Source organism: Chelonia mydas, chromosome 3 (genome assembly GCF_015237465.2).
Source record: "Chelonia mydas isolate rCheMyd1 chromosome 3, rCheMyd1.pri.v2, whole genome shotgun sequence".
NCBI classification, from domain to species: domain Eukaryota; kingdom Metazoa; phylum Chordata; order Testudines; family Cheloniidae; genus Chelonia; species Chelonia mydas.
The window spans coordinates 12,509,272-12,581,360 of NC_057851.1; the positions used below are offsets into that span (position 1 = coordinate 12,509,272).

At 43.4% G+C, this 72,089-nt stretch overlaps 2 protein-coding genes across 2 annotated transcripts in view; both read left to right on the forward strand.

Annotated features, from left to right (window-relative positions):
- The first annotated feature begins 17,359 nt into the window (after positions 1-17,359).
- Positions 17,360-35,263, forward strand: LOC102946554 (cysteine-rich venom protein pseudechetoxin-like). The gene is made up of 8 exons (XM_007061717.3): positions 17,360-17,507; positions 20,414-20,475; positions 21,751-21,867; positions 22,463-22,550; positions 25,735-25,880; positions 28,556-28,650; positions 30,681-30,766; positions 33,135-35,263. The coding sequence occupies exons 2-8, from the start codon at positions 20,416-20,418 to the stop codon at positions 33,260-33,262; spliced, it is 720 nt and encodes a 239-aa protein (XP_007061779.2). The 5' UTR covers positions 17,360-17,507; positions 20,414-20,415; the 3' UTR covers positions 33,263-35,263.
- A 30,537-nt stretch (positions 35,264-65,800) lies between these two features.
- LOC102946329 (cysteine-rich venom protein-like) overlaps positions 65,801-72,089 on the forward strand; it is an 18,597-nt gene continuing 12,308 nt past the window's right edge. The window contains exons 1-2 of the mRNA XM_007061716.3: positions 65,801-66,190; positions 71,122-71,183. Of these exons, the coding sequence (XP_007061778.2) occupies positions 71,124-71,183 (60 nt within the window). The 5' untranslated portion in view covers positions 65,801-66,190; positions 71,122-71,123. The remainder of the gene's footprint in view (positions 66,191-71,121; positions 71,184-72,089) is intronic.

Here is a 72,089-nt window from a genome sequence, read left to right on the forward strand (position 1 = left end):
AAGCATAGTAAAACTTTGAAAAGATGATAGGTAACAGTTTGGCTTTCAGACCAGGATGCTTACACTTAACACAAACTGGCTCAAATACGTTTTAAAAGAAACAAGACCATTGTTTCAGATGTGGATGCACAATGGCAGGCAGATTTAGTGGATATGCAGCAGTTTTCCAAACACAATGGTGGTTTTAAGTACATCTTAATAGTGCTAGTATGTCTATCTAAATGCGCCTAGGACTTAGGCCTACAAGACAAGATGGGTGGTGAAATATCCAAGGCCTTTAAAACTATTTTCAGTGATGGTCATGTGCCTCAAAAATTACAAACCGATCAGTGAAAAGTATTTTTAAACAAACATTTAAACAAATTGTTAAAACAACATGTTCACCGTTTTGTTACTAATAATGAAGTCAATGCTGGGGTTGTGGAGCAGTTTAATAAAACTTTAAAATCTAAGATGTGGAGATGTTTTACATCTCACAACACCTTTCACTACATTGACATGTTATCTGAGTTTCTAAAGAGTTACAACCAAAGATTTCACAGAACTATATGTATTAGACCCATTAATGTTAACCCCTCAAATTTTCTGGCGGTATGGAAAATAGTGTATGGAGATAGTTCTGAAATAAAACCAGTTGTTGCCCGTTTTAGAAAAAGCGACCGTGTGAGACTATCGAAAACAAAGGAGCTTTTGCAAAAGGTTCTGAACAAACTTCAGTCAATGAGATATTCCTGGGAAGAAGCCTTAACCAAGGGACAGAGACTTGTATACCAATTAAAAGATTACAGGAGTAAGACAGTTACTGGATCTTTTTACTCTGAAGAATTACAAAAAGTTAACCCCAAACAGGACAGTATTGAGAGAACTGAAAAAGTTCTAGCTGAGAAAAGAAAGGGGAGAAAAAAAGCAGCTATCGGTGGAATGGCTGGGATGGCCCGATACATGGGTTGGGATGGCCCAATAAGTTTAACAGTTGGGTGGAAGCTTCTCAACTCTGTGACATTTAGACATGACAGAAAACAATTACTCCTGCCAAGAGGGAAAAAATGAGTGACAGCGGCTTTTACATCACTTTGCCCAGCAATGCCAACTCTGGACTTTTTTCCCCGAAACACCAGTTTGAACTTTACAATACAGCTAGTTAAACTCTTCACTCTTCCGGGGATCTGGGAGGTGGGGTTAGTGGAAACTCAATACCTGCACAGCTGGAACGGTATCAGCGAAGACAGCCCTTTCCAAATCACTTTTGGAGCTAAGAAATGGTGTTACGCCCTATGATGAGACTATTACTCATCTATACCTGAATTACTGGATCACATGAACAATATGATGGCTAGTCAACCGGGACCGCTGGAGGTGGTCATGAGCTAAGACCTTGTGGGTAAAAAAGTTAGACTCAAATCCTCTGACGTTGCTTATGCATATTCAGGAGCACATTGTAGACAGCCACTCCAGCTTGCCTGAAAGGAAATCAGGAAGGGAGCAAAAAGCTCTAGAGAGATTATGGTGGAGGTAAAATCTATTTGGTGTGTGACATGAAGTATCCTGAGAGGAAGACACTATGTAAATATGCAGATAGTTAAGCTTGCATCATTTTGCAGGCTTGTTAAATTATTTCCTTTCTGTCTCAGATAGGTTGCTAAGGGTCACAATTTTAGGCTCCATAGAGATGACGGGCAAAAAAATAAACCTTGTTGTTATGATTTAGACAGAACCACCTCTTTCATTCAAGAGAAATGTAAATTGTGCCCCGGTGTCTGAAATAATAGCAACAGCATTCAAAAACACATGCACATGGAAAAGCTGGGGTAGAAGCTGAACCATCTGGCCCAATGGGTTCCTCGTGGTACTGAGAGCAAATAGAAGGGCGAGGTCTTTGACCGGTGGAACTGTTTTGACAGAGTATAAGAGAAAGAAGGGCCAGAAAGATACAGAAGTGGCTAGAAAGCCCAGCAGACAGTAAAATAAGTGCTGGTCGTGTGATGTGAGAGGATGCTCTGAGAGAGAGAAAGAGAGAGAGAGAGAGAGAGAGAGCTGGCTGGAAAGGCAGGTTAGGAACTGTGTGTGAGCAAAGGAATTATCTCTGACTGTCTGATTCCCACTGTGTTTAGGGAAGCAGAATTTAATGTATAATCTGTGTAAATAAACAAGATTGCATCAAAGGAAATACCTGACTCCATCATCAATTTCTTCTCCTAGTGGAAAAAAGCTGCAGAGCCCCCAGCTTAGGCTATTACTCAGGCCGAAAAGAAGTGACAATAGTGCTATCCCAGTTTTCAGAACGGAAGCTGAGGCACAGAACAGTGAAATGACTTGCCCAAGATCAGACAGACAAGGTGGGGGAGGTAATATCTCTTATTGGACCAACATCTGTGGGAGAAAGAGACGAGCTTTCAACCTGAAGAAGAGCTCTTCGTAGGGTCAGATGCTTGTCTCTCTCACCAACAGAAGTTGGTCCAATAGAAGATATTACCTCACCCTCCTTGTCTTTCTAATATCCTGGGACTGACACAGCTACAACAACTTTGCCCAAGATCACATAGTCATCAGCAATCTCAGGAATAGAACATAGGTTTTCGGATTGCCTGTCCTCTGCTTTGACCACTAGACAATGCTTCCTTCCTTAGCACAGACTCTTTCGGGTCAGTGACAGTGAGGGCATCCCTGTTTCCCAAGCCACAGTGTTATCTCCGCTGGGAAAGGTATCTTTCTTCGGGTGTGTGGATGCTGAGTTCCTTTGCATCCTTTAAAAAAAAATTCCACCTGGAAGAGAGAGGAAGGAATCAACACACTATGAAGAGCCCTCTGGTAATATTTTTTTTCCTGATCGGGTGCTGAAAGCCCTGTGTCCTCCCCCACAAACCCCATCCTTCATCAAAGGCAAAGAGACAGCTTTACCTTCAATTTCCTGATCACTGTCGCTGCTCCTGGCTGTAAGCCGGCTCCCCCCTACCCAAAGCTGCCTGCATGATGTGTGACTTCTCCAATCCTGAGATACAGGCTAGGAATCCAAAACAGGATGAGACATAGAATGGCAGGAGAGCAGCATGGGTGTGAGGGGGGAACTCAGAGCAAAGGGAAGGCAGGGCAGGTGGGACCCATTTTCGGCAGTAATCTTGCCATGACCCTGCCTCCAATATGCCTGTAATCTACCCCTACCCTTTCCTCAGCACTTTCTCTTGTCCTCCTGGCCACCCAATAGAACTGGCCAGACCTTAGTCATCTTGTGCATTTTGTATATTCAGTCTTACATACTATACATATGGCCCTGTATATATACCAATTGAATTTAAATAAAGAAATAGAAAATATATATTGCTGATCCTCCTAGTTCTGTCCAGTTACAATCCATCCTGTCTAATAGGAAAGAAGTGGCTTTGTAACAGAAAAGGGACAGGACTGGATATAAAGCCAAATTCTGTACTTATGTCCAGTGCTTAATGAGATCAATGAAATCATCTGGGTTTAACTGAGAGGAGAATTTGACTCAGAGTCTCCAACAGAATGACACTGCTCGGTCTGTGAATGGTCTCAGGAAGCCTGGTACCTGAACATCAAACAGGTTTCCAGCTTCCTCACACCCCTTCAGCCAATGTTAACACCAATGACCGCTCACATGTTGGATTTTGTTACATGGATACAATGTGTGGCAGAGGAGGAGGAGAGTGTGCTGGTGTCTGCATCTCTCCAGCCTCTGCAACAGTTGGGACAATAAAAACAATTTATACATTCGGGAGAGTAAAGTTTGGCACTTCAAAAAAGCTGCCTAATTTTCAGAAGGACTGAGCATGCACAATTCCTAATGGATTCAGAGGAGCTGCAGGGGCTCAGTACATCTGAAACAGCCAGTGTCTAAATATGGATTTAGGAGCCCATATTTAGGTATATGCAGTTCAGACATGTTTGGTAAAATGTTCAGAAGTGCCTATATGACTTAGCACCTCTGTCCCACTTAAAATCAATAGGCCTTTAAAGTCCATGTCCCAGATCCTCAAAAGTATTTAGGTCACAAACTCCCATTAATTTCACTGGGAGTTAGGCACCTAAATGCCTTTGAGGATCTGGGCCTAAGGCACTAAAGTGTTTCGAAATACTTTATCTTTAGCCATTTTAGAAAAAAAAATGACGCACTCACCTTTGTGTTTTGGCTGTGAACTCTGGGGATGTGACTGTCAAGATAAGCAGTGTTGCACCAGCCATAGATGCAGGTAGCTGGCGAAGTGGAACACCAAAGCACAGATGTAATGATATGAAGCCTACTGAATATTTACCACAGAAGAAGCAGGTATTAAAAAAAAAAAAAGAATCCGTGGTCCTGCGTATATTCCCCTTCTCTGACTATCACCACACTTGACTAGGTTCTGGCATGGCAACTCATTAGATAGGGAGGCTGATATGCGAAGCTTTCCATGGTCTGCACTTCTTTTGCCACTGGACACCGGGAGAAAAGCCCAGCTTTTATTCCCAGAGCATGGGACTTAACGTGGGCACGGAAATACTATTTCTTCAGAAATCACTCGGAGTTATGCCCTGGTAACTGAACATGGAATGTGGCCCTTAACCTCTAGAAGGAGAGAGTGGGGTTAAAAATACTTCTGAGGTGTCATGGGAAAATATTCTGTGTAGATAGCATGAGTTGGGTTTGTCAAGTGAAAGGACGGGGGTATTGCTACGGTGGGGCATAGCCTGTGCATAAGGGTTAAGGCAGGGGAGCCATGTTGCAGTGGGCAGCTCACAGAGAATTTTGGCTGAATTCTTGCTGGAGTCCGCAAGGAGCGCAAGCTGCATGAGCAGTTCTGCTAACATTGCATCAGTGTGTTCCCTTCTGCCCCAACCCCATCCCTCCCTTTGTGCCAGCAATAGCACTATCAGGGAGAATCACATAGAAGGTCAACTTTGCAATGTCTCCTTGACCCTGTCCCCCTTCCCTGCACACCCATACAAATACAAGGTCAAATAAAATTGAGCCCCTAGAGCTAGAAGGATGGGCTAGTAGTTACGGCCTGTCCCAAAACCCTCTCTCAGGGCCACAGTTCCTTCCTTGGCGTTCTCTGTGGGCAACATAGCTACACACCTCCACTCACCCAGGGTGGCATACCAAAACTTGAGCTAGTCCATAATGTCTTACCTCAGTCCTAATTCCTATCATCTTCCCCTGGCAGGTTTGAGGGTTCATACCGGGTCGATGGTGCTTTGAAAAAGATGTCTACTTTTGGAACCAAAACTGGCAGTGAAAAATGGCCTGCTTTCTGCTGTTGCATGAAGGAATAAAGTAATCCCTTCTTGCTCATCGTTCTCTCTGCTTCAGTATCTCTCTGCTGCCTTCAAGTACATACAGACTCATGAGAAAGTCAACACTAGATCAAATTCTTAATAAAGATTTTGATTCCTCATCTGAGATTCCACAGTCTATTAATAATCCTGAATGATATGCAATGCCTGAGAGTCTATTTCTGTATCTAATCTGCTTCTCTGAAGATCAAAACCAAAGATCTGCATAGCCATAATGCCATGAGGGAATACTTGTTACCACTTTCCTATAAAACTGTATAAGCACAATCTAGCCCTAAAACTGTGGAGATTTTTTTTTATATAAACTAGAGTGCTGTCACCTAATTTTTAGCATATTTCACTTTTCTGGGCAACGTATCTAGTTCTAAGTAACTAGCTTTAGCTGTTATGATTGTTCATACTTCTCCACATAATGCAATCATATTTCTAAACAATTGTGGTGCTGTGAAATGTCTATTGCTTCATAAATACATTATTAATAAGTCAATCATCAACTTGCTAAATACATGCCTTGTTTAACCAGATGCTAACACAATTAGTCTTGTTTGGAATTCTTGACCCTAGTGCCTAAGAAGTGCTGTAGAAGAATCATGACAACATTGAATTATATTTTGAACAAACAAACTATCTCTTGTAGATTTAATCCAGATGGTACATTGACAGGAAGAGCTACTTTGTTTAAAGTAATAAAGAAACAAAAATTACACTCCCCAAATAAATAAAGTCATTGTGGGGAGAAGGAAGGCTGGAAAGAATTGGGTCCATTATATCTAAAATATCAGAGGAAGAAGCTCCACTGAAACCTTCCTAGGTTCTTAATGTTGAGCGCTAGTGTATAATACATTGCTCTCAACCCTCTGCCACACATGACACTCTGTAGTGATACAAAAGATACCAGTGTTTGCCTGACACGCATTCAAGTTATAGGACAGACTTTCTCAACAGACGTTCTCAATAGACTCCATTATCACTGAGCACTCAGTTCATTACACAATTTATTATTCTGTTTATTTGTACCTGGGAGCCCCAATCAGGACCCCACTGTGCAGGCACTGGACAAACACAGATCAAAAGTCCCTACCCCAAAGAGCTTACACTCTAAAACAAGAGGCAACAGGTGGGCACAGACAGACAAATGGGAGAACACAAGGAAACAAAGAGACAGCTTTGGTCACCATGATGGGCTGTAATCTCAACACACCAGCTGCCTAATTGTTGCCACCTTTTTATAGGAATCACTGAAAAGAGCTGTAAGGAGGGATTCGAAGGGGGACAGCGAGGAAGCTTTCCAGATATTCACAGGTAGCTCCTCCAAAAAGACAGCGTGGGAGATAGCACAAAAATGCTTGTTTGAAAATTTAATGAGTGGGCAATGAAAGCTGACATCATTGGCTGATTGGAGATGGCAGTCATCATCTCAGGAGTGTATGAGAGAGGATAGGGAGGGTGAGGATTAGGCTATGAAAGGTCTTGAAAGTGAAGACAAGCAACTTATGTTTGCTGCAGCGGAGGGGAGCCAGTGGAGATTTATAGAGGAAGACCAAGAGTTACATTCATGCTAGCAACACTATAGTTATGGTTCTATTATAAACACTAATTATCTGTTTCTTATAAGTTGACTTGAAATCATTAGGAAGGAATTCATTGAAACGTGAGCCTAATACAGAATTCAGAAAGAAGGGATAGCAAATTATTTGATCTTAGCATAGTACAGAACTGGGTTCACAGAACAGAGCAGTAGAGTGGGAAATGGATTCAGGAAAGCAAATGCTATAGAACTAAGAATTCTAGTAAATCTGATGCAACAGGAGGAAATATTAAAATTCACGAGGATGCAAGAAAACCTAAAAATTCTTTCATGCTGTAATAAAAGACCAATAGACTATGACTCCTCTCCAAAAACAAAAAAGCCACTCACCCACAACCTGAGACAAGATGTTATCAATATGACATCATGAGGATCGCTGAGATTCAGAAGGGTAAAAAATAAATTTATATTGGTAATGAAGAAATTGGTGGTGCATAGGAAGAAATCAGACAAGAACATACAGTCAGTTAAGCCATTCTGGAAGTTAGCCTGAATCCCCTCATACATAATGGATCTCTATGTAAAGAAACTGTCACACTGTATCTCAAGATCCTCCAATGTTTGTAGATTGACTGTTCCTTCAGTTGGGACTACTAAGGTCTTTGGAGCAAAGACAGAGTTCTGGATATTATCCTCATCTTGTTAGTACATCTTTTCCTGACTTAATTAAACCAAGAGTAGAAAAGGTGGAAAAGCACACAACTTTTGACTCATGCATGGGGCTTGATCTCACATGTACAGGTGTAAATCTGGAATAACACCAATTTCCTCAACTTGAGGAAATTGGTGTTATTCCAGATTTATATCAATATGGCCGGTATCAGACTCTAGCCCTAAAACCACAATGGACAATGAATTTACTACAGTTTCATAATAGTGTAGCTGAGCTGAATTGGAGAGGATTCAGAGAAGAGCCATGAAAATGACGACTGGATTGGAAAACATACATGATAGGGAAAGAATCCGGGGCACAATCTGTTTAGTTTATCAATGAGAAGGCTAAAGAGTGACTTGACCCTGGTCTCTATGGGTATGTCTACACTACGGAATAAGGTCGAATTTATAGAAGTCGGTTTTTTAGAAATCGGTTTTATATATTTGAGTGTGTGTGTCCCCACAGAAGTGCATTAAGTGCATTAACTCGGCGGAGTGCTTCCACAGTACCGAGGCTAGAGTCGACTTCCGGAGCGTTGCACTGTGGGTAGCTATCCCACAGTTCCCGCAGTCTCCGCTGCCCATTGGAATTCTGGGTTGAGATCCCAATGCCTGATGGGGCTGAAACATTGTCGCGGGTGGTTCTGGGTACATATCGTCAGTCCCCCCTTCCCTCCCTCCCTCCGTGAAAGCAAGGGCAGACAATCGTTTCGCGCCTTTTTTCCTGAGTTACCTGTGCGGACGCCATACCACCGCAAGCATGGAGCCCGCTCAGGTAACCGTCACCGTATGTCTCCTGGGTGCTGGCAGACGCGGTATGGCATTGCTACACAGTAGCAGCAACCCCTTGCCTTCTGGCAGCAGACGGTACAGTACGACTGGTAGCCGTTCTCGTCATGTCCGAGGTGCTTCTGGCCACGTCGGCTGGGAGCGCCTGGGCAGACATGGGCTCAGGAACTAAATTTTTCGTGACTTGACCAGGTCATTCTCTTAAGTCCGGCAGTCAGTCCTATTGAACCATCTTATGGTGAGCAGGTAGGCAATATGTCCTTCTGCACTGTCTGCTGCCAGCCAAAGATGTAAAAGATAGATGGAGTGGATCAAAACAAGAAATAAACTGGATTTGTTTTGTACTCATTTGCCTCTTCCCCTGTCTATGGGACTCATTCCTCTAGGTCACACTGCAGTCACTCACAGAGAAGGCGCAGCGAGCTAAATCTAGCCATGTATCAATCAGAGGCCAGGCTAACCTCCTTGTTCCAATAAGAACAATAACTTAGGTGCACCATTTCTTATTGGAACCCTCCGTGAAGTCAACCCTGTAACCCCTCCCTGCATCAGAGCAACGGCAAACAATCGTGCATCTGAGTTGAGAGTGCTGTCCAGAGCAGTCACAATGGAGCACTCTGATTGGGCTAAAACATTGTCGCGGGTGGTTCTGGGTACATATTGTCCGGCCCCCGTTCCCTCCCTCCCTCCGTGAAGGCAAGGGCAGACAATCGTTTCGCGCCTTTTTTCCTGAGTTACCTGTGTGGACGCCATACCACCGCAAGCATGGAGCCCGCTCAGGTAACCGTCACCGTATGTCTCCTGGGTGCTGGAAGACGCGGTACGGCATTGCTACACAGTAGCAGCAACCCATTGCCTTCTGGCAGCAGACGGTGCAGTATGACTGTTACCCGTTCTCGTCGTGTCCGAGGTGCTCCTGGCCACGTCGGCTGGGAGCGCCTGGGCAGACATGGGCGCAGGGACTAAATTTTTGGTGACTTGACCAGGTCATTCTCTTTAGTCCTGCAGTCAGTCCTATTGAACCGTCTTATGGTGATCAGGCAGGCAATACGGATTGCTAGCAATCGTACTGTACCATCTTCTGCCGGGCAGGCAAGAGATGACGATGGCTAACAATCGTACTGTACCATCTTCTGCCGGGCAGGCAAGAGATGAGGATGGCTAGCAGTCGTACTGTACCATCTTCTGCCGAGCAGCCATGAGATGTGGATGGCATGCAGTCCTTCTGCACCGTCTGCTGCCAGCCAAAGATGTAAAAGATAGATGGAGTAGATCGAAACAAGAAATAGACCAGATTTGTTTTGTACTCATTTGCCTCTTCCCCTGTCTAGGGGACTCATTCCTCTAGGTCACACTGCAGTCACTCACAGAGAAGGTGCAGCGAGCTAAATCTAGCCATGTATCAATCAGAGGCCACGCTAACCTCCTTGTTCCAATAAGAACAGTAACTTAGGTGCACCATTTCTTATTGGAACCCTCCATGAACTCCTGCCTGAACTACTCCTTGATTTAAAGCCACCCCCTTTGTGGATTTTAGCTCCCTGAAGCCAACCCTGTAAGCCGTGTCGTCAGTCGCCCCTCCCTCCGTCAGAGCAACGGCAGACAATCACTCCGCGCCTTTTTTCTGTGCGGACGCCATACCAAGGCAAGCATGGAGTCCGCTCAGCTCACTTTGGCAATTAGGAGCACATTAAACACCACACGCATTATCCAGCAGTATATGCAGCACCAGAACCTGGCAAAGCGCTACCGGGCGAGGAGGCGACGTCAGCGCGGTCACGTGAGTGATCAGGACATGGACACAGATTTCTCTGAAAGCATGGGCCCTGACAATGCATGCATCATGGTGCTAATGGGGCAGGTTCATGCTGTGGAACGCCGATTCTGGGCTCGGGAAACAAGCACAGACTGGTGGGACCGCATAGTGTTGCAGGTCTGGGACGATTCCCAGTGGCTGCGAAACTTTCGCATGCGTAAGGGCACTTTCATGGAACTCTGTGACTTGCTTTCCCCTGCCCTGAAGCGCATGAATACCAAGATGAGAGCAGCCCTCACAGTTGAGAAGCGAGTGGCGATAGCCCTGTGGAAGCTTGCAACGCCAGACAGCTACCGGTCAGTTGGGAATCAATTTGGAGTGGGCAAATCTACTGTGGGGGCTGCTGTGATGCAAGTAGCCCACGCAATCAAAGATCTGCTGATATCAAGGGTAGTGACCCTGGGAAATGTGCAGGTCATAGTGGATGGCTTTGCTGCCATGGGATTCCCTAACTGTGGTGGGGCCATAGACGGAACCCATATCCCTATCTTGGCACCGGAGCACCAAGCTGGCGAGTACATAAACCGCAAGGGGTACTTTTCAATAGTGCTGCAAGCTCTGGTGGATCACAAGGGACGTTTCACCAACATCAACGTGGGATGGCCGGGAAAGGTACATGACGCTCGCATCTTCAGGAACTCTGGTCTGTTTCAAAAGCTGGAAGAAGGGACTTTATTCCCAGACCAGAAAATAACTGTTGGGGATGTTGAAATGCCTATATGTATCCTTGGGGACCCAGCCTACCCCTTAATGCCATGGCTCATGAAGCCATACACAGGCAGCCTGGACAGTAGTCAGGAGCTGTTCAACTACAGGCTGAGCAAGTGCAGAATGGTGGTAGAATGTGCATTTGGACGTTTAAAGGCGCGCTGGCGCAGTTTACTGACTCGCTTAGACCTCAGCGAAACCAATATTCCCACTGTTATTACTGCTTGCTGTGTGCTCCACAATATCTGTGAGAGTAAGGGGGAGACGTTTATGGCGGGGTGGGAGGTTGAGGCAAATCGCCTGGCTGCTGGTTACGCGCAGCCAGACACCAGGGCGGTTAGAAGAGCACAGGAGGGCGCGGTACGCATCAGAGAGGCTTTGAAAACCAGTTTCGTGACTGGCCAGGCTACGGTGTGAAAGTTCTGTTTGTTTCTCCTTGATGAAACCCCCCGCCCCTTGGTTCACTCTACTTCCCTGTAAGCTAACCACCCTCCCCTCCTCCCTTCGATCACCGCTTGCAGAGGCAATAAAGTCATTGTTGCTTCACATTCATGCATTCTTCATTCATTCATCACACAAACAGGGGGATGACTACCAAGGTAGCCCAGGAGGGGTGGTGGAGGAGGGAAGGAAAATGCCACACAGCACTTTAAAAGTTTACAACTTTAAAATTTATTGAATGACAGCCTTCTTTTTTTGGGGCAATCCTCTGTGGTGGAGTGGCTGGTTGGCCGGAGGCCCCCCCACCGCGTTCTTGGGCGTCTGGGTGTGGAGGCTATGGAACTTGGGGAGGAGGGCGGTTGGTTACACAGGGGCTGTAGTGGCAGTCTGTTCTCCAGCTGCCTTTGCTGCAGCTCAACCATACACTGGAGCATACTGGTTTGGTCCTCCAGCAGCCTCAGCATTGAATCCTGCCTCCTCTCATCACGCTGCCGCCACATTCGAGCTTCAGCCCTCTCTTCAGCCCGCCACTTACTCTCTTCAGCCCGCCACCTCTCCTCCCGGTCATTTTGTGCTTTCCTGCACTCTGACATTATTTGCCTCCACGCATTCGTCTGTGCTCTGTCAGTGTGGGAGGACAGCATCAGCTCGGAGAACATTTCATCTCGAGTGCGTTTTTTTTTCTTTCTAATCTTCACTAGCCTCTGGGAAGGAGAAGATCCTGTGATCGTTGAAACACATGCAGCTGGTGGAGAAAAAAAAAGGGACAGCGGTATTTAAAAAGACACATTTTATAAAACACTGGCTACACTCTTTCAGGGTAAACCTTGCTGTTAACATTACATACATAGCACATGTGCTTTCGTTACAAGGTCGCATTTTGCCTCCCCCCACCGCGTGGCTACCCCCTCCCCCCTCCCCCCTCCCTGTGGCTAACAGCGGGGAACATTTCTGTTCAGCCGCAGGCAAACAGCCCAGCAGGAATGGGCTCCTCTGAGTGTCCCCTGAAGAAAAGCACCCTATTTCAACCAGGTGACCATGGATTATATCTCACTCTCCTGAGGATAACACAGAGAGATAAAGAACGGATGTTGCTTGAACGCCAGCAAACATACACTGCAATGCTTTGTTGTACAATGATTCCCGAGTACATGTTACTGGCCTGGAGTGGTAAAGTGTCCTACCATGAAGGACGCAATAAGTCTGCCCTCCCCAGAAACCTTTTGCAAAGGCTTTGGGAGTATATCCAGGAGAGCCGCGAATGCCAGGGCAAAGTAATCCTTTCACATGCTTGCTTTTACACTATGTATAGTATTTTAAAAGGTACACTCACCAGAGGTCCCTTCTCCGCCTGCTGGGTCCAGGAGGCAGCCTTGGGTGGGTTCGGGGGGTACTGGCTCCAGGTCCAGGGTGAGAAACAGTTCCTGGCTGTCGGGAAAACCGGTTTCTCCACTTGCTTGCTGTGAGCTATCTACAACCTCCTCCTCATCATCATCTTCTTCGTCCCCAAAACCTGCTTCCGTATTGCCTCCATCTCCATTGAAGGAGTCAAACAACACGGCTGGGGTAGTGGTGGCTGAACCCCCTAAAATGGCATGCAGCTCATCATAGAAGCGGCATGTTTGGGGCTCTGACCCGGAGCGGCCGTTCGCCTCTCTGGTTTTCTGGTAGGCTTGCCTCAGCTCCTTCAGTTTCACGCGGCACTGCTTCGGGTCCCTGTTATGGCCTCTGTCCTTCATGCCCTGGGAGATTTTGACAAAGGTTTTGGCATTTCGAAAACTGGAACGGAGTTCTGATAGCACGGATTCCTCTCCCCATACAGCGATCAGATCCCGTACCTCCCGTTCGGTCCATGCTGGAGCTCTTTTGCGATTCTGAGACTCCATCATGGTCACCTCTGCTGATGAGCTCTGCATGGTCACCTGCAGCTTGCCACGCTGGCCAAACAGGAAATGAGATTCAAAAGTTCGCGGTTCTTTTCCTGTCTACCTGGCCAGTGCATCTGAGTTGAGAGTGCTGTCCAGAGCGGTCAAAATGGAGCACTCTGGGATAGCTCCCGGAGGCCAATACCGTCGAATTGTGTCCACAGTACCCCAAATTCGACCCGGCAAGGCCGATTTAAGCGCTAATCCACTTGTCAGGGGTGGAGTAAGGAAATCGATTTTAAGAGCCCTTTAAGTCGAAATAAATGGCTTCATCGTGTGGACAGGTACGGGCTTACATCGATTTAACGCTGCTAAATTCGACCTAAAGTCCTAGTGTAGACCAGGGCTATGTGCCTACATAGTGAACAGAAATTTGATGGCAAAGGGCTCTTTCATTTGACAAAGTTATAACAAGATCTGATAATGGAAGTTTAAGCTGGATAAATTCAGACTGGAAATGAAGGTGCATATTTTTAACAGTGACAGTAATTAACCATTGGAATAATTTACAAAGGACTGTGGTGGTTACTCCATCAAGGGAGATCAAGATTGGATTTTTTTTTCTATTTTAAGAAAGGAGACTAACAGGGTGTGGCTTGTTTAGCCCATCAGAACAAAGATGCAGAGAGGAAATCATTGTTCTGTATAAATACATCAGAGGAGGACACACCAGGGAGGGTAAAAAGCTATTTAAGCTAAAGGACTGTGTTTTCACAAGAATAAATGGGTCTAAACTGGCCATGGATAAATTTAGGCTGGGAATTAGATTCAAGTTTTTAAATACCAGAGTGTAGTTAAAGAAGAGCCTGTAATAGGAGTAGTGGGGGCAAACAACTCAGTACATTTTAAGAGATAGGCGGACAAATTTCTGAGTGGGATTGCATGATGGGGCTGCTTGTGGAGGTAGGGATTAGCAACCCCGGGGGTCCCTTCCAGTTCTCGTTTTGGGTTCCCAAAATGTCATGCTTCAGGGCCTCACCTGGGGTCAGGAAAGGATTCTTCCCCTCCCCTCCCCAATGTATTCTGTGTGGGAGGTTTGGTTTGGTTTTGTCTCCTTCATCTGAAGCATCAGAGATGGCCATGGCTGGAGATGGGACACTGGATGGGGTAGGCCGGTGCTTTGAGGTTGCACTGAGCATTCTCTCTCTCAGGTGCTTGGCTGGCTGGTTCTTGCTCACATGTTCAGTGTCTAATTGATGATCAGATGTGCGTTCGACTAGGAATTGCCACCCACCCCAGTTGTGCAGGTGCCTTGGGGTTTTTCTGCCTTCCTCTACAGCATGAGACCAGGGTGACTTGCTGGGGTCATCTGAGTATATCTCATTTAATCAGTTCCCTGCCATTACAGGGACTTTATGGCATCAGTGCAACTTGGTCCCTCCTATTCTCTGCCTATGGCACTCAATAATTTAGCCTCTAGAGAGCTGTAATAGTTTGGTCTCATTTTGATTGTTGGGTTTAGTGTGGGATGCTGGTTGGTGCTGGTGGGGTGTGATATACAGGGGGTCAGACTGGATGATCTGGTGGTCTCTTCTGGCCTTCAACTTTATTACTCTACTGTATGGCTCTAAAAATATGGTCTTGTTCAACCAGTACTATTTGCTTTGACTCAGGAATGTCCTATAGCCTGTGTTACTCAGGAGGTCAGGCTAGATGATCACAATGGTCACTTCTGGCCTTAAAAATCTATGAATCTCTGAAAACCTGAAGTCAGCCCTTATTGTTCGTAACAAGGAACTAGCTTGTGTTGGTTACACTTGATTTCCCATATAACTATTGATAATTAATCTTTGTTAATCAATAACTTGTCAATAATAACCAATTAACTGATAACCAATAAATGAGAAATTAAACTGTGATTATATGTTTAGTGAGAAGGTTCTCTCATGTCCTGATGTAGTTCAATAATAAAAAAATCAGATAAATCTGCTTTGACTGGGTTTGTTGATTAGCAGATCATAGAGAAACACATACACAGAGGCATGCAGTTACCAACAGCTGTTGAAGATTTTTCCCTGTCATTCTCTGACACTCTGCATCCAGACTGCTGATGGTCTTACTTCGTCTATGATTTAGGGGCAATTATACCCTTGTTAGCCTTTTAGTGTGTCATTATGGTCCTTATTTATTGCCTCTTTTGGGCTCACACTTCTTATTTTCAGCTATTCCCAAGGTGCCCTGTTCCATTGCAAATTTCCAACTAGCTCAGCATCTGTTGGGTAGTCATTATTTATGTTTTTTAAGACTTAGTTATTTGTTTCATATCTTGCGGTTAGTACCTTGCTAAGATACCTCCTAGAACAGTTTTCAAAATGTGGTAAAGATTAGTGCTTGGTAAAATTCTACTTTCTGAAGTTACCTTCATCTTAACTACAAAGCATCATGGGAGTCTTGCTCCTATAGAAAAAAGGAAGAGTTTCTTAGCTCATCTAGTAAAAGTAGCATATCTGTTACCAAGCACAAGTTTCCCTTATGCTTCTGTGCAAGTAATACACCAGCTAAACTAGTCATGCCATCTTACCACTCTACCCAATAGCACCAGTGTCCTGGCTCTCTAGGAAATAATGGAAGGCTGTAGATTGTATCAGCAGAGACAAGCTATGGAAAAGAACAACTATGATCACCACTGACTTGGATATGAATGTGTTCACCAGTCAGCACCTGTGCAAAGTGAGAGTAAACCATTACTAATTCTGATCTGGTAGTATTTCACTGTCACTTTATTAGGGTCTAATTCACTACACAAGGTGCAAGGCAACGTACTTTGGCTAGTAGCGATTGGACGTCAAATCTACTGCACTTGTGCAAGACTGTCAGCTTTAGAATGCTTCTTGCTGTCTTGTAGTTCAATTATCGGGTAGTTAACAACTGTGAGCCTCTCCTTTCCCTTAGGTATTACATTGTTATACAATACATATAAACAATGCCATTTTAAACTGTTTGGAGATCAGTCACCTGCGTCACAAATAAAACACGGATTATTGTTTCTTTGGCAGACCATATCTTTTTTCTATTTCAAAGGCATATGCCCCCCTTTTTTAATTATTATGAATCTTTATCACACACTGGTCTACAGCTTGTGGGGAATTTTAAAACAAAATGTTTTTGTCATGGGAAAATGACAATTTGTTATAACCAAAGCTTTTAATGTGAAATGGTCTGTTCTGACAAAATTTATGCCAGGGAGTTTTCAGCTGCATGTATAGCCTGGTGATTAAGGCACTCACTTGGCATGTGGGAGACCCAAATTCAAGTCCCTGCTTTGCCTGATTCAAACCAGGGACTCTAATGTCCAAACCACCAGCCTATGGCATTAGTCTCTCTCTGATCCCCTGAATATTATTATTTATACAAAGTGGAACAGCTCCTACTGGCAATTTTGAGAGCAACCCACTACAAAATAGCCCACTTGGTTAGGATAATCATCTGGGATATAGAAGATGCAAGTTCAAGTCAACGCTATGCCTGCTTCAGGCCAGGGACTTGAACCCAGATCTCCCACATCCCTGTTACTTGTTCTGACCAAGTGGGCTTTTGGCTATTCAAGGATGAGTCACTTTCCCTCTCGCCCTCTGGTTTTTCATGAAAATTTTTGAACCATCTCAGTTTTATCCCAGTGAGGAATGGAACATTCTTCAAATCTCATAAATATTCACAGGATGGGAAAACCGTTACCCACCCTGCTCTATAGTGGGACAGATTCTCATTTACACTAAGGCCCTTTTACTCCAGTCTGAATTTTATACTTCCACATTGATGAGGAGAGGTCCTGGTGTAAAGAGGATTCTGCCCCATTATCTTTCCAATACCAAGACAATGGCCCATGGTCTTTCCTTCTGTTAAACCAGCTCAGTTATGCCCAGTTACTCCATTGACTAGCTAAATTAATTGGTACAAGTGTAGATGAATATCAGATCCACTAAACCTTAGAGATTACAGAGAGTTGACACATCTAGTTAAGAGCCTTTGTGACATGAGTTTATACCGTTCACTCTAATTTGTAAGTAAATTTCACAATGTACAACTGTAAAGCAAAGATTTCCAGGCACTTTAAGTACGCAATAGGAGGAAGTAAAAATCAAATACAAACAACGTCTTTTTGCAAGAATGTATGAGAAACCCAGTGTTCTATCCAGTTCAATTAGGGTTTTATATTGCCCTCTGTGATGTTGACTCACCTTACCACAGCAAGAAACAGGTGAGCTATATATCATGCTCCAGTGAAGAAATCCATTCACTTCCACCAACTCTTGAAAGGTGCAGAAGACATTTCCTGTCTTCCCAGAAAGGAAAGGTAAGATTTACATTCCTTTATTTAACATACAGGGAATTTATTCTCAGGATTTAAAACATAATTTGCTACAAAGAAGGCTGTTGGAAACATTCGGGCACTCAGAGCAATATAATGCCTTGATTTTTTTCAATGAAATGGGGAAGACTAAAAAATAGTCAAAGGTTTAGCAAAAATAAGAAGAGAAAATATGGAAAGAATCAAGAAAAAATGAGAAGTACCCTTTACACTATGTGACTAGGCAACAAAGCAGCAGCTAAGCAGGGGTATTAAATAATAAGACTGGTCCGGTTTCATTTGAAAACAGATGCATTTTTGCTTGAGAAACTTGTGCACAGCCACAAATTTACCAAAAAATCTACCCATTGTCTAGTTCATAATGAAACACAGGAAAAATTAATGTTATTAAGAATATTTCTTTAATCTCAAATACTGGGGCAGTCATGCATAATATTACATTTGGAAATAGAAAGGTAAAGTTATAAGATAACAAATGCATGATAACGATACTTTAGAGTCAAACAAACACAGCACCATAAACATATATTAGCAGGAAAGAAAATGTATATTTATTACCCCTAAAGATCAGCATTAATCTGTTTAGTGTTAATATATTTTAGAGATTAGGAGCAGATCCTTAGCTCGTGAAAATGAACATAGTTGCATTGCCCGCTGAGGAACTGTCAATGCATAATGAATGCAGATGCCACAGACAGATACAATTATGAGATATTTTGCATGTACATATCAGTATCTGGGGAGCTGAGATTAGAACCTTAGTTGCAAAAAGCACAGGATTAGACCAGTTCAGCTAAAGCAGAAACTCTTTTAATGGTAGCAGTAGGAGGGCCCTTATCCTCTGTGTGGGTGAACTGCTACAGGACAATGTCACAAGGCCATTATACTACTCGATTGCCAATACCTCTCACTAGATACCTAACCCAAGAGGAGTGCAGGCAGACATTAAGACTGTGTAAGACAAAATGGACCAGTTCCCTAGCTGATACAAATGGGTGTAGCTTCACTGAAGCTGATAGAGGTACACCCATTTGCACCACCTGAGGATAGGACCCATTGCTTACTGTGTCATACAAGCAATATGATGAGCAGTGGAGCTGGCTATACAGGGAGAAAAATGCAACCTGCTTTTCCCCCACGCTCTCAGTCAACATGCTCTCTTTGCAAGTAGCTCTACAGACCCACTTCTGCGGCACATGGAAATGTCAGCTAACCCCATGGTCATTTTACCAAGAATACATTAAACTAAAACCAACAACCGCCTGCTAAACCAAGCACAAAATTAAGCTAATAACAAATCTACCTGGCATCATGCCCTTAAATGTACTAAGGCTGGGGCTTGGGCAATGGGCCAATGGAAGTGAATTGCAGCCCAGCCACTAGCCCAAGCCAGTTAAACCACAGGTACTTTGAGCCAAAGCCTCCAAGCTGATCCTAATGACAATGATAGGGAACAAAGATCACCAGAGATAAATGGGTCCTGGGCCTTACAGGGATTTGAAAATACTCCCGAGCGCTTTTTGAATTGCACCCAGAATGAAACAGAAATGCAGTGTAAGGATTCAAGCACACCTCTCACATGCTAAGAGTCCTGTCCAGTGCAAGAAATGGGCAGCTGCATTCTGCACTGGATAGGGCTATCGGGTGGACCACTAAGGCAGGCCTGCATCTCACCAGCTCATCACTATTCCAGTGCTGATCATTAACCACCTACTCATTGAACATGAATTCAGCAGACATCTGAGTGCTTATTCCTCTCAGTTATTCAGCTAGATTGTGAGTAACACTATGCATTCACACTGGGGAGAAGGAATCCTCCCTCAGCATTCTCATGTGAGCTACTCAAAGGTTGGGTAGGTGTAGGCAGAGTTACTTACCCACTTACTCCTTCCCCAGAGCAGGTGGAAGGGGAATGGACAGAGACTTAGCTCCTGCCCTTACCCACTGGCCAGAGTCATGAGGAAAGCAGTGAGAGCTGGGAGTAGAAGTTGACGTTGGTGCTATAGACCAGCAGCAAATTACTATTCTGAGAAGCAAGGAGACAGCAAGGGAGGAATTGAGGCAGAGAAGGATGTCTCTTAAGGATACTTCTGGGAGCTCATGCACCACCCCTTGCTCAGGGTTGTATCTAATGTCACCATCTAGCCCTAAATCTTACCTTTCTTCCATGCAGATGGCTATCTCCCTGCTTTTAATTATAAACTAGGGGCACTGGTGTGAACTAAACCTAAGGGGCTGAATTCAAACTGGGTTTGCACTGGCTTGTGCTGCTGTAACCTCAGGTGCATGGAGTAGAAAGTCTGTTGGGGAGACGTCTATGATACCACATCTTCAGCATCCCCTCCACAATGGGATGGACAGTATGGGCAAGTGCAATCCAGTAGGTAGCTAGGAGTATTGCAAAGGTGGGTAGTGCGCATGCTAATTCAGTGCATCCCCTCAGCAGTCTCCACAGGGAAGGTTCCTATGGAGCTCTGGCTAGAAACTAAACCTGTCACCACATAATGAAAGCCCCAAGACAGGGTGGCAGCAGTAGTAATGTCTCCCCTTCCTCCATGCAGAGAAATTAGTACCTCCTTCTACTACACTTAACTTAGGCCATTGTGTTTGACCACAGTCTAAAAGAAAACCCGCTAGTAGAGGAGCATGTACTGTGAGGAAAACATGGAAAGCTGGTTGGCTCATAGTGCTGATAGAAGTAACAGAGAGAGAAAGAAAGGAGGATTTTTCTCTCTAGTATAAAGACCTGGTGACAAAACCAGTACCTTTCTGATTGAGAAAAACCCTAGATATGTACAACACATGGGAGCACACTTCTGCTGGAATGTATTTAAATAAACAGAAGCTATAGACAGGAAAGAGAACTAAGCAGGTTATTCTTTCCTTTTCAGAGATGATTCTGCTGGCTGCATTCCTGGGCCTGACTGCTGTGCTGCAGCCGTCCAGCGGACAGGTAGGACGAGAGCTGGGTGGGAAACGTTTTTCCAACCCCATGAATATTCTGAGATTTCTGAAATTTCTTGTCTTGAAACAGGACAAAAAGTAAAAATTTCAACTATTTTTGCAAACTGAAAAAGAAAAACACATTTGGTTCAAGTCATTCGAAACATTCCACTTCAGTCATTTCAAAGCACTTCTCGTTGATTTTGACTATTTTTGGGGGTGGGGGTGAAATTTTAAACCCTGTTAAGTCCCTAAAGCAACACAAGCATTTAACGTGATTTAAGTCCTTAAAATGGCTCAAGTGTTCAAGGCAAACTAAAGGCCAGATCCTGCAAATACTTTCACGATTAACTTTACTCATATAAGTAGTCCTCTCAATGGCAATAGGATTACTCAATTCAGGCACATTAAGAAACAATCCTAGGATTAGGACCTAAGACCTTTGGCTGAGTGAGGCTGAATGAAAAGTGAAATGGCACATACATGCAATAATACTGACTGAGCTTAGATGTTCATAATTGGGAAAACTGAGGGTTATAATGAAAACTGTTTTGTAACCTTAGGAATGACATTCACGATCATGAAGAAATACTATAGTACACTAAAAGAAAAGGAGGACTTGTGGCACCTTAGAGACTAACAAATTTATTTGAGCATAAGCTTTCGTGAGCTGCAGCTCACTTCATTGGATACACTAAAGAACTCAAATTGTTCATGGTATTTTCACAGATGTGAAAGAAGACTTTCAAAATGTCAAAAGCTTCGGCAAAAATTTCCAAACAGATGCTTAATAGTCACATAGCTCCATATAAGAATCTCTTTGCTATATGTCTGTGCAGTTCTTAGCACAATGGGATCCTCATCAATGACTAGGGTTCCTAGGAGCAACCACAATGTAAATAAATAAATAATTCTATGTAGTTGTTCCTGTCTTTACCAGCACTGAATATGGCCAAATATACAGTATTTAGAAGAATCTGTCAATCTAAAAAAATCCTAAGATTAGATACTAATATTAGTTTCTCAGTTCTAAATTGTGCTCACCAGGAGCACATATGAAGTAGGGTGCTAGGTAACATAGAACACAGATATCAGAATCTGACCCATAATTTATTAATTAATTATTGATTCGTTCTGATTAAATTATTTTTAAAATATTTCATGAACTGATGATGTTTATAAAGACACACTACTTGGAATTAATTCCTAGCTTCGCTTATAAAATATTTTTTCACTCACACAACCTATCTACGAAAAAATCATTGTACTTTTTTTTTTTATTTAGACATCAGGTTTTGCTTCTCTGTCAACTGACAAAGCAGATCAACAAAAGGAGATTGTTGACAAGCACAATGCCCTAAGGAGAGGGGTGATGCCAACTGCTCGCAACATGCTGAGGATGGTAAGATGCATTTTGCAAACTAATCTGTAATGTATACTAATGTTACTAGGTTTCAGAGTAGCAGCCGTGTTAGTCTGTATCCGCAAAAAGAAAAGGGGGACGTGTGGCACCTTAGAGACTAACAAATTTCTTTGAGCATAAGCTTTCGTGAGCTACAGCTCACTTCATCGGATGCATGAAGTTACTAGAGAATTTGCAAGGGCAGAGCATTTCAGCCGGCAGAAAACGTGCCATTTGAATCTTTTCCCCAATAAGATGTTAGAGAACATAAGAGTTATCAAGGGAAGGGATCACTTTGCGGGTGACAAATCTTGCTACTCATGAACATCTCCTTTTCAAGTGAATGGAAAACCCATTAGCTCTGGTCTCCCACGTGTCTTGTGGTATGTTCTCTCTAGCTAGTCACCATGATATCTAGCCACCTAAGGTGTGCAGCTACAGAGCCCCTTCTCCTTTTACTGCCCAAATGAAAGAGAAGGAGTTGTCAAGATTTTAAACACTTTGAAAATGCAATATCCAAGTGTATGTTCTCTTCTACATTCTGCATTACTAAGAGGTGCACATCTGAACACGTAATGTTTCTCGTTTCATTAAGGAATGGAGTCCTGCAGCTGCAGAGAAAGCCAAAAGTTGGGCAAATGAATGTACTTTATCCCACAGTCCTGAAAACAGAAGGACAACTAGTAAGTAAAGTGTCAGTTTGAAATGAATAATGCATAATTCAAGCAATTTTCAGATAATATAACCCCATTCATATTTAAGCGGTATTAATATTTTGCTGAATGAATAACATTTATAACAGCGGAGTGTATAGATTCATCTATTCTGCTGTGTGATATTTAGAGTTAAGCAATATTCTTTTAATATAGACTAAATTTCAACATTAAAGAAATAATGAAAAATTTCCAAGAAATTTCACAATTTTTAATTTTGGGGAAAAAAGGAAAAAATTTTCAAATGTTTTTGTTGAGATTTATTTCCTTCCAATCCCCCTCCTCTGACTCCTTATCCCTAAACAGCTCTAACAATTTGAAAAGTATTTTATGGGAAGGTAAAACACTTTTAATTGAGGTCACAGAGTGATGAACAATGCAGTTGTTACTTTGAGCTTATTCAAGACTGGACCCAAAACAAAACAATGGACATGAACACTCCTGACACATGAGAAAGTTTGAATCCAGATCCAAATTTAAGCTTTGATTCTGATCTATGTTGCACCAGTTTTACACTGGTGTAATGCCACTGACTTCCATGGAGTTACTCCTAATTTAAGAATCATTGCAAGAAAACCTATTTTCTCAATATTTTCATAACAAACACCAGGGTGGATTAAGAACATAAGCACAGCCATATTGGTTCAGACCAAAAGTCCAACAGCACAGTATCCTGTCTTGCGACAGTGGCCAATGCCAGGTGCCCCAGAGGGAATGAACAGAACAGGTAATCATCCAGTGATCCATTCCCTGCTGCCCACTCCCAGCTTCTGGCAAACAGAGGCTAGGGACACCATCCCTGCCCATGCTGGGTAATAGCCATTGATGGACCTATCCTCCATGAATTTATCTAGTTCTTTTTTGAACCCTGTTGTAGTCTTGGCCTTTACAACATCCTCTGGCAAAGAATTCCACAGGTTGACTGTGGATTGTATGAAGAAATACTTCCTTTTGTTTGTTTTAATCCTGCTGCCTATTAATTTTGTTTGGTGACCCATAGTTCTTGTGTGATGAGAAGGAGTAAATAACACTTCCTTATTTACTTTCTGTACACCAGTCATGATTTTATAGACCTCAATCATAACCCCCCTCCGTCTCTTTCACAAGCTGAATAGCCCCTGTCTTATTTATCTCTCCTCATACAGAAGCTGTTCCATACCCCTAATCATTTTTGTTGCCCTTTTCTGAATCTTTTCCAATTCCAATATATCTTTTTTGAGATGGGGCGACCACATCTGCACGCAGTATTCAAGATGTGGGCATACCATACCATATGGAGGCTATATGATATTTTCCATCTTATTCTCTATCCCTTTCTTAATGGTTCCCAACATTCTGTTAGCTTTTTTGATTGCCGCTGCACATTGAGTGGATGTTTTTAGAGAACTATCCACGACTCCACGATCTCTTTCTTAAGTGGAAACAGCTCATTTAGACCCCAACACTTTATCTGTATTGTTGGAATTTTGTTTTCCATTGTGCATTACTTTGCATTTATCAACAGTGAATTTCATCTGCCATTTTGTTGCCCCATCACCCAGTTTTGTGAGATTCTTTTCTAGCTCTTCGCAGTCTGCCTGGGACTTAATTATCTTGAGTAGTTTTGTACCATCTGCAAATTTTGCCACCTCACTGTTTACCCCTTTTTCCAGATCATTTATAAATATATTGAATGGGATTGTTCCCAGTGCAGACCCCTGGGGGACACAACTATTTACCTCTCTCCATTTTGAAATCTGATAATTTATTCCTACCCTTTGTTGCCTATCTTTTAACCAGTTACCAATTCATGAGAACACCTTCCCTCTTATCCCATGACAGCTTACTTTGCTTAAGAGCCTTTGGTGAGGGACCTTGTCAAAGTCTTTCTGAAAATCTAAGAACATTATATCCACTGGATCCCCCTTGTCCACATGCTTGTTGACCCCCTCAAAGAATTCTAGTAGATTGGTGAGGCATGATTTCCCTTTATAAAAACCATGTTGACTCTTCCCCAACAAATTATGTTCATCTATGTGTCTGACAATTTTGTTCTTTACTATAGTTTCAACCAGTATGCCCAGTACTGAAGTCAGGCTTACTGCCCTGTAATTCCCAGGATCACCTCTGGAGCCCTTTTTAAAAATTAGCATCACAATTAGCTATGCTCCAGTCATTCAGTACAGAAGCTGATTTAAATGATAGGTTATAGATGACAGTTAGTAGTTCTGCAATCTCACATTTGAGTTTCTTCATAACTCTTGGGTGAATACGATCTGGTCCTGGTGACTTATTACTGTTTAGTTTATCAATTTGTTCCAAAATCTCCTCTAATGACACCTCAATTTGGAACAGTTCCTCAGATTTGTCACCTAAAAAGAATGGCTCAGGTTTGGGAATCTCCCTCACATCCTCAGCCATGAAGCCTGATGCAAAGAATTCATTTAGTTTCTCCACAGTAGCCTTATCGTTCTTGAGTGCTCCTTTAGCATCTCGATTGTCCAGTGGCTCCACCAGTTGTTTAGCAGGCAAAAAATTTTGCTATAAATTTTTGAGACTTTGACTAGTTGTTCTTCAAATTCTTTTTTGGCCTTCCTAATTATATTTTTACACTTCATTTGCCAGAGTTTATGCACCTTTCTATTTTCCTCACAAGGATTTAACTTCCACTTTTTAAAGGATGCCTTTTTGTCTCTCACTGCTTCTTCTACAGGGTTGTTTAGCCATTGTGTCACTTTTTTGGTTCGCTTCCTATGGTTTTTAATTTGGGGTATACATTTAAGTTGAGCCTCTATTGTGGTGTCTTTAAAAAGTTTCCATTCAGCTTGTAGATCCTTAACAGTAGCTCCTTGAAATATAGACATAGTTTATGGAGGAAACCAGAAGGCTGGTCCAGTATGAGACTATTCGGGATCTGAATCTTTGAATGCTTATGAGAATCAAAGTTAACCTTTGAACCATTGGGATTTACCCAACGCCATTCACTCATGACCTGGAGAGTGACAAAGGGCAACACTGTAGTGTGTGGATGTTCAGGAAATGAAACAAATTCTTCCCACCAGACTTTCCTAGAAATTTCTGAATCTTCTACTGGTTCTACCCACATGATGAAGCGCTTGTATCTTCTTAAGCCTCTTTCATCAGTTTTTGTGAATGGTTTCCTTTCCATTTTCAGCAGTGGGCTGTGGCGAAAATCTCTACATGTCAACTGCACCCAATTCCTGGTCAGATGCAATTCAAGCCTGGTACAATGAGGTGGAAAATTTCATGTACGGCATTGGACCAACCAAACCAGGTGCAGTAATTGGCCATTATACTCAGGTAGGGACCATAGCACCACTTGTTACATTCATGTTTTAACTGATACGTGTTTGACTAAATGATTATCACGGGTAGGAGAAATAACAGCTTCAATATATTTAAAGAAAACAAACACCATGAAGGATAAGAATTATTCCAACAGAGAAAAATTAAAAAAAAAATAAGAATATGGAAATTGTAGACTAAATATTATGACCAACTTCCTCACAGTGAGGTCTATTAGACCAAGGGATATGGTGGAAACCCTATGGTTTGGATATTTTAAAACTAGGCTAAACCAAGCTCCTTAAGTTGTAGGGAACAATACCACATTGGCAGAGGGATAGACTCGATAACCTACTAGATTTTTTTCTTGTGGGTGTAATGTTGTTCTTGCTGTACTGATGGCAAATTAGGTTATAAGTTATTATCTTCCCTTAGCGTTCCTTCAATAACTTCTTCAGACACATACACATTCACAAATTATAAACTAATCAAGCTAATTCTCCTACAGGTTAGGAAGGAAGAATGTGTGAGAGAATTTATTTGTATTTTTTTAATATTTTGGAGGCCATAAGTTATTACTGGAATGGGGGCGAGATAAGAACCTAGAGAGATAAACATCTCTAGATAAAAAGAAAAGGAGTACTTGTGGCACCTTAGAGACTAACAAATTTATTTGAGCATAAGCTTTCGTGAGCTATAGCTCACTTCATCGGATGCATTCAGTGGAAAATACAGTGGGAAGATGTATATACATAGAGAACATGAAACAATGGGTGTTACCATACACACTGTAATGAGAGTGATCACTTAAGGTGAGCTATTACCAGCAGGAGAGCGGGGAGGGGGAGGGGGGAGAAACCTTTTGTAGTGATAATCAAGGTGGGCCATTTCCAGCAGTTAACAAGAACATCTGAAGAACAGTGGTGGGGGGGAGGGCGAATAAACAAGGGGAAATAGTTTTACTTTGTGTAGTGACTCAACCACTCCCAGTCTCTATTCAAGCCTAAGTTAATTGTATCCAATTTGCAAATTAATTCCAATTCAGCAGTCTCTCATTGGAGTCTGTTTTTTAAGTCTTTTTGTTGAAGAATTGCCACTTTTAGGTCACAAATTGAGTGACCAGAGAGATTGAAGTGTTCTCCGACTGGTTTATGAATGTTATAATTCTTGACATCTGATTTGTGTCCATTTATTCTTTTACGTAGAGACTGTCCAGTTTGACCAATGTACATGGCAGAGGGGCATTGCTGGCACATGATGGCATATATCACATTGTTAGATGTGCAGGTGAACGAGCCTCTGATAGTGTGGCTGATGTGCTTAGGCCCTATGATGGTGTCCCCTGAATAGATATGTGGACACAGTTGGCAACAGGCTTTGTTGCAAGGATAGGTTCCTGGGTTAGTGGTTCTGTTGTGTGGTGTGTGGTTGTTGGTGAGTATTTGCTTCAGGTTGGGGGGCTGTCTCTAAGCAAGGACTGGCCTGTCTCCCAAGATCTGTGAGAGTGATGGGTCGTCCTTCAGCATAGGTTGTAGATCCTTGATGATGCGTTGGAGAGGTTTTAGTTGGGCTCTGAAGGTGATGGCTAGAGGCGTTCTGTTATTTTCTTTGTTGGGCCTGTCCTGTAGTAGGTGACTTCTGGGTACTCTTCTGGCTCTGTCAATCTGTTTCTTCACTTCAGCAGGTGGGTACTGTAGTTGTAAGAACATTTGATAGAGATCTTGCTGGTGTTTGTCTCAGGGGTTGGAGAAAATGCGGTTGTATCGTAGAGCTTGGCTGCAGACAATGGATCGTGTGGTGTGGTCTGGATGAAAGCTGGAGGCATGTAGGTAGGAATAGCGGTCAGTAGGTTTCCGGTATAGGATGGTGTTTATGTGACCATTGCTTATTAGCACCATAGTGTCCAGGAAGTGGATCTCTTGTGTGGACTGGTCCAGGCTGAGGTTGATGGGCTTGATCACTTAAGATGAGCTATTACCAGCAGGAGAGTGGGGGGATAATAGCTCATCTTAAGTGATCACTCTCCTTACAGTGTGTATGGTAGCACCCGTTGTTTCATGTTCTCTATGTATATAAATCTCCCCACTGTATTTTCCACTGAATGCACCCGATGAAGTGAGCTGTAGCTCACGAAAGCTTATGCTCAAATAAATTTGTTAGTCTCTAAGGTGCCACAAGTACTCCTTTTCTTTTTGTGAATACAGACTAACATGGCTGCTACTCTGAAACCCATCTCTAGATTGGTTTACAAACCCTGTAGAATCGGATTGTCTTAGACTGTCTGCCCTGAAGGGGCCATTATGACCCTCCAGTCTCACCAGCTGTGGGTAACACTGACAGGATATTTTTATCTAGTGAATCCTGAATCTTGCCCAACAGTCTGTGGCTGAACCAGAGTATGTGTTGTTTGTATGTATATGTCTTGATTTAAATATGCCAGGTGACTGAGAATCTACCATGTTGCTTGCGTTTCATTCCCATTACATCCTATAAAGGGTGAATAAGGTTATACGAAAACTACTTGCTTGTTTCTGGTTTCTCTCCTACAAGATGTGACTTATATTCTGCCACACTGTGTAATAAGATAATGTGCCCAAATCCAGCTTCATTCAAAACCTTTTAAAATGTACATTTGATATTAAAAATATAGTCTTTCACATTCACTCACGTAGTTACTCTTCTATCTCCAGGTGGTTTGGTACATGTCTTACCAGATTGGATGTGCAGTTGCCTTTTGTCCTGAGAGCGAATACAAATACTTTTATGTTTGCCATTACTGCCCTGCGTATGTATTAACTATAGATTTAATTGATTATTGGAATTCCTTCATGTTTTAATTCATTAAAATGACCCAGGAAACTTGAAGCTACATTGCAGATTGCATCATAATTTTTAGTGGGTTTATGGTCAGAAGGGCAATTCGGTCATAATGGTGTGCAGAAGCATACGTGCAAATTGCATTCTAAAATAAAACAACTCATAAAACCCTTAATAATTTCTCAGTGAGGACTGCTCTGCTTAAAAATCTAAGCATTCTTTTCTAACTGCTTAGTAACTGAGAAATACGAGCATCTTCTTTTTATCCAATAACTGCAAGAAGCTTTTCCTGGGGCATGTTACCCAATAACTGCCTCCTGCACAGGAGCGGATTTACCATGAAACAAACTGTGCGGTGGCAGGGGGCCCCCCAAATGCAGGACAAATATCTCACAATCTGCCCCCGAGTCCCGGCTGGTGGTGCAGCAGGGCTCAGGCAGGCAGGCTGCCAGCATGCCCTGGCCGGTGGCCCCACGCCGCTCCCGGAAACGGCCAGCTGCTGGCACGTCTCTGCACGCCCCTGACGGGGGGGAGGTGGCTCCGTGCACAGCCCCCAACCCAGGCAGCACACGGAGACCCGCTGTCCCCCACCCACCCAAGGGGTGTGCAGAGACATGCCAGCAGCAACGCAGTATGGCTAAGGTGGCTCCCTGCCTGCTCTGCCCCCCTCCCTCCACACTGCTTCACTCCCAGAAGCAGCCAGCATGTCCCTGCAGCCCCTGGAGGGGGGGGGGAGGTGTCTCCACGCGCTGCCCCCACCCTGAGCACTGACTCCGCAGCTTCCATTGGCCGGGAATTGCTAGGAGCTGCTGCCGGGGGGGGGGGGGGGGGGTGCCGGTCGCTTTGGGAGCCATGCCACCCGAGGGAAGCACTGCCCCCCTGCCCCCTCCCACACCCCAACACCCTGCCCTAGCCCAGAGCCTTCACCCAAACTTCCTCCCAGACCCCACACTCCTCCTCCCCTCCCACACCCCAATCCCCACCCCGCCCCAGAGCCCAACCCCTCACCTCCCACACCCAAACTCTCTCCCAGAGCCTGCACCCCACACCCCCTCCTGCACCCCAACCCCCAGCCCAGAGCCTGCACTGCGCACCCCTTACCCCTTCTCACACTCCAACCCCCTGCCCCAGCCCAGAGCCCACATCCAGCACCCAAACTTCCTCCCAGAGCCGTACCCCTGCACCCCCTCCTGTACCCCAACCCTCTGCCCCAATCAAGGTACCTCACTTTATTTTCATTTACTTCCCATTACTTATACTATAGGAGGAGGATGAAAAAAAAGAATGAAAAGTGTGGGGGGGAGCTAAGAGAGAATGTTATTTTTCTTGGCTGGGTCCCGAGGGGAGCCCCCACCCCAAAATGAAGTGCGCCCAGGGCCCCACTAACTCTAAATCCGCCACTGCCTGCAGCATTAATTGTACCTTCCTCTGAAGTAGCAGCGCTGGTCGCTGCGAGCCCTCTAATCAGGATGGCACACGAACACTTGCAAGTATTGTAAGCAATCGATCGTTAACAATAAAGCCAACAGGTAAGAGTTTCAAAGAAGTGCAGGGGGTTTGGCTATACGTCTTTGATTCATATTAAGAGTTACACTTTGACATTTGAAACTGTGATTTGATACACACCGGACTAAGGGTGTGTCTACCCTGCAGCCGGGGGTGCGTCTACATGAGCTGCAATGGCACCTGTGCTAGTTTTATTCTAGCTCGCTTGCAAAAGTAATAGTAAGCGTGCATCAAAACAGGCATCAGCCCAGGCTGGATAAGCCTGCCTGACCCCTCTAGGCACAGGCTCACTTGTGCAGCCTGTACTCAAGCCTGCCCCATGACGTCTTCACTGATTTGCAGCCTGGTAGCAGGATTAGAGCTTGTGAGGGGATGTCTGCACAACCCGCTAATCACACCCATTCCTGCAATGTAAATGTCCCCTGGGTGTAAATGAAGATGTGTGTTGTAGACTGGCTTTACATTTTATGCTGTTTAATTTTACCTTTTCAGGGGGAATATCAATTCCTTAAAAACACCTTACGAATCAGGATCCACGTGTGGAGATTGCCCCAATGCTTGTAACAATGGACTATGCAGTAAGTTTTAGCAATTTGAAGTATTAATAAGTGACAACTTTGCCACTGCAAAACAATGTTTAATTCCCTTGGCGGGAAGGCTTTGGGAAATTATCAACTCAAAAACCATGGCTCCAGAGCCAGACTGCAATGCCCTTACACACGCTCATTGCTAAAAGAAAAGGAGTACTTGTGGCACCTTAGAGACTAACCTTTTCTTTTTGCGAATACAGACTAAAACGGCTGCTACTCTGAAACCACTCATTGCTAAGCATGCCATGTTTGAAAATGAGCATGTGTCGGGGCTCGTGTAAGGGCTTCTGATGGGGGACTGGTATGTCTGGGGAATGTCATCGTGTCATCATGTCCCCCTCAAGAGAGAAGACTGAGGGGGTCATAGTCTGCAAAGATGTGCAATTTTGTTATAAAGGAGATGGCGATCAATTGTTCTCCACATCCTTCCAGGGTAGGACAAGAAATAATTGGCTTAGTTTACAGTAAGGGAGATTTAGATATCAGGAAAATCTTTCTAACTGTAAGGATAGTTAAGCACAGGAACAGGTTGGAATTCCCATCATTGGAAGTTTGGTTTTTTTTAAGACTAGGCTAGATTAACTTGTCAGGGATGGCCTAGGAATACTTAATTCTGCCTCAGCATTGGAGCAGATGACCTCTCAAGGTCCATTCCGGCCCTGCATTTCTGTGATTCTGTATTGAATAGGACTTTATACCATTAGTCTGATTTATTATTTGTATTGCGATAGCACTTAGGAGCCACTGTCATGGACCAGGACGCCGTTGTGCTAGGCACCACATAAATAGATAATGAATATTCCAACTGAAATCAGTGAGACAACTTGTGGAGTACGCAGCTGCTTAATATGAGCCAGGAGATCACCATTAACTCTGCCTCTTCCCCCGCCCCCCAAAAAAAAAAAAAAAAGAAAAGAAAAAGGAGCTTTTGAAAACATTTAAAATATTTAACACCTACAAAGGCAAGAGCAAGTTCCAACCAGGGTTTTAGACCAAATTAGTTGTCCAGTCCAAGTGGAGTAATGGCAATTTCCTACTTCTCATTCTGGGTAATAACCTTTGAGCCCCAGTGTGGAACTTTTACTCACCCTGGTGAGCTCTTACTCATGCAAGTAGCTCCGTTGGCTTCAGTGGGACTGAGTAAGTGCTCCTCCACCTGAGTGAGCATTGCACATTCTAGCCCTGGGTGTTTTATATACTAGACCCTTTGCCCGTGAGCAACAAGTTCCTTCTAAGCTTGCTGTGGTGCCTCTCTAATGACAGCAAAGCTGCCTCATGGTGTGCGAGAACAAGCTGGCTGAATGACCGAGTCTCTAATCTGTTATGTCTCCTCGTATGCCTCCCCAGGCAGAGAGAGGTGGCTCTCATCCCCCTCTCTCATATGGTAGACTGTCAGGGCCTTTTGCTAACAACCAAAGCCACTTGGATTTGTACTGTTGAGTGTATAGAAAAACCTGCCGTGGATTTTGCAGTTGTAACTTCCAAGACACACATATGGACAGATGGTGGAACTCCTGGAGGTGCTGCAACTGAGGCAGGCACAATAGTCCTGGGAGTAAAGGGACAGTATGGCTGCTGTCACCCTGTGAAATGATGCAGACAGCACACCCCACTGAATGTGCACAGAGGAGAATGGGGCCATTGCTCTGCCCTCCATTCAGCTCCTCTACTCATTTTGGGGTGACTAGCACCATCACACTGAGTCACTGAATTCCCTAAGGATGGAACTTACCCATGTGCAGAGGGTCATCACAAACCCGATGCCCCATTAAGGACCCACCAGTTGCTATTTTCATGGGCTAAGTTGGACTGTAATGTGGCACAGGCCTTGCACTGACCGTCAACACAGGGATGGATTTCACCCAGAGCTCAAAGTGAGATTGTGCCAAGCCCCGGGGCAAACGTGCAAGGGAAGTAGGACAGTTTCTTATGACATCTTCCTCCTGGATGACTGGGCCGATATATTGATACAGTCCACAGAATACACTAGGTTTGCAAATCTGGATAACTCATTCCTGGGACAAAAATGCTACTGGGAAATAAAGGACAGAGAACAGATCCCGTCTTTTTAAAATGAAACCAGCCTCCAAACCTGACTTCTCCTTATTGTAATGGTATTGTAATAAGCTGTATTAAAGCAAAAAACATTGCTCCACCTAATAAAATGCCTTGAATTAAGTAAACAATATTTCTGTGGCCAGTTAGACTTTTAGAATCTTACTGGGGAATAAGTAAAACTGTGCTGAAAAAAATACAGTGAAAAATGTTTATTTTGTCAAAATATGCTTTAACAAGAGGAAAAACACCCTACACTGTTTCCTTTAATATCTAATCTCATGATGTGTTTCATTTTCAGCCAATCCTTGTACGTATGTGGACACATACTCAAACTGTCCTGATTTAGCAAAGAACTATGGATGTGAACACTCCATGATCAAGAAATACTGTCTTGCCACCTGCCGTTGCGCCACTGAAATAAAATAACAGCCTCGGATTCCGCCCTTCATGGAAATTCTTCTTTCTAATGAGAGCACCTTTTAGAAAATCAGAGTCTCATCTTGCAGCCCTCATGTGTGTAGTCCTAGTGACTTCAATAGGGCTACTCATCTGAGTGTAGGATCTTGCCATTCAATTTAGGTTCTTATCCTACTTTAATTCTTTGTTTTAAAATGTTGTAGATTTTTCTTCTTTGCTTGAAATTCAGCATCTGACATGCTAGACTTAAATCATATTCAATGACTGAGATTTCGTCTCCATCAATAGCAACTACACTCTCTACAAAATACTATTTAAAGTACTATCTATCTAAAGATCAGTTCCTGCCAAGATATACATGTATAGTCCTTATTCTGTAAGTAATCCCATTGATACAATGGGCCAGACATCTCCATCTTCATTCATGTGGCGAGTCACCTTACTGCACAAGCGTTCCCGCTAGTTGCAACAGGAATACAAGGGTTGTAAGGTCTTAATCAATGGGAGTAAGGGTAGCAGAACTGTTCCCACTAAAAGTACTGAGGGCTGGATTCTGCCACATTTGATCACATGGAGTAGTACCTTACTCTGCAAATAAACCTGTGGACTGCATTGCAAGGAGGACATCAGAATTTGGTTCATTTAGATTAATTGGACTACTCCTAGTATAAGATACTACCCAGCATGAATAATAAGAGTGCCAAAATCTGACCCTCAGTGAAAAAGGGCTGTTGGAACAATGGGATCAATAAGCCTATTCTTGAAAGTAATTACCACACAAGGAAGGAAGGATTATGAGATAGGGAAATGTTCTTCTAATAACAAATAGAGAGCTGTCACCTGAGTTACTTTTAAATTGTCATTTCTGTATTACTCATTACATTACTTGTTCAATATTGCACAACTTGTTTTGGCTTTTATTACTTTTGCTTCATGTAAAATACTGTTTCACCAGGTTCCATGGAGTGTAAGTTTTTATCACAATTCTTTGTCCTTATAGCCTTGGTGCTGCAAGCAGTGTTTGACTGATATTCCTGGAAACACTGCAGAAGATCTGTAACACACAGTTATATTTTGAAGAGGTGACGTTTCTCGGGTAGAAAAAGTCAAAGAATGTAGACATCAGAGAAGCAATTCTAGTCCAAGTAACAACAAACAGACAAAAAGTTCTGCGGCTCACAAAGGGCCAAGTCGAATGAGTAAAGACTATTCATGTAAGGAGGTGGAATTTCACTAAGAATGAATTTGCCCTTCTCTCTCCTTCTTACATTCAGTCTGGCATCTGGTTTCCTTCCACCTCACTATCACAGAGAAGGAGTGTTATAGATAATACACAACAACTGTCCCTGACCTTTGGGAGAGAGCTGTTGCATTGGGCATTCAGCAGAGAGTGGATAACAATGAACCCACAGTTCCCATAGCATCCCTTTAGTTCTCCATAACACGACTTCTCCTTTAGGCACTCTGCCATGCAGGGCACCTCTATAGCGTTAAAGTCCCTGATTCACCAGAGTACTTAGGCAGATGCTGAACTTTAAGTGCAAGCTTATGTAAGCAAATGCTTGAAGTTGAGCACATGATTAAGTGCTTTGCTGAATCAGGGCCAAAAGCATGAGTAGTGAATAAACCATTCATTCATTTTACACCTGCCAAAAAAGTATTACATATGGATATGAAGAACATCCAAAGTTACAATTAATACAGTTTAGAAGGGATATTAAACCTTGTGCTTCAGGGATAAGCTAAATTCCAACTATTAGAGACAAGAATGAGAGCTAATGTGGGGAAAAGGGGATTGCAGGGTTCTTACACCTTCCTCTGGATTAGCTGGTACTGGGCACTCTCGAAGACAGGATACTGAATTAGATGGACCCCTGGTCTGGTCCAGTTTGGCACTCCCTAGGTTACCTATTGCACAAGTGATACCATATATGGAATGTGACTTCCTCTCTAAAACCTTATGCTGGCTTGTTGGCTCCTGTCTCAAAATACAGTTGTCGTCAGATGTTGGCTGCGTGTGTGTGTGTTTTCTCTGTGTGCTGTCCTGGCTCTGCACAGATAGTTGGCACAGCAGACCTTGATCGATCCGCCTGTTACCCGCACAAAATTCTCTTGTAACTCACACATTCAAGGGCACCCACCTTTACCCAGTTCCTAGGGCTCAAGGCGTAACCCTCTTAATTTAGGTACCATCACCCTTTCCCAGTTCGTAGGGTTCCGGGCAAAAAGCACCTAACTTTACCCCTCCATGGGCTCTGGGCTCTACTCCTCTGTGGCCTTCGGGCAAACACCCTTTCCCTGTGGACTCAGGACTTAATCTTTTGCAGGTTAACGGGGTCTTTTACCAGTGAAAGAGCCTTACACAGTAATATACTACATAACCTCTATTTATTAACAATCACCAAAACCAGAATGCACACGCTACACATACAGTGCTCTCCACTCCCAATAAGACAGATGAACTTTTCTTGATGGCCAGTCAGGATCAGGTCCATCTGGGGGACTCCAGTTTCTGCACGGTGTCATTGGCAGAGTGTTGCGGTCTGGCAGCTCTGATCTTTGGGGCTGTGTACTGGAGTTGGTTACCAAAGAACTTCCTTTTGAACCCCAGTTTATATAGTGAAATTTGAGTTCTGCTTTGCTATACCTTAACCAATCATTATACTGAAATCTATCTAACTAATCCTAACATAGTGTAACAAAATTTTTTAACCGATTATATCCCACTACCCTAATTAACTTACACCTAGCAAAATTAATTATACAGCAGACAGAAACAATTAAAGAGCCAGACAGAGACCATACAGGTAAACAATAGGGAAGTGGGGACCATAATGACAAAACAATAAAGAAACGAGGATTTCACAACCACAACTATTGATACATGATTTCTTGACAGACAGCATGCTATCAAACTAAGTTTTCTTTAAACATCTTAAGATCTATTTCTTTATCTGGTGATAGTGGGTGCCATTAGGATGAGGTCTCCTTCTTAACAGCCTGATATTGTATTGTTTTACTGTAATTTAGATGGAATGTGAGGATATGACTTCCTGCTTCCTAGCTAATGGCTGCTGCTTGGCTGCTCTTTTAATCTGGCTGCAGATGAAAGCGTTAGGCCTTACAATATGGCCGCAGACAAAGGCCTTATCCTTACACGCCCAATAAAACCACAGACCCGATTTAGTAGCGAAGGCAACCAGCCAGGTTTATTGTTAACGAAGCAAGGACCTAGTATCCCTTAGTCTCTACAGGACCACTAACACATGTATGCCTGTCACAACGGACCAGCTCAGTCAGTGGTGGGACTTTCCACTGCCTCCTAGCCTGGCCAAAGACACTTCCCGAGACTCCATTTTATACACCAATACAAACAAGTTATGTATTGCCCCTCTTACATGGGTAGTTACCACCCTCTACTATGTACATGTGGGTTCAAGCAAAACACTCTATCCATCACACCGTCCTCCTAACCTCATCTTTAGGTCAGCATGTTCCTGTTATCTTTGGGGAATGTGTCTGCACCATACTTGGTATCAGGGTGTTCTGGTACCTCTCTTCTGGAATGTGTTTGCATGAGTGTCCTATGCCTAGTACTGTGTGTGTTTTTGCAATACCAGCCCTGTTCTTGCCAGGCTCTGTGAGCTTGCAAGCCGGCATGTTTTATAGCAGGGCCTGCCTTCTGCTTACAGCCTGACTTTTGCTAACTTCGCTTTATATCAGCAAAGCTTGACCACTACTTTAGTTCGGGCCTTAGGCCTCACACTGGGCTTCTCATACACAGGGGTGGTGAGTTTTATGGGTCTATTGTGCCCGGGCTCCAGCAAATTCAGGGCCCCAGGGGCACGGCTCCACCAATGTTTGGGGTCTCTCCCCCAGACCCACCTGCCACTCCCCCGTGCGCCTCCCCTGGGGCCCACCTGCCACCCCCCCCATGCACCTCCCCCAAGCGTCCCTGCCAGCCCTGGGATGGCTGCCCCTGCAACTCTGCACTGTGCTCCTTCACCAGCCGCTGCCAGCTACAAGGGAGCAGTGCCCGGGGCAGGCTGAAGCGGCTGCCAGGGCCAGCCTTTGACCAGGTGATAAGGGCAGTTGCCCAGGGTGATGTGCTGATGGGGGCGCATTTGATACATCCCACATGATCTTACCTGCGGCCAGCCAGCTGGGCTTAAGGACGGGAAGTGTTCCTGCCAGCCCAGCCAGGGTCAGGGTGGAAGAGAAAAAAACACACATCCAAGCTGTAGTTTGAGGTACTCCTTCTCAGGTAACTCCTCTGGTGGGAGCAGCAGCAGGGGTGGGTGCCCGGCGGGATGCTCCCCACTCTCCCGGGACAGAGGGCGAAACCATAGAAACCATGGGGAGTAGGTGGGGCAGGCTGGGCTGGGTCCCGACCTGATGTCTGGGATGGGCGGCTGAGGTTGATGCAGGGTGGTGGGGAGGGCGGGGGTTGAAAGAGGAGTGTGTGTGCAGCTTGTCTCTGTGTGCTCCGGTTGACTGGGGGCTTGGAGCAGCCCTGTGATCTGGTTGTGTGTTAAGTGTAGCGCAGATTTGGGTCCATCCCCACTTAGAATCATAGAATCATAGAATATCAGGGTTGGAAGGGACCTCAGGAGGTCATCTAGTCCAACCCCCTGCTCAAAGCAGGACCAATCCCCAACTAAATCATCCCAGCCAAGGCTTTGTCAAGCCTGACCTTAAAAACCTCTACGGAAGGAGATTCCACCACCTCCCTAGATAACGCATTCCAGTGTTTCACCACCCTCCTAGTGAAAAAGTTGTTCCTAACATCCAACCTAAATCTCCCCCACTGCAACTTGAGACCATTACTCCTTGTTCTGTCATCTGCTACCACTGAGAACAGTCTAGATCCATCCTCTTTGGAACCCCCTTTCAGGTAGTTGAAAGCAGCTATCAAATCCCCCCTCATTCTTCTCTTCTGCAGACTAAACAATCCCAGTTCAGCCTCTCCTCATAAGTCATGTGTTCCAGTCCCCTAATCGTTTTTGTTGCCCTTCACTGGACTCTCTCCAATTTCTCCACACCCTTCTTGTAGTGTGGGGCCCAAAACTGGACACAGTACTCCAGATGAGGCCTCACCAATGTCGAATAGAGGGGAACGATCACGTCCCTCGATCTGCTGGCAATGCCCCTACATATACATCCCAAAATGCCATTGGCCTTCTTGGCAACAAGGGCACGCTGTTGACTATATCCAGCTTCTCGTCCACTGTAACCCCTAGGTCCTTTTCCGCAGAACTGCTGACGAGTCATTCGGTCCCTAGTCTGTAGTGGTGCATGGGATTCTTCCTTCCTAAGTGCAGGACTCTGCACTTGTCCTTGTTGAACCTCATCAGATTTCTTTTGGCCCAATCCTCCAATTTGTCTAGGTCCCTCTGTATCCTATCCCTCCCCTCCAGCGTATCTACCACTCCTCCCAGTTTAGTGTCATCTTCTCTTCCCCTTCCCCACTAAGAGCCCCACTTGCCCCGGAAAGGGCTTACTCATTCCTCTGGCACTGCCGGTAGGACTGGAGTGCACATTTAGCTCCACACAGTGAGCACCATGCTAACCAGGGGCGCTGCTGCAGCCTGCCTGCTCCAATCCCATCCCTTCCCTGTGACCCACAGGGGGACATGAACTGGGTCACGTTACCCCTCCTCTCCAGTTTTCTGCTAGGGTTTGCCTGCCGAGCTCTCCCGCTCCCTCCCCTGCTTGCTGGAAGCAGCCTGGGACCAGGACGGGAGAGGTAAACAAACAGCAGGTGAACCAAATAGCTGGGAGCCTGGGAGCACTCGGGAGGAAGGGCTGATGCTTCAGCTCTGCAGGGAGAGGTTAGGTAGGGGAGGAAGGAAGGAACAGCTGCTCCCCCATGGGGGAACTGAGGGCAAGGGGGAGAGCTGGGCTGCCTCGGGGGGGGGGGGTATGACACTCGAGCTGTTGGGGGGGGTGAACCTTTAAATTGTGCCCCCCATCAGCAGCTGAAGGTCCTGTCCTCCCTGCTCCCCTGGCTCAGAAGCTTCACTCACTTGGTCCCCGGGGGGGGGGGGGGGGGGGGGGCTGCTGCTGTCTCCTCAGAGTCAGGCAGGCGGGTGCATAGGAGATAAATGAGTGTGACTGAGATAAGCTCCCCCATGTGCCTCCTTCCCCCTCCCTCCCCATCTGAGCAGGAATGGGAATGGGAGTCACAGTGGGTGGTGTCTGCCTGCCTGCTGTGACTTCATTGAAACCCATTTACCTTTCACTCAGTCCCTGATTGCTTACCCACCCCCTCATGCTCTCTTTTTTTAACTGTTTCTGTTTCCACTACCAGTTGTACTTAACAGTATAATGAAATTCCTTGGGGCAGGGCCTTGTCTAAGATGTTGGGCACAGGGTTGTGTACATTTCTATACTGCATCAAGATTAAGAATAAGGAAACTCCTTTCTTTACTCCCATCTTAATCCCATATCCTGCAAACCTCATGCATCCTTTGGAAGTCAGTGGGGTTCCTGCTCTTAGGGCACGTCTACACTGGCAGAGTTACAGCACCATCAGTTACAGTGCCACTCAGAGAGTGCTGAAGGGAAACCGCTGTTGTGTGTTCACACTGTCGGCTGCCTGCACAATAGCGTGTTCACCCTTGCAACACTTGCAGCGGCATTCGGAGCAGTGCACTCTGGGCAGCTATCCCACAGAGCACCTCTTTCTCTTCTGCCGCTAAGACTTGTGGGAAGGCGGAGGGGGTCGTGGGGCATCCTGGGTCCTGTCCCAATGCCCTGTGATGCATTGCTTCGCATCCCAGCAACCCCCGTGCTTCTGTCCACATTTGCAGCCATCTTTCAACCATTTTGTACTGCGCGCCCTGCCTCTTTGAGCTGCAGGAATGGATCCCGAACTGGTGACCAGTATGCTGCTCGCTCTGACCAACACGTCACAAGTGTCAGTGGAGTTATTCCTTAAACTACAAAGGCAAGAGGAGTGTGACACTGATCTCGCCACGCGTAGTAGCTATGACACGAGAATGCCTCTGACATTCCCGGAGGTGCTGACCACAGTGGAACGCCGCTTTTGAGCTTGGGAAACAAGCACTGAGTGGTGGGATCACATCATGATGCTTGTCTGGGATGACAAGCAGTAACTGCACAACTTTTGCATGAGGAAAGCCACATTCACGGGACTGTGTGATGAGCTCGCCCCAGCCCTGCGCCGCAAGGACACAAGAATGAAAGCTGCCCTGCTGCTGGAGAAGCGCGTGATGATTGCACTGTGGAAGCTGGCTACTTCAGACTGCTACGGATCGGTTGCTAATCACTTTGGAGTGGGAAACTCTACTGTTGGACTTGTGTTGACGGGAGTGTGCAGGGCCATTAATCTCATCCTGCTCCGAAAGACCGTGACTCTGGGCAATGTGTGTGACATTTTAGATAGCTTTGCACAAGTGGGCTTCCCTAACTGCAGAGGGGCAATAGATGGCATGCATATTCCACTTCTGGCACCAGATCACCTAGCCACCGACTTCATTAATCGCAAGGGGTATTTCTCAGTGGTTCTCCAGGCACCTGTGGATCACCGTGGGCGTTTCACAGACATTAACGCAGGCTGGCCCACATCTTTCGGAACGCTGGTCTGTTCAGGGAGCTGCAAGCAGGGACTTTCTTCCCAGACCAGAAGATCACAGTAGGGCAGTGATTCCTAAACTTTAACAACCCACAAACCCCTTTCATGAAAATATCAAATCTCGTGAAACCCCTCCTAAAAATGAATATTTCCAGGGATTTTCTCCCTTACCTGACCATAAATTATAGAAGCAGTGAACTTGGAAATAATTTGGGTTTTTTATAACATGCTTATTATACACTATTTATTATTACATTATTATTTATCATTACATTATTAATTTTATTACATTATGAAAATGGCAACACTCTTCCAAGATTTCACTTTTGTAGCTCAGATCACTTTGATTAAACCTCCTACATGTTTCATCAAGGAGTACCAGATGTGCAACAGCATGAAGGTATTTAAGAAGCCAACTCAAATAAGGTTTCAGAGTAGCAGCCGTGTTAGTCTGTATTCGCAAAAAGAAAAGGAGTACTTGTAGCACCTTAGAGACTAACCAATTTATTTGAGCATAAGCTTTCGTGAGCTACAGCTCACTTCATCGGATGCATTCAGTGGAAAATACAGTGAGGAGATGTATATACATAGAGAACATGAAACAATGGGTGTTACCATACACACTGTAACGAGAGTGATCACTTAAGATGAGCTATTACCAGCAGGAGAGTGGGGGGGGGGGGGCCGTGGGGAAACCTTTTGTAGTGATAATCAAGGTGGGCCATTTCCAGCAGTTAACAAGAACATCTGAAGAACAGTGGGGGGGGGGGGGAATAAACAAGGGGAAATAGTTTTACTTTGTGTAATGACTCAACCACTCCCACTCTCTATTCAAGCCTAAGTTAATTGTATCCAATTTGCAAATTAATTCCAATTCAGCAGTCTCTCATTGGAGTCTGTTTTTTAAGTCTTTTTGTTGAAGAATTGCCACTTTTAGGTCAGAAATCGAGTGACCAGAGAGATTGAAGTGTTCTCCGACTGGTTTATGAATGTTAGAATTCTTGACATCTGATTTGTGTCCATTTATTCTTTTACGTAGAGACTGTCCGGTTTGACCAATGTACATGGCAGAGGGGCATTGCTGGCACATGATGGCATATATCACATTGGTGGATGTGCAGGTGAACGAGCCTCTGATAGTGTGGCTGATGTGATTAGGCCCTATGACGGTGTCCCCTGAATAGATATGTGGACACAGTTGACAATGGGCTTTGTTGCAAGGATAGGTTCCTGGGTTAGTGGTTCTGTTGTGTGGTGTGTGGTTGCTGGTGAGTATTTGCTTCAGGTTGGGGGGCTGTCTGTGGGCAAGGACTGGCCTGTCTCCCAAGATTTGTGAGAGCGATGGGTCGTCCTTCAGGATAGGTTGTAGATCCTTGATGATGCGTTGGAGAGGTTTAAGTTGGGGGGCTGAAGGTGACGGCTAGTGGCGTTCTGTTATTTTCTTTGTTGGGCCTGTCCTGTAGCAGTTGACTTCTGGGTACTCTTCTGGCTCTGTCAATCTGTTTCTTCACTTCAGCAGGTGTGTATTGTAGTTGTAAGAATGCTTGATAGAGATCTTGTAGGCGTTTATCTCTGTCTGTGGGGTTGGCGCAAATGTGGTTGTATCGTAGAGCTTGGCTGTAGACAATGGATCGTGTGGTGTGGTCTAGGTGAAAGCTGGAGGCATGTAGGTAGGAATAGCGGTCAGTAGGTTTCCAGTATAGGAAATAAATAAAGGGAATAAATAAATAGGGAACTCAAATAAAGAGTTTGAGTTCCCTATTAACCTCAAGCATTCAGGTCTTGAGCAGTCCAGGCAAACAACGCATGACTACAAGCTTAAACGTGTTCTTCATAATAATTTTTAAAACAATACTAGCAGCTTATTTAATTTTAGAAACAGAAAAAAATATCCACCTCCCTTTCCAGTTCTCATAAGGAGTCTTGAAGTTTAAATCTCCTCAGTGTGATAGATGCACATGCTTTGATCTGCATAGCTCTTGGAAGTCCGGAACCACTGGAGAAAGATAATGTCTCAGGTCTGAGTCTGCTTCTGTATTTGGTTTTCAGATGTGCATACGAGGAAAACGCTTTCTCGCATAAGTATGTTGTTGAAAATGGTAACAAAAGTATAGTAGCTTTTTCTACCAGCAGGGGGTACTCGTTTCTTAAACTCAGCCAAAAGTTGATCAATGACAGACTTCTGAAACTCCTTTTCAGTTCGTCATCACAGGACATCTTAGTCAATGTCTCCTTTTCCTCAGTGCTCAATACCTGCATTGAGAAAGTGGTATCATCAAAGTGGTTTCGAATCCAGTCACTATCGCCTGACTTACCTGGAAAGTTGTGCACTTTTAGGTGTGCAGTTATATTGGTTTTAGTGCACTGATCCGACCGCAGTTTATGTTCTGCCAGGAAGTCATGGTCACGGGGCTGGGGCTGAATGTTTCATTCAGGTTTACACCTTTTAAAACACTTTAATGTAAATTAAGTTTAACTTTGCCATGAAAAGTCATTTTAAAAAACCTCACCTTTTTGAAATGGGATGCTGCTACAGTTTCAAAGCTGTTCTCTCAACACTTTTCAAGCCTGGCCATTCAAAGCTGATCTTGTTTTGTGAATAGTTTAAACAAATTAGCATTTGTTGGGGAAAAAAAATGTCCTGGCTACTCTAATCTCATTTGTATATTAAGGATTCATTTATGAATAACTTGTAAAGAGTTTAACCATTATTAATAGGTGTTATATGCATGATTTGTATGTGTCATGGAGGGTGATAATCAAACTGTTGGACTCCACAACAAATAGACGCACCCTCTATTAAAACAATTATTAATTATGGAGCTCAGCGGGAAGTCATCTTCCCATTCTGCAGGAGTCTGGAATTCAGAATTTTTTCCCCCATCCTGACTTGGGACCCAAAGTCAACATCCAAAATTTTCACAGACCAGTATTCTGAAAAAGCTTGATTGGGTCAATTGAAACGTTGTTATAATTCTGACCTTTAGTAATTTATACTTAAAGTTAAAATAAAGTTTTCTAAGAGAAAGCCATTTGAAACCAGAAAAAGAAAACATTTGGAAAATGTCAAAATGAGCCATTCCAACAACTTCAAAACTGTCAAAAAAAATTTCAAAAATCTTTCCTGCAACCAGTTTCAACATATTGACATTTTCTGATGAAAAACATTTAACTGGACTAGCTTTGTTCATTTAACTACTTTATAAATGATCATAAATAGAATTGTATTTAAGTGTGACCAACTTTCACATTGCCCATATTACATTGGTGCTAATTTTGCACTGTGATCCATACAGGCTGACTGCTTCAGCTGTGAACAGATCCATTGACATCCGTCACAGGCACCTCCATCGCCACCCAGTGTACAGCACTGCCTGACCTGTTTCTTGGTCTCTTAAACACAAACACACACCAGGTTGTTTCCCTTTCACCACTATAATATGTAGTTATATTTCACTTACAAAGTACAACCAAGTATTGCAAGTTTACAGCAGGAAGAGATTACCACCCACAGCCTTCTCTGCTCAGCCTAGACTCACCCTCTGAGATTTTCTCTGTATTCTCAAAAACAACGAGGAGTCTGGTGTCAGCTTAAAGACTAACATATTTATTTGGGCATAAGCGTTTGTGGATAAAAAACTCACTGAAGAAGTGCATCTGAAGATGCATCTGAAGAAGTGGTTTTTTTACCCACGAGAGCTTATGCCCAAATACATCTGTTAGTCTTTAAGGTGACACCGGACCCCTGGTTGTTTTTGTGGATACAGACTAACAGGGCTACCCCTCTAATTCTCTGTATCCTGTTCTCCCACTTATGTCCTCTAATGACAGGTTTCAGAGTCCTCTAAATTACTGAGCTAATTGCCTAATTAGCCCACCAATTGCCAAACAGGTGTCAGTAATTCCCAACAGAAACTGCTTAATTGCCTTCAGTGAAGCCTGCACTCCTCTCAGTGCTGCAGCAACCACAATGATCTTCTATACTTTCCACAGTATGCATCCGATGAAGTGAGCTGTAGCTCACGAAAGCTTATCCTCAAATAAATTGGTTAGTCTCTAAGGTGCCACAAGTACTCCTTTTCTTTTTGCGAATACAGACTAACACGGCTCTTACTCTGAAAAATGATCAGTCAGTTACTAATAGTGCCCTGTCACAACCTCATGGACACAATACTACTTCCACATACCTCACAATGCAGGATTGGGACCTATAATTGCTACTTTTACTATTATACAGACTCGGCACTGAGCATGGTGGGGCAAATCTACGTTTGTTAGAAATTGGTTAACGGAAGTGGCCAAAAGTGCACTAGATTTAAAAGGCAGGTCGTCATGTTATTGTCCTATAGGATGTTTTTTTTTAAAAAAAAAATCACTTTTATACCTCTTTGAAAATTTGCTGTTTTTTTAAATGCCAATCCCATCTTTTTTTCCACTTTTGAAAGTATCGGCCATCCCCATACGTAGCTCAGAGAAGGAAAAATGTCACATAGAATTAATTGTTTTTTTCCCCATTGAAATTCAGAATTTCAGAAAATGGTCAAAACTGCGAAATTTGAAAATCTTTAACCAGTCCTCCATGCTATACTAAAAAAAAACCCCTAAACTTTTCAATCTATAACTTATATTTGTACAAGACAAGAAGCCGTGACAAAAAAAAAAAGATCAATTAAAGGAAAATTAGGCAGAATAATTCAGAACCTAAGAGGGTAGAAACTATGATGACTCCCAGAGGCTTTATGTAGACACAAAACCACTTTAATTGTACCAGTGTAGCTGCCACAACAAACAGGACTAAGCTGTACTGGTATAATGTACCTTTATAGGAATATAACTGTATCTACACTCAGGGTTGTACAGGTAGAAAAATCACACTCCTGACCAAAATAGTTGAACCAGTAGGATAGAGGTGCCTCTGAAACTCCCAGGCTTAACCTGATTCATAGAAAGATGGTGTGAAGGGCTAATGCTGCCACAGAAGGTGCAGGTCCTCTCTCTCGGAGGACAGACTGCTCAGCAAAATAACAGCTTACCCATCCGTGTCCTGCTGAGACGGAATATACAGCAGCATGACATCACAATGATTAATTACCATGCAAGCTTGTGACCCTAGCAGCATCCCAGTGCAAGAGGGCAAGTGTCTTATTGATATCTGGTGGAGAGGGTCAGCTGGTCTGGCCAGTTCAGTGTGCCCCAGCTCACTCATGTCATAACCTGTATCTAAAAGGTGTCATGTAAGATATCAATAGAAAACCAATAACCGCAGATCATTAATATTATTGTGTGGGGTATGTGTGAAGGACAAGTTCAAAATCACACATATACTAGGAATTATGTTCTTAAAGCGTGTCTGTCAGGTAGGACTGAAATTACCCTGCCCTAGATAAAGGAATGTTGTTCTGCCATCTTGAAGGTATTTGCAGGAAACATTAAGAGATAATGGAAATGCAATTTATATGAGAGATAAACAGACCCATTGCGACACACCAGGCTACAATCCAGACTCATGAGTAGCTGTGTCACCCATGCCATCTAACCTGGGGTGTCCTTTACAAGCCTTTGCTGCTGTAGCCTCTAGTCTGGACTACTCACAAACAGCCTCCAACATGCAAGTCACTCCCAGGTATGTCTGTGTGTGTGCTGCAGCCCAGGGCGGTAACTAGGGTGGGACAAGAGAGGCAGCCACCCAGGGCTCAGAGCTGGTGGGGGTGCAAAAATGGGGCTGCACGCGGGATCGGGACCAGCAGCATCACCACCATCACCCGCCCCCTACCCCGGATCAGGCCTAGCAGTGTCAGCTGGAGCCCAGGGTGCTCAGGCCCCCCGTCCCGCACAATTGCGGGCCCAGTAACACCAGCCAGAGCATGCTCTCCCCGGCGCCAGGCCTGCGGTGGGGGCGGCAGGCGATCAGGGCACGGAGTACTGTTTGGCTCATGCTCTGAGCATGCTCACATGAACTGAGCATGCTCAATAGTATCTGCTGACGCTGCTGCCCTCGCTGGGGATTAAAAAGGTTAAAGGGAGCAAATCGGAGTGGGGGTATGAGCAGGTCTGAGCAGGGGGCAGAAACTGACTGTGGGGGGTTGGGAGGGGTCAAGCAGCTGGGGAAGGAGAGGCAAAATCAGGGAGCCGGGGTTCGGCACTGCCAGAGGGTGGCAGAGGGCAAAACCCTGGCACAGGGAGGTGCAGAGGGGGTAACAGTTACCCCAGTGGGATGAGTCGCCTGCAGCATTTACAAAAACAGGGTGGGAGGGGAAAGAGGGGCTTTTTATTTCCCCTTTCACAGGACATGTCACAGCACCAACTTCCCAGGGCTCTGTTCTTCAAGGCACAGGCAACCCAATGCCCAGACACCGCAGCTCCTCTCTGTCTGATGTAACCTACTGAGGCGCTGCAGGAGACCGAGTCAGTGAAATATTTTACACACACCCTCAAAAACTGCATGTCACACATTTTGAGTATTTCTAAAAATCCCTTATCAGTTTATATACCTGCGTAAAGTCTCCTAGCAGGTCACAAATGTGTCTTATCTGCTGCTGTGATTCCCTGAATTGGATTCCCTCTAATTGTTGACTTCTTAAAATGTGATTTATTTTGATTACTCTTAGCACTTCGATCATTTACCTTTTGTCAACATTGGGGCAGGTGGATGGTATTGTGCTATTTAGTGTATAGTGCAATGGCAATTAATCACTGGAAATATTTATAAGAAAATTGTTGCTGGTAGTTTTAGCAACGGCATTTGCGTTTCTAGTATCGCGTTTCCGATGTTTTTACTGTGATTTTTCATTTGGAATTTTTAATTCAAAACTTGCATTTTTCTAGCACAAGTTTATTGTGTTGGATCATGTGACTTCCAATCTGACCGATCTCCTCGCCTGACGTTAAAACTTCTTCATTTTCATTGGATCCTCCAGTGGGGATTGCCCTTTTCAACTGTTATGTTGCCTCTCAATCCAGCCCTTAGATTGCTTGTGTGTAGAACTTGGTTCCCAAATATTCACTAAGGGCAATACACTATCTCATATTAAATCCTTCTCAAAAGTATTAGTCTCAAAGGCAATAAATCTACTGTAACTTTTACTGAATGCCCATGCTGGGTCAGACCAATGGTCCATCAAGCCCAGGGTCCTATCTTCCAACTGTGGCCAGTACCAGGTGCTGCTGAGGGAATGAACAGACCGAGTCATCACTGAGTGATCCTGTCGTCACTCCCAGCTTCTGGTAGTCAGAGGATAGGGTTATGGACATCCAAAGCATAGGGTTTCATCCCTGACCATCTTGGCTAATAGGACCTATCCTCCAGGAATTTATTTAATTCTTTTTTGTTTGATCCAGTCATAGTTTTTGAATTGCGTTATGCCTAGCCTCACACTTTCTTCTGTTACCTCTCCCAAACAATTCACATACCCAAGGCCATATCACCACTACCAACGTATGCTAACTCAAGTTACATCAGCATGCAGTGACTGCGGTTAGTGTGGCACTTGCCTACTTTGCTCCTTGTGTCATAGAATCATAGAATATCAGGCTTGGAAGGGACCTCAGCAGGTCATCTAGTCAAAGTAGGACCAACCCCCAATTTTTGCCCCAGATCCCTAAATGGCCCCCTCAAGGATTGAACTCACAGCCCTGGGTTTAGCAGGCCAATGCTCAAACCACTGAGCTAACCCTCCCCCCCAGTGTCAGTGGTGTAACAGGCACACTTGTACTGATTCAGAGTGTGGTGTACAATGGGTATGTAGCAACAATGCATCACAATTTGCTTCCTTTGTAGGAGGAAGAGCACCTGAGATACCTTGTATCAGAGGCCTGGTATGGGGCAGGATCTGCTCACACAATGTGGCAAGAACAGTGCTGATATTGCAGAAATACACATTCCTAAAATGTGCTAAGCACAGAGTACTCACGCAAACACATCCCAGATATCAACTGAACATCCCGATATCAAGGATGGTACAAGAACATTCCCCTAGGATAACAGGAACACACTGACCCCTCCTAAAAGATAAGGACAGGATGACAGTATGTAATAAAGATGTTCTGATCAAACCAACATGTACAAGGTGATGGGTGATAACTGCCCTCAGATGTGGCTAGTTATTAACTATGTCAGAGGCAGTACTACCTTGTTTGTATCAGGGTAAAAAGATGTATCTCAGAGGGGGTATCTTGGTCCAGCTGAGGGGCAAATGGAAAGTCCTGCCATTTACTGAGCTGTGTCCATTGTCACGGACATACATATCTTACTATCCTCAGAGTCTTCCAGGTGCTATTACTGTGCCTTGTCGACAATAAATCTGGCCTGGTGCCTTCATGCCTTAATGCATTTTGTGATCATTGGGCGGTTTGGTCGAGGTCTATAGTGCCGGCTGTCTGCCCAGAGCTGGGGCAGCACACAGAAGAACACACACACACAGCCAAACATCTAACCACACTGGTGACCCCGACTACTGATCTGATAAGTAAGCGAGCTGCCCTCCGTAGGAATCGGGATCTAACATGACAGAAAACCACAAGCTAGGGAACTCCCTTAACCCCTCCCTGCAAATCCCCACAGAGTGTCATAATGTATGGACGTGCTGGGCTGCTAGCAAAAGAGGTCCATATGAATTTAAAAAATATAGTGGGGAAGGAACATGGAATAAAACTATAGCCTTAAAATGTAGAATATTGCAAACTATAGCCCTGGCTGTTAAATGGTTAAAACAACATGCCATAAAATTGGCAGGGCAAGTAACAGAAACAAAGAAAGAGTTAAAAGAAGCAGGAGACGCCAGAGAGCCCTGGAATGCTCCCACTCTCCTAACAGGGCAGCAAGCCATCCAGATACAGCAAGCACAGGAACAGAATAAAACATTGGAAACAAGTGGAAAAATACCTACAAAAAAGAGATGTGCCTTCCCCTTTTATAAATATTTGTGGTCAACAGCAGGCTTCAGGTAGCTACCCTGTGCCTGAAGAATGGGGACTGAAATGGAAAAAATTAAAAGATGAAACAGGGTCCACTGCATTGCAACCACCACCATATGATAAAAGCCAGGTTCCAGTAGAACCTAAACTGGGACCTAGATTGTGCCTGTCACAATGGGACAAGTAAGTGCACAGAAAAAGTAACAAACAATATTTTCACAATATACTTTCATATTAAATCAGATGAGGGGGAAAACAGAACAGTTCAGAGAGCCCATTAGGAGACAGGAGATGCTACTCAATCGCAGGGGAGTGAATAAAAAAGAACTTAAAAGTAAAAAAACCCAAAATTGAGCCGGTTAACATCTAGAATTAATACATTAACAGATGGAGTTGCCCAAAAACAGGTACTGAAGCATGTAACGGCACTCCCACAATCCATTTAGTATGCAGACAAAAGCAACATACGCTGGCAGAACAAATTCTGGTTTTGCAAAAGCAGGTTAGTCTCTAAGGTGCCACAAGTACTCCTTTTCTTTTTGCGAATACAGACTAACACGGCTGTTACTCTGAAACTATCTTCCTATGTTGCTCACCCTCTTTCCCGCCCGGCCTCCGCTTCTCCTCACTTTCTCTCTCTCTCTCTCTCTGATTTAAAAGTTAAAAGTTATAGTTTTTACAAAAACCTCCAGAAAATAAAGGAATTAAAAACAGAACAAAACAACAATCAAACAAAGAAAAAACAAGGTAAAAATTTTACTTTAAATAAATCCAGTGAATTAATAATTTGAACCCTTCAGGAATGCAGCAGCTGGAATTACTCCTAACTTTCTTGAAGATAAAATGCAGACTCTGCTTCTAATCCTAACCACTAACTAATATTTAAAATATGGGCTTTCCTTATTACCATATAGCAAAGTTTTAAAATAAAGTTATTATAAAGTAATGGAAAATGCCTTAAATTATTAAATTAATAAAACAAATTTGGCAAATAATAATATACTTTTTTATCAATTTTTAATAAAAGTTTTAAATAAAAAGGTAATAACTTGCTTATTTAAATGTTTAACCCTTTTGTTTGTATTTATTTTTTCTTTTTGTTTGCCTTATTTTGCAGTTATAAATAGAATTCTGGCGCCAATTGTTTTTAATTGTAAGTTTGTTATGTATGTTGTCCTGTGTTGTATGTGTATGTCATGTGACTGCTTTTTATTGTTTTTATTTTGTTGCAACAAAAGTCAATTTTATACTTAAAAAAAAAAAAAGTGGTACCACACTACTTTAATATTATGGTTGATGTATAACCATCATCATATTATTAATACAATTTTTAAGTTCAAAAAGGTCTCAGTTATAAATATATGTACATATATTTCTGCCTCCACAAATAATGCAATTGAAAACAAAAACAATTCTCTTTTATTAATCACAGTTTTTTATTTTTATTTTTTATTCGAAGGAAAAATGTAAGGGAAAACCTCAACGTCAAAGTAAAGGTAATATTAACAAAATGTCACTTTCTTGTTTGGGTTTTTGTGAACTTGTTTGCACTTTTAAATACAGTTATAAAAACGTTATAGCAAAAATGTTTTAAAATAACAATATACACATAAAGCTAACCAAACAATTTCAACAGGTTTCCACCTTTGGCTCCCAAACACAACAAAGTGCCACAAAAATTTCATACTCTCAAGGTGTTTGCACGAACTTGCACTTAAAATTTATTTTGGTATAATTGTTCTATGCTTTTATCTTATAAAGGGAAGTAATGGTTGTTAAAGTTTGTGCTTCTAAATAGTTAAAAATGGAACTGGCATCACAAGCAAATTAACTCTAAAAAGCTTGGTAAAAATTATGTTACTAACTCTTTTGCTAAAACAGAGTGCTCAACAGGAGAAAGCAATACACCTTCTCATAGAAGATTGTGAGCATCTATTTAAGCACTTAAGCATTACATTTAGTATAAAATATTAGTAATGCACCTCAAGTAAAAATTAATGTCCATACAACAGTTGCAAAAGTATAGCTTGTGTTATAAAAGACTTGGTCCACATTACATTGTAAACAAACAAAGTTAATCTGTGTATTAAATTTGGGTTACTGAAAACAAGAACAGGTTTCAGAGTAACAGCCGTGTTAGTCTGTATTCTCAAAAAGAAAAGGAGGACTTGTGGCACCTTAGAGACTAACCAATTTATTTGAGCATAAGCTTTTGTGAGCTACAGCTCACTTTGTAGCTCACGAAAGCTTATGCTCAAATAAATTGGTTAGTCTCTAAGGTGCCACAAGTCCTCCTTTTCTTTTTGAAAACAAGAAGAAATGTAAAATAAACAAAAAACTTCGTGACATCCCACAGACCAAAGACACCAGAAGATATCACACCACAAAAACACTAAAACCGGGGTGGCCAACCTGTGGCTCCGGAGCCACATGCGGCTCTTCAGAAGTTAATATGCGGCTCCTTGCGTAGGCACCGACTCCAGGGCTGGAGCTACAGGCACCGACTTTCTAATGTGCCTGGGGGTGCTCATTGCTCAACCCCTGGCTCTGCCCCAGGCCCTGCCCCCACTCCACCCCTTTCCACCCCCTCCCCTGAGCCTGCCGTGCCCTCGCTCCTCCCCCTCCCCACGCCATGAAACAGCTGATCAGGAGGTGTGGGCAGGGAGGGGAAAGTGCAGATCGGCAGGGCTCCCGGTGGATGGGAGGTGCTGGGAGCGGAGGGGGGAGTGGAGCTGATGGGGGGCTGCTGACGTATTACTGTGGGTCTTTGGCAATGTACACTGGTAAATTCTGGCTCCTTCTTGGGCTCAGGTTGGCCATCCCTGCACTAGAAGATATCGGTATACAGTGAAGGAACCCCTAAGCATCAAGAAAAGAAAAGTGAAGTGCTTTATAAATAAGAGACTGGTCAACTACACCTCAGTCTACCATATATGGACGATTAAGTTGGCAATCAGCTAATAACCACTAGCTGGACCAGGTTAAACTGTCATTTAATTTGAATTTGGCTACTGTGTAAAAGCAACTGTATTACTGCTGTATGATTGAATTATTGCTCTATGCCATTAACAATGTGCCTAGCATTGCTAAACTGTTTAATCAACACACAGGTGAAAATCAACAAGCAAATAGCAGCAAACAACACGAAGACAAGAAAAAACAAATGGGTAAAAAAATTAAGTTACACAGTAACTACAAATTGGGTAAACAAACTTCCTGGTACGACAAGTCACACTTTGGGATCAGGGACACTGCATCCTCAGTAAGGCACATGTTATTCAAAACAACCTTGTTCAGTGTCTGCGTACCAGTACTAAATGCTGACACAGCAATATTTGATAACTTGGTTACTGTCCATTCAGTAAGTTATCCATAAGAAACAACTGGATCTACGTCAGCAACTGGTGTATTACAGAGCAATGCAACCAATAAAACAGAGAAGCTAGCAGTTCCTGTTTCCTGCCTAGCACAGCTTACCCGAGGGTAACAACCAGCAGTAAGGGTAACCTATAACATGGATGAACAGTACTGTGCACTAACTAAACACAAGAAAATTTATATATAAAGACCTCATTTGTAATGTCACTACTCCAAATTTCTGTTTTACTTCTCATATATGTGGCACTGTGGGACAGACTATAACAATGCATAAGAACATAAGAATGGCCATACTGGGTCAGACCAAAGGTCCATCTAGCCCAGTATCCTGTCTTCTGACAGTGACCAATGCCAGGTGCCCCAGAGGGAATGAACAGAACAGGTAATCATCAAGTGAGCCATCCCCTGTCGCCCATTCCCAGCTTCTGGCAAACAGAGGCGAGGAACACCATCCCTGCCCATCCTGGCTAATAACCATTGATGGACCTATCCTCCATGAATGTATTCCCTATCCCAGTATTCAAAACATTCAGCCTACTATCAATAATCATACAGGTGATAACTGTAATTGCCCTAATAGGAGCGTGTTGCTATCTGGGGCACCAAAATAAAAGGGCCAGACTACAACACCAGATTGAAAAAAAATTGCTATGCTTGGATATAAGGTGGTGTCATATATACACATATACACTACACATATATACCCATGTACACTAAAAATATATACATCATATCCATATTATTCATATGTATTAATTATCTGGTAGCGCCCCCAAGGCTCAATCATAAAATTACATTACTCATTCAAAGTCCTGGGCCTAACGTTCCCAGGCCCACCATAAGGGACTACACATGACTGGAAAATAAAATCTGTCCTTCAGTTGTACAAGGGAATGTGCAGACCAAGGGACAGATGGAGCATAAATGTATAGATGGGAAAGTGAGGTGGCCAAATAACAGTGTTTAACCCGCTGGGTCATCTTCAGTCCATGCATTATGCTTTTCTGGGATGATGAGTAAACATCCTCCCCATAAGAAAACAAAAAGCAGGCGAATGTAGTAAGAAGAGAGTCTGACACATAAGCACTTGTATCAGAGGCCTGGTATGAAGCAGGACCTGCTCACAGAATATGGCAAGAACAGGGAAGATATTTCAGAAATACACATTCCTAAGAAGTACTAGGCACAGAGTACTCATGCAAACACACCCCGATATCAAGTGATAACCAGAACATCCCAATATCAAATGGTACCAGAACATGCCGATATCAAGGATGGTACAAAAACATTCCCCAAGATTAATAGGAACACACTGGCCATCCCTAAAAGATAAGGTCAGGATGACAGTACATAATAAAGAGGTTTTGATCAAACCAACATGTACAGGGTGATGATGGGTGATAACTAGCCACATCAAGGGGCAGTAACTAACTATGTCAGAGGCAGTACTAACTTGTTTGTTCAGGTTATGAAGATGTATCTCAAAGGGAGTATCTTGGTCCAGGAGAAATGGAAAGTCCCGTCATTCACTGAGCTGTGTCCATTGTCACAGGCATACATGTCTTAGTATCCTTAGAGTCTGCCAGGTGCTATTACCGTGCTTTGTCGACAATAAACCTGACCCGGTGCCTTTTTTTACCTTAACAGATCTCGTGGTCATTTGGTGGTTCGGTCGAGGTCTGCTGTGCTCCGTCTGCGCAGAGCTGGGGCAGCACACAGGGAGAACACACACACGCAGCTGAACATCTAACCACACCTCTCACCTTTGTCATCCTCTGGTTTTTGGGTAGCAAATTGTCATGGACCGTTGAAGCCCTGTCATAATTTGCTGCCCTTGGACCAGATGACGAGAAAGGGGCGAGGTAGCAAATTGTGACAAGTGTAACCGCTACTGCTGGCACATTATGTCAGTAGCAGTTTTCGACATTATACTCTAGTTCCTGGCAGGAGGCGACAGTTTTCAAACTGTGGGGCACATCCCTCTAGGGAGGCACACCCCAAAGTTTGAAAACCTCTGTGCTAAATGGAAGCCAGACATCTGGGGAGGGCACGTGACCCCACACGCCCCTCACGTGTTGCCTCGAGGGGGCAGAAATATGCTTGCTCACCCTGGGCGCTAAAATGCTTAGTTACGTCTCTGCTGCAGCCAGCCAGCCACATCTTGGCTCTTACCAGCCTTGGTTACACTGCAGTTTGACGCCAACATACTCCTAGTCTTAGATTTTCCCCCAGATATGTATGTCCTCTACTACCCAACCCTCGCCTGTACAATGAAAATGATGCAATGTCTGTCGTTTCTTTAATAGAAACAATATACACATAACTTGCCACACCAAATGGAGTTTCCCAAACACTTCAGTTCAAGCATGCTGGATTAGATAAAACAAAAAAAAAACAAGTTTATTAACTACAAAGAGGTAGATTTTCAGGGAGTACAAGTAATGAGGCCTAAAAATAGAAGAAAATAATGTTAAAACTCGACTTGTGCCTAACTTAACAAACTATATCAGGTTCACACAAAGTTTCTCACCATATGATTTTAGCAGTCTTACTGAACAAAGATCTTAGATCAAGACCCCTTTTCTCAGTATACAATTAACGCTTCCTTTGTCCCTTCTGGTGCTAATGAATACAGTGGGCAGAAGAAGAAAGAGAGAGAGAGAGATGGTTTGTCTTGGGGGTTTGTCTTGGGGTCTTTGTGCCTCCTTTTTATAATGTCTGTCCCCCTCTTGAAATTATTTCCAGCTGAGATTCAGGAGACAAAAAGCCTATGGAGAAGGATGTTCCCTGCTGCTTTTCCTCACCTGTTTGTGCTTTCTTTGTCAACCCCTCCTGCTTGATTACTCTTGTGACGGGTTGGGTCACAGAAACCCCTTCGGGACTGCCACCTGATGTGCTGGGACTACCTCTGAGCCCGTTTTTCCTGCCAGGTTTGGACTTCAGTACCTTGCCTTGTTTGAGCCAGACACCCTTGCCTGCTGCAAACACAGATCCAAGTCTGAACCACGTCCCCTTACAAGCTGCAGGCTTAACTGAAAACAGTTTAAGAAGTGCTCCTGCCTCCAGCACTCAGATACCCAGGTCTCAATGGGGTCCAAACCCCAAATAAATCCATTTTACCCTGTATAAAGCTTTATACAGGGTAAACTCATAAATTGTTTGCCCTCTATAACACTGATAGAGAGATATGCACAGCTGTTTGCTCCCCCAGGTATTAATACATACTCGGGGTTAGATAATAAGTAAAAAGTGATTTTATTAAATACAAAAAGTAGGATTTAAGTGGTTCCAAGTAATAACAGACAGAACAAAGTGAATTACCAAGCAAAATAAAACAAAACATGCAAGTCTAAGCCTAATACATTAAGAAAACTGAATACAGATAAAACCTCACCCTCAGAGATGTTTCAATAAGCTTCTTTCACAAACTGAACGCCTTCCTATTCTGGGCACAATTATTTCCCCTGGTACAGTCCTTGTTCCAGCTCAGGTGGTAGCTAGGGGATTTCTCATGACTGCAGCCCCCTTTGTTCTGTTCCACCCCCTTATATACCTTTTGCACAAGGCAGGAATCCTTTGTCCCTCTCTGGGTCCTCAGCCCTCCTTCTAAATGGAAAAGCACCAGGTTAAAGATGGATTCCAGTTCAGGTGACATGGTCACATGTCACTGTAAGACTTCATTACCCACTTGCCAGCACACAGGTATATAGGAAGACTTACACGTAAACAAAGACATTTACAACCAATTGTCCTGGTTAATGGGAGCCATCAAGATTTCAAACCACCATTAATGGCCCACATTTTGCATAATTCCAGTAGGACTTCAGAGTTCTATTTCATACTTCTAGTTTCAGATACAAGAATGATACATTTATATCATGTATCTTCGTACTACATTCCCCTGATTTTTGTTTTTTTATGGGGAGGATGTTTACTCATCATCCCAGAAAAGCATAATGCATGGACTGAAGATGACGCAGCGGGCTAAACACTGTTATTTGGCCACCTCACTTTCCCATCTATACATTTACGCCCCATCTGTCCCTTGGTCTGCACATTCCCTCGTACGACTGAAGGACAGATTTTATTTTCCAATCATGTGTAGTCCCTTATGGTGGGTCTGGGAACGTTAGGCCCAGGACTTTGATTGAGTAATGTAATTTTATGATTGAGCCTTGGGGGCACTACCAGATAATTAATACATATGAATAATATGGATATGATGTATATATTTTTAGTGTACATGGGTATATATGTGTAGTGTGTATGTGTATATATGACACCACCTTATATCCAAGCATAGCAATTTTTTTTCAATCTGGTGTTGTAGTCTGGTCCTTTTATTTTGGTGCCGCAGATAGCAACACGCTCCTATTAGGGCAATTACAGTTATCACCTGTATGATTATTGATAGTAGGCTGAATGTTTTGAATACTGGGATAAGGAATAAATTCATGGAGGATAGGTCCATCAATGGTTATTAGCCAGGATGGGCAGGGATGGTGTTCCTCACCTCTGTTTGCCAGAAGGGAAAGGGGGGAGGTATAAGAAACACCAAAAGCCAAAGAAAAAGTGACCCTGGCTGGTACAAAACCTCACTCCCCTACCCCTCCCATGAGGTACAAAAGAGGTGGTACCAAAGCCCCCAGACTCAAGATGCTCCAAAATGGAGCATGAACATAAATGGTCAGGGGTGGTGCCAGGGCCACCCGCTATCGGTATAATTAATCCTACTAAGAAGGAGGGGGGAAGGAAGCTCTGCTGGTGTACAGAGCTGTGGTTATGCTTGCTTGTTAATGCCAATGAACATCGCGTTGCCTGCATTTTGGATTCTGACCTTCTGCTTTCTGTCTGCATGACAAGAACCAAGGGAGGGTAGGGGATCCCTAACAAGTAGTTTCACAAGATCTATATTCCATAAACTCATGTTGATGGGCATTAATTATACCCCTATCCTTTAATATTTTCATTAATTGAATCATATCAGCTGTTTCATTAGTTTGCACAGGATTGATGTCAGGTTGCCAGTAGCTATCTGGGTCATCCTATTTACCTTTTTAAAATAATTGCACAACATTGGTTTTCTTTCAGTCCTCTGAAATGTCCACAGAGTTCCAAGGCTTAGCAAGCTCCTTGGCCTGCTCTTTCAAATCTCTTGGATGAAAGTTACCCAGGCCTCATGATTTAAAAATCTCTAGGTTTAGAATCTGCTGTTTAAAATGTACTTCAACTGGAATGGAATGTATTCCATCATCTGTTATTGTTGTTGGGGGTTTTCCCCTCCCAACTATAGAACAAGGTCTAGGCTGTGAGAATGAAATGTTTGATGTCAAAAGGTGAAGGGAGGAAGTGAATGTAATGTGAAGAAAATGGTTAGAGTTCTATCCTAGGACCAAGGTTCATTTCCATGCTCTGCCACAGACTTCTTGAGTGCTCTTGGTCATGCCAATTAATCTCTCTGTGTCTCAGTTCCCTAGTAGGGACAATAGCACTTCCCTACTTTATTGTAGGGGGAGGAAAAACTCACTAAAGATCATGAGGTGCTTAGATGCTATATTATTGGGGACTGTGCAAGTAACCATGGTACCTGAAAAATTATGGAGACAGGGGATTGCAATATATTTTTCCTCTTAGTCATAATTCAAAATGTCTAAAATAATTGTATAAAAATAAAAAATAGTAAATTTCAAACAGCTCCAATGATAGATACATTTTCTTATTTAAGAAAATCTGACCTATCAATCTATCTATTTAGCTCTCTGTCATCTACAGTACCTCTAATCATGGTTTCACCTGTCACCATCTAGTTCACCTATGGTAGAAAGGGGAACACATATTTGAGAATTAGATAATTTTTCTTCTGTCCCCCTTTGTGAACGATAAGGATGCTGGAGTGCTGGCTTTCTGATTAGTGATCTCACACCAAAAAAAAAAAAAGAAAAGAAAAGAAAAAAAAAGCAGTTGAAATGCCTGAAATGCATTTTCAAGTGAACTACGTTAGATATTGAAACTGGCCATGTGATTTAGTGGACTAAGACTATATTGAAAGAGATCACAAGATCAAGAGGATCTCGGTTTTGTCACCATCTCAACCAATGCAGTCACAAGGCAGTCACTGAGTTCCCTGTGTCTTAGACAGTCCGCTGTAAAAGTGAATATAAACCAGAATGTCATGACGTCCAGATACTGTATCCAATCTAATCTTCCCTGGACAAATAAGCAATGAGAGAGCCTGATCCTGATCTATTCCAACTAAGGAGGATGTTGAACATGGGAAGAAGGATGAGGCAGAGAAAGAAGGGAGAGCAGCATGGGAGTGAAGGGGGAATACACAGCAAGGGGAAGGCAAGGGAAAGGTGGGACTCACTTTAGGCAGAAGTCCTGCCTTGGCCCTGTCTCTGATATGCCTAGGATCTATCCCCAGACATTCCTCAACTCTTTCTGTTGTCCTCCTGGTCACCCTACAGAGCTGGCCAGATCTTAGTCATCTTGTGCATTTTGTATATTCATTCTTACATACTATACTTAGGGCCCTGTATACACACTAAATGAATTTAAATAAACCAATAGAAAAGACATCTAGTTGATTCTCTTAGTTCTGGCCAGTTACAATCCATCCTGTCTAGAAGCAAGGATGTGCTTTGTAATGGTAAAGGGACAGGGTTGCATATAGAACCAAATTCTGTACTTATGCCCAGTGCTTAGTGAGATCAATGAAATCATATGGGTGTAGCTGAGGGGAGAATCTGGCTCATCGTCTCCAACAGAATGACAGTGTTGAGACTGTGAATGGTCTCAGGAAGCCTGGTACCTGAACATCAAGCAGGTTTCCAGCTTCCTCACACCCCTTCAGCCAATGTTAACACCAATGACCGCTCACATGCTGGATTTTGTTACATGGATACAATGTGTGGCAGAGGAGGAGGAGAGTGTGCTGATGTCTGCATCTCTTCAGCCTCTGCAACAGTTGGGACAATAAAAACAATTTATACATTCGGGAGAGTAAAGTTTGGCACTTCAAAAAAAGCTGCATAATTTTCAGAAGGGCTGAGCATGCACAATTCCTAATGGATTCAGAGGAGCTGCAGGGGCTCAGTATATCTGAAATAGCCAGTGCCTAAATATGGATTTAGGTGTCCAACGTTAGGCATACAGAGTTCCGATGTGTTGGGTAATATTTTCAGAAATGCCTACGTGATTTAGCACCTCTGACCCACTGAAAATCGATAGGTCTTAGAAGTCCATGTCCCAGATCCTCAAAAGTATTTAGGTCACAAACTCCCATTAATTTCACTGGAAGTTAGGCCCAGATCCTCAAAGGCATTTAGGTGCCTAAGGCACTAAGGTGTTTCGAAATACTTTACCTTTAGCCATTTTAGAAAAAAAAATGACGCACTCACCTTTGTGTTTTGGCTGTGAACTCAGGGGATGTGACTGTCAAGATAAGCAGTGTTGCACCAGCCATAGATGCAGGTAGCTGGCGAAGTGGAACGCCAAAGCACAGATGTAATGATATGAAGCCTACTGAATATTTACCACAGAAGAAGCAGGTATTAAAAAAAAAAAAAAAGAATCCGTGGTCCTGCGTATATTCCCCTTCTCTGACTATCACCACACTTGACTAGGTTCTGGCATGGCAACTCATTAGATAGGGAGGCTGATATGTGAAGCTTTCCATGGTCTGCACTTCTGTTGCCATTGGACACCGGGAGAAAAACCCAGCTTTTATTACCTGAGCATGGGACTTAACGTGGGCACGGAAATACTATTTCTTCGGAAATCACTCGGAGTTATGCCCTGGTAACTGAACATGGCATGTGGCCCTTAACCTCCAGAAAGAGAGAGTGGGGTTAAAAATACTTCTGAGGTGTCATTGGAATAATGGGAAAATGTTCTGTGTAGAGACCATGAGCTGGGTTTCTGAAGTGAGAGGACTGGGTATGGCTACAATTGGGAATAGCCTGTTCAGGAGGGGTTCAGGCAGAGGAGCCACGTGGAGTGCCTGCAGACTGACTTCTCCCTCAGTTGGGACTGTCAAGGTCTTTGAACAAAAGACAGAGTGTTAGAGAGCTTATTCCTTCACTCTCCCACTTCCCTGGTCCTTCTCGCATGAACAGAGAGCAACAATACCCGAAGTCCGAAGGTGCAAACAATTCGATGTTTATTGGGGTGAACTTCCAGCAAGCTTAAATACAAGTTCCTTTTTCCTTAGTATCCTCCTTCCCAGCTCTGACACCACAGAGCCTTATACCTGTGTCCCTGTTCCCATTTCTCCCTTTAGCCAAACAGGATTCCAGTTTCCCCACTCCCATTCCCTGTTCCCATCTCCCCATTTAGCAAAACATGATTCCAATTTCCTTACCCCCATTCCCTGTTCCCATCTCCCACACACACACACACACACACACACCCCACCACGCCCACTCACTTCCTCATTGACTACAGATTATATAGTAAAACTTGAGTTCTGCTTAGCTATACCTTAACCAACCATTTTCCTGAAATTTAACTAACCAATCCTAACATATTGTAACATGATTATGTAACCAATTATATCCCTCCACCTTAATTAGTTTACACCCAGCAAAATTAATTATACAGCAGACAGGAACAATCACAGAACCAGACAGAGATTATACAGACAAACAATAACAAAGTGGGAACTATAATGACAAAACAATAGAGAAGTGAGGATTTCACATCCCAGTATTGATAAGTGAGTTCTTGCCAGACAGGATGCTGTTTCCTTTTACATTTTCTAGGCACTTCCCTTTCTCTGGAGGTGATAGGCATTATCAGGACAGGATTGTATTCAGGACAGGATTGTATTCCTAACAGCCCAATAGCACCTTCTTTCAATGTGACTAGTTTGGAATGTGAGGATGTGACTGTTCGCTTCCTGGCTTATGGCTGCCTCTGCTGCTTAGCCAAAGGCCTTAGCCTAAGCACAGGGCCTCAGACTGTCGCAGTAAGAGAAGGCCCTTACACCAGCAGACAGTGATTTTGATTCTTTCTTTTATACCTCTAGAACTAGCCAAGTGATAAGAATACCCCTAAATTCTTAAAGTACAGGCCTTTACAGACAGGCCTGAATATCTATATCCTAACACAGAGTTCTGGACATTATCCTCATCTTGTTAGTATGACTTTTTCTGATTTAATTAAATCAAGAGTAGAAAAGGTGGAAAGTCACACAACTTCTGACTCATCCATGGGGCTTGATCTCACGTGTACAGGTGTAAATCTGGAGTAGCCTGAGGAGACTGGCGTTATTCAAGATTTACATCAGTATAGCTGAGATCAGACTCAAGCCCTAAAACCACAACAGACAATAAATTTACTCATCAGGATGCAGCTGAGCTGAACTGGAGAGAATTCAAAGAAGAGCCATGAAAGTGACTAAAGGATTTGAAAACATGCATGACAGTGAAAGATTCAAGGAGCACAATCTGTTTAGTTTATCAGTGAGAAGGCTAAAGAGTGACTTGACCATGGTCTCTAAGTGCCTACATGGGGAACAGAAATTTGATGCCAAAATATTCTTTCATTTAGCAGACAAAGTTATAACAAGATCCAATAATGGAAGTTTAAGCTGGATAAATTCAGACTGGAAATGAAGGTGCATATTTTTAACAGTGACAGTAATTAACCATTGGAATAATTTACAAAGGACTGTGGTGGTTACTCCATCAAGGGAGATCAAGATTGGATGTTTTTTCTATTTTAGGAGAGGAGACTAAAAGAGCGTGGCTTGTTTAGCCCATCAGAACAAAGATTCAGAGGGGAAATGATTGCTCTGAATAAATACATCAGAGGGACACACACCAGGGAGGGTGAAAGCTATTTAAGCTAAAGGACTGTGTTGTCACAAGAACAAATGGGTCTAAACTGGCCATCGATAAATTTAGGCTGGGAATTAGATTCAAGTTTCTAAATATCAGAGTGTAGTTAAAGAACAGCCTGTAATAGGAGTTGTGGGGGCAAACAACTCAGTAAGTTTTAATAGAGAGACGGGCATATTTCTGAGTGGGATTGCATGATGGGGCTGCTTGTGGAGGTAGGGATTAGCAACGCTGGGAGTCCCTTTCCAGTTCTCATTTTGGGTTCCCAAAATGTCATGCTTCAAGGCCTCACCTGGCTCAGGGATGCATCAGAGATGGCCATGGCTGGAGATGGGACACTGGAAGGGATGGGCCAGTGCTTTGAGGTGGCACTGAGCATTCTCTCTCTCTCTCTCAGGTGTTTGTCTGGCTGGTTCTTGCTCACGTGTTCAGTGTCTAATTGATGATCATATGTGGGTTCGAGTAGGAAACCCCCCATCATTTGGAATGGACCTTTGGGTTTTTCTGCCTTCCTCTGCAGCATGAGGCCTGGGTGACTTGCCGGGATCATCTGAGAATATCTCACTTAATCAGTTCCCTGTTATTACAGGGTCTTTGGGTATCGGTTCAACTCAGTCCCTCCTACTCTCTGCCTTTGGCACACAACGGTTTAGTCTCTGTAATATTGTGGTCTCATTTTGATTGTTGGGCTTAGTTGGGTTGGGCGGTGCTGGTGGCCTGTGATATACAGAGGGTCAGACTGGATGATGTGGTGGTCTCTTCTGGCCTTAAGCTTTGTTACTCTATTGTATGGCTCTAAAAATATGATCTTGTTCAACCAGAACTACTTGCTTTGACTCAAGAATGTCCTATGGCTTGTGTTACGTTGGAGGTCAGGCTAGATGATCACAAAGGTCACTTCTGGCCTTAAAATCATTGAAGACCTAAATTCAGTCCTCATTGTTCACAATGGGGAACTAGATTATGTTGGTTACCCTTGGTTTCCTATATAACTATTGATAATTAATAATCAACTCAATTAACTGATAACCAATAATTGATAAAAATTAAACTGTTTATATGTTTAGCAAGAAAATTCTCTCATGTTCTGATTTAGTTCAATCATAACGAAACTTGGATAAATCAGCTTTGACTGGGTTTATTGATTAACAGTTAGTAGAGAAGCATAAACAGAGGCATACAGTTACCAACACCTGCTGAAGATCTTCCCCTGTTGTTCTCTGGCAGCCTGCATCCAGACTGCAAATGGTCTTACTTCCTCTAAGGTTTAAGTGCAATTATACCCTTGGTAGCCTTTATGTTTGTCATTCTGGTCCTGACTTATTTCCTCTTTTTGGTATACACTTCTCATCATAGGCTATTTGCAAGGTGCCCTGTTCCACTGCAAATTTCCCACTGTCTCAGCATCTGTTGGATAGTCATTATTTTGCTCTTTTTAAAGACATACTTATTTGTTTCATATCTTGCAGTTTGTACCTTGCTAAAATAGCTCCTAAAACAGTTTTCAAAACATGATAAAGATTAGTACTTGGCAAAATTCCACTCTCTAAAGTTAGCTTAATCTTAACTGCAAGGCCTCATGGGAATCCTGCTCCCAGGCAAGCCTTAAAATCTTTCGTGGGCTATCTTACGTGTCAGCATGACCAAGGGAAGAGTTTCCCAGCTCAACTAGTAAAAATGGCATGTCTGTTACCAAGCAGAACAAGTTTCCATTATACTTCTATGCAAGTATAAGCAATATAGCAGCAAAACTAGTCATACCAGCTTACCGCTCTACCCAATAGCACCAGTGTCCTGCCTCCCTGGGAAATAATGGTGAGTCTCTTCCCCTCTCGCCCACTGGTTTTTCATGAAAATTTTTGAACGGTCTAAGTTGTATCCCAATGAGGAATGGAACATTCTTCATATCTCATAAATGTTCACAGGATGGAGAAACTGTTACTGACCCTGCTCCATACTGGGACAGATTCTCATTTACACTAAGGCCCTTTTACTCCACTCTGAATTTAATACTTCCACAGTGATGTGGAGAGGCCCTGGGGTAAACAAGAGTCTGGCCTATTATCTTTCCAATACAAAGACAGTGGCCCAGGTTCTCTCTCATTTAAACCAACTCAGTTATGCCCAGTTACTCCATTAATTAACTAAATTAATTGACACAAGTGTAGATCAGTGGCTTTCAAACATTTTAGGCTGTGTACCCCTTTCCAAATAATGTTGCCTACCATGTGCCCACATCTGGTACAGGCAGAGGCGATGCGTGGGGAGAACATGTGGGGTCATGTGCCTGCCCCCCGAATTTCTGCCTTCCCTTTTGCAACATCTTTTAGAGCTTTTCAAACTGTGGGGCACGTTCCCTGAGGGGGGCGGGGGGCACAGAGGAACATTCAGGGGGGCGAGCAACAATGCGAGTGGCTTGGGCCGGCCCCGTGCGGCAGGGCTCAGGGAGGGAACATCACCTCCACCCCCTAACTCAGCTCACCAGGTCACCCAATCTGTCTGGGTTGGTGGGATGGAACCAAAAATTGTAACTCAAATGAGCTGAGCCTCCCCTGCGAGATTTAAAATTTTTGCTTGCACCCCTCCCCGCCCCCCCCAGACAGGTACTCCCTCCCTGAACCCTGCCCCACAGGGCTGGCCCTAGCCACCTGGCATCATCAGCCTGAGCCACCCCCCATTTTAAAAAACCTCTATACTAAATAAAATGTGTTGTCCACCATTAAAGGATTTTTCGTGTACCCCCTGACAAGAGCTCATGTACCCAAGTTTGAAAGCCACTGGTGTTGATGAATATTAGACCCACTAAGCCTTAGAGATAACTAGATGTGTCAACTCTCTGTAAAGACCCTTTGTGACATGAGATTATTCAGTTTGCTCTAATTGTGAAATTTACTTATAATTAGCAATGTACAAGAAACATAGGTCAGCTGCTTAATTGGAAGCAGAGATTTCTTGGCGCTTTCCAAATACACAATATTAGGAAGTAAAAATCAAATGCAAATAACATCTTTTGGGAAGAGTGTACGACAAACCCAGTGCTCTCCCCAGTTCCAATTTGGGTTTTATTAAATCTGCAGTGACGCTGAGTCACCTTGCCAAAGCAGTAAACAGGTGAGCTATATATTATGCTCCAGTGAAGAAATCCATTCACTTCCACCAACTCTTGAAAGGTGCAGAAGACATTTCCCATCTTCCCAGAAAGGAAAGGTAAGACTTGCATTCCTTTATTTAACATGTGGAGACCTTATTCTGAGGTTTTAAAATATTATCTGCTACAAAGAAGGCTGTTTGAAACATTCAGGCACTCAGAGCAATATAATGCCTTGATTTTTTTCAATGAAATGAGGAAGGGTAAAATATAGGCAAAGGGTTAGCAAAAGTAAGAAGAGAAAATATGGAAAGAATCAAGAAACAATAAAAAGTGTCCTTTACACCATGTGACTAGGCAATAAAACAGCAGTTAAGCAGGCGTATTAAATAATATATACGTTTAAATTCCGGTTCATTGTGTGGGCTGTTGGCTTAGATAAAATTCTCTTCAGGACAGCGATCCTGTCTCCTTACATAGCCGTAAACTACCTTGCACATACAGAAAGCTACCTAAAGAAAAACTGTAGTGTGTATAATTATAAAACAGTTTCACTAGATAATAAATAATGAATGTGGGGTTGCACTTTTGTAAGAAAGAGAGGAAGATAGCCCGCTTTGTATGAATAGTTTAGGCTAGACCGAGTCTTTCCAAGACTCGGTCTTTGGGAGGGGAACAGAAGCACACACAAGAAGATTTCTGCCTGTAATGTTGAAATAATACAGACTGGAGGTATTAAGGCACTGATCCTGCAATGGTGTGTGTGGATTGGCCCCATGATGTCAATGGGACTTTGCACATGCACAGAGCACAGAGCTGGTTGCAGGATCAGGCTCTAAAGTTTAACTCTCAGAGCAAGTAGGTTTACGTCTTCTAACGCAGTGGTTCCCAAACTGTGTAATGTAAGTCCCTGGGGGTATGCGAGACATCTCGGTGGGGGAGGGGGGATGTGGGAGAAATAGCCTAATGGTGGATTTTATTTATTCATTATTTTATTTATTGCATTTTCATAATAGGCCACTCAGATGAAGCTTTAAAACTCACTGGGAGTTTGTTATGTACAATATGGTTAAATAAAAATACTGTTAATTTACTTCAAGATGTACCAATGAGAACACAGATACATAAAGACGCGGACATACGGCGCCTTCCCCTCCAATCACCGTACAGCGTGGGTTCCGTTGCCCAGGAATTGTCCAGTCTAACTGAGCTCAGAACTTAATCAGGGTTTTTTACAGTTGTATGCATTGCACTATAACTATATCTGTACGTAACAACAAAAGGTGGACCACTGGCTAAAGACAGGTAGTGTTAAGAAGAACACACAAAGTATCAGTGATGAGAAGGATAGGAGTACAGTGGCAGCTGATACAGTGAGAAAAGTTTGGGAACCTCTATTCTAAAGCATAAGCATTTGGGTGAAAAGGATGGGGTTTTCAAAACGTCTAAGTAAGTAGGAGTCCCATTGACACAATAGGATTCTGCAGGCATTTTTGTAACTCTCTAGGAATCCAGTAAAAAACTCATAATTATATTGTGTTTTTCTGACAACATTTTAGCGTGCACATTTTTGCCATTTCAGTGGGGGCATTTCTCAGTCCTATTTGCAAATTTAACGATATTCACAATTTCTATGAGTTGGTTATTTTCACCTCAGAACATGCTACAGCATATATTTTCCCAAGTTTTCAATGCCAAAGTCACTTGTATGTGAAAAATGAATTTCTTTCCACTTGGATAAGAGTGCAGTTTGCTCTAAGAGTAGCCCGGTTTCACTTGAAAACAGACACATTTTAGCTTGAAATACTTGTGTACAGCTACAAATTTACCAAAAAATCCTCCTATTGTCTAGTGCAGAATGAAATGCAGGAAAAAAATCATGTTATTAAGAATATTTCTTTAATCTCAAGTACTGGGGCAGTCATGTATAATATTACATTTGGAAATAGTAAGGTAAAGTTATAAGATAACAAATGTGTACTAAACATACCTTAAAGTCAAACAAACACAGCACCAGAAAATGTATTACCAGGAAAGAAAAATTACATATATTAACCCTAAGGATCAGCATTAAACTGTTTAGTGTTCATATATTTTAGAAGTTAGGGCCAGATCCTTAGCTAGTGAAAATGAACATCGTTGCATTGCCAGCTGAGGAACTGGCCCATAATGAATCCATATGCCACAGACATATACAATTATTAGATACTTTTTATGTTCATATCTGTATCTGGGGAGCTGAGATTAAAACCTTGGTTCTAAAATTGCACAAAACACAGGACTAGACCGATTCAGCTAAAGCAGAAACTCTTTTATTGTTAGCAGTAGAAGGTCCCTTATCCTCCATATGAGTCAGCTACTAGAGGACAATGTCACAAGGCAATTATACTACTCGATTGCCAATACCTCGCACCAGAGAAGTCTACAGACAGTACCTTGTCTAAGCCAAGAGGAGTGCAGGCAGACATTAAAATTATGGAAGACATAATGGACCAGTTCCTTACCTGATGCAAATGGGTTTAGTTTCATTGATGCAAACAGAGTTTTAGAGACTGAAGTTGATAGAGCTACAAGTGAGGATATGATCTATTGCTTCCAGCATCATACAAGCAGTCTGGTGAGCAGTGGAGCTGGCTATACCGGTAGGAAAAGTGCAACCTGCTTTTCCCCCATGCTCCCTGTCAACATGCTCTCTTTGCAAGTAGCTCTAGAGACCCACTTCTTCTAGTCTGAAAGAGACTAGGACTTTTCAGCTTGGAAAAGAGGAGACTAAGGGGGGGATATGATAGAGGTCTATAAAATCATGAGTGGTGTAGAGAAAGTGAATAAGGAAAAGTTATTTACTTGTTCCCATAATATAAGAACTAGGAGCCACCAAATGAAATTAACGGGCAGCAGGTTTAAACCAAATAAAAGGAAGTTCTTCTTCACACAGCACACAGTCTACCTGTGGAACTCCTTGCCTGAGGAGGTTGTGAAGGCTAGGACTATAACAGGTTTTAAAAGAGAACTAGATAAATTCATGCAGGTTAAGTCCATTAATGGTTATTAGCCAGGATGGGTAAGGAATGGTGTCCCTAGCCTCTGTTTGTCAAAGGGTGGAGATGGATGGCAGGAGAAAGATCTCTTAATTATTACTTGTTAGGTTCACTCCCTCTGGGGCACATGGTATTGGCTACTGTCGGCAGACAGGATACTGGGCTAGATGGACCTTTGGTCTGACCCAGTATGGCCATTCTTATGTTCTTATGCATATGAAAAGGTCTGCTAACCCCATTGTCATTTTACCAAGAATACATTAAACCACAACCATCAACCTCCCTCTAAACCAAATATAAAATTAAACTAATAATAAATCAACCTGGCATCATACACTTAAGCCTACTTAGACTGCGGCTTGGACACAGGACCAATGAAAGTGAATTCCAGCCCAGCCACTAGCACAAGCCAGTTAAACCATAGGTACTTTGAGCCAAAGCCTCCAAGCTGATCCTAACGACAATGACAGGGAGCAAAGATCCCCAGAGATAAATTGGGTCCTGGGCCTTACAGGGATTTGAAAATACTCCTGAACACTTTTTGAACTGCACCCAGAATCAGACAGAAATGCAAAGTAAGGATTCAAGCACACCTCTCACATGCTAAGAGTCCTGTCCAGTGCAAGTAGTGGGCAGCTGCATTCTGCACTGGACACGACTCCTAGGTGGACCTCAAGGGCAGCCCTGCATCCCAACAGGTCATCATTGAGTGAAAACCATTGCTGTGTTCCATTCACACAATTATGCTATGAGCAAACCTTCTATAACAAAAGTCCTGAAACAACTCATCTTTCCTGGGACACAATCTCTGGCCCAGCTCTTGATCCATAGCAATATTCCAGTGCTGGTCCTTAACCACCTACCCTTTGAACATGAACACAGCGGACACATCAATGCCCTCTCAGTTATTCAGATAGATTGTGACTAGGACCATGCATTTGCCCTGGAGAGAAGGAATCCCCCCGTAGCATTCTCACAAGGGCTACTCAAAGGTTGGGTAGGTGTAGGGGGAGTTACTTACCCACTTACTTCCTCCCCAGAACAGGTGGAAGGGGAATGAACAGAGACTTAGCTCCTGCCCTTACTCACTGGCCAGAGTCATGAGGAAAGCAGTGCGAGCTGGAGGTAGAAGTTTACATTGGTGCTATAGACCAGCAATAAATTACTATCCTGAGGAGTAAGGAGACAGCAAGGGAGGAATTGAGGCAGAGAAGGATGTCTCCTAAGGATACTTCTGGGAGCTCATGCACCACGCATTGCTCAGGGTTATTTCTAAAATTACCATCTAGCCCTAAATCTTACCTTCCTTCCATACAGATGGCCACCTCCCTGTTTCAATTGTAAACAAGGGGCATTGGTTTGAACAAAACTTAAGGGGCTAAATTCAAATTAGGTTTGCACTGACTTCTTCTGCTGTAACCTCAGGTGCATATCCCCAGCAGTAGAAAGTCTGCTGGGAGGCAGCTATGGTACCATGTCTTCAGCATCCCCTCCACAATGGGATGGACAGTATGGGCAAGTGCAATCCAGTAAGTGGCCAGGAAGGGAGTATTGCAAAGCTGTGTGGTGCACATGCTAATTCAGTGCATCCCCTCTGTAGTCTCCACAGGGAAGATTCCTATGGAGCTCTGGCTAGAAACTAAACCTGTCCCCACATAATGAAAGCCCCAAGACAGGTTGGCAGCAGTAATAATATCTCCCCTTCTTCCCTGCAGGGAAATTGAGGACATCCTTAACTTAGTAGAAAGGAAAACCCTCTAGTGGAGGAGCATGTACTGTGAGAAAACCATGGGTTGCTGGTTGGCTCATAGTGCTGTCAGAAGTAAAAGAGAGAGAAAGAAAGGAGGATTTTTCTCTCTAGTATAAAGACTTGGTGACAAAGCCACCAACTTCTTGATTGAGAAAAACGCTAGACGTATACAGCACACGGCAGCACACTTCTATAATGTATTTAAATAAACAGAAGCTATAGACAGGAAAGAGAACTAAGCAGGTTGTTCTTCCCTTTTCAGAGATGATTCTGCTGGCTGCATTCCTCGGCCTGGCTGCTGTGCTGCAGCCATCCAGCGGACAGGTAGGACGAGAGCTGGGTGGGAAACATTTTTCCAACCCCATGAATATTCTGAGATTTCTGAATCACCATGGAAAGTAAAAATGTCAAATATTTTTGCAAACTGACGAAGAAAAAAAACCATTTGTACGTCATTTGAAATGTTCCACTTCAGTCATTTCAAAGCATTTCATGTTGATTTTGACCCTTTTGGGGAGAAATGGGGGGTGAAATTTTAAACCCTGTTAAGTCCCTAAAGCAACACAAGCACTTAAATCAGCTTAAGTCCTTAAAATGACATAAGTGTTCAAGGCAAACTAAAGCAGTGGCTCTCAACCTTTCCAAACTACTGTACCACTTTCAGGAGTCTGATTTGTGTTGAGTACCCCCAAGTTTCACCTTGCTTAAAATCTACTTGCTTACAAAACCAGACATAAAAATACAAAAGTGTCACACACTTTGTTACTGACAACTTGCTTATGTTCTCTTTTTTTACCATATAATGATAAAATAAATCATTTGGAATATAAATATTGTACTTACATTTCAGTGCACAGGATATAGAGCAGTATAAACAAGTCATTGTATGAAATTTTAGTTTGTACTGACTTTGCAAGTGCGTTTTATGTAGCCTGTTGTAAAACTAGGAAAATATCTAGATGAGCTGATGTACCCCCTGGAAAACATCTGCATGCCCTCAGGGGTACACATACCCCTGGTTGAGAACCACTGAACTAAAGGACAGATCCTGAAAATACTTTCCCAATTAACTTTACTCACATGAGTAGTCCTCTCAATAGCAATAGGATTACTCATGTCAGTAAAGTCAGACACATGAAGAAGCAATCATAGAATCAGGGCCTAAGACCCTGAGGCTGAGTAAGGTTTACAAATGAAAAGTGAAATGACACACACATGCAGTAATACTGA

Coding starts and splice junctions, on each gene's coding strand:
- LOC102946554 (XM_007061717.3), top strand. CDS start 20,416: ATGATTCTGCTGGCTGCATTCCTGGGCCTGACTGCTGTGCTGCAGCCG. Junction 28,651..30,680: donor GTTTGCCATTACTGCCCTGC/GTATGTATTAAC, acceptor TTACCTTTTCAG/GGGGAATATCAATTCCTTAA. Junction 30,767..33,134: donor TTGTAACAATGGACTATGCA/GTAAGTTTTAGC, acceptor TTTCATTTTCAG/CCAATCCTTGTACGTATGTG.